Source organism: Odocoileus virginianus, chromosome 23 (genome assembly GCF_023699985.2).
Source record: "Odocoileus virginianus isolate 20LAN1187 ecotype Illinois chromosome 23, Ovbor_1.2, whole genome shotgun sequence".
Classification (NCBI taxonomy): domain Eukaryota; kingdom Metazoa; phylum Chordata; class Mammalia; order Artiodactyla; family Cervidae; genus Odocoileus; species Odocoileus virginianus.
In genome coordinates this window covers 39,013,017-39,084,047 of record NC_069696.1, presented here as the reverse complement: position 1 = coordinate 39,084,047, position 71,031 = coordinate 39,013,017, and the positions used below count along the sequence as shown (strand labels likewise).

The 71,031-nt window shown below is 46.1% G+C and overlaps 1 protein-coding gene and 1 long non-coding RNA gene across 4 annotated transcripts; one reads left to right on the top strand and one right to left on the bottom strand.

Annotated features, from left to right (window-relative positions):
• Positions 1 to 38,630: 38,630 nt before the first annotated feature.
• On the top strand, positions 38,631 to 64,153 carry CSF2RB (colony stimulating factor 2 receptor subunit beta). Of its 3 annotated transcripts, XM_020891943.2 has the most exons (15): positions 38,661 to 38,732; positions 44,283 to 44,412; positions 47,590 to 47,841; positions 48,745 to 48,868; positions 51,404 to 51,594; positions 52,238 to 52,389; positions 52,472 to 52,640; positions 53,178 to 53,313; positions 53,474 to 53,628; positions 54,979 to 55,118; positions 56,072 to 56,234; positions 57,505 to 57,595; positions 57,806 to 57,863; positions 58,690 to 58,793; positions 59,407 to 64,153. In XM_020891943.2, exons 3-15 carry the CDS (start codon positions 47,766 to 47,768, stop codon positions 60,515 to 60,517), a joined length of 2,670 nt encoding a protein of 889 aa, XP_020747602.2. In that variant the 5' UTR covers positions 38,661 to 38,732; positions 44,283 to 44,412; positions 47,590 to 47,765; the 3' UTR covers positions 60,518 to 64,153. The 3 variants fall into 3 exon arrangements, with proteins under 3 accessions (XP_020747603.2, XP_020747602.2, XP_020747604.2); XM_020891944.2 differs by lacking the exon at positions 44,283 to 44,412 and having other exon boundaries at positions 38,631 to 38,732; XM_020891945.2 differs by lacking the exons at positions 38,661 to 38,732; positions 44,283 to 44,412 and adding an exon at positions 45,679 to 46,315.
• Positions 43,334 to 46,402, bottom strand: LOC110136337 (uncharacterized). Its single transcript, XR_011483019.1, has 4 exons — positions 46,176 to 46,402; positions 45,374 to 45,634; positions 43,635 to 43,669; positions 43,334 to 43,529 (listed from the first exon to the last, which is right to left on the bottom strand). It is a non-coding gene; the product is annotated as an uncharacterized lncRNA (long non-coding RNA).
• Positions 64,154 to 71,031: the final 6,878 nt, after the last annotated feature.

Below are 71,031 nucleotides of genomic sequence, written 5' to 3'. Positions count from 1 at the left end.
CTTCAATGTATGACAAAAACCACTGCAATGATATAAAGTAATTAGCCTCCAACTGATAAAAATAAATGGAAAAAAAAGAAAAAGAAAGAACGTGAACGTTGAAAAAAAAAAAAACACCATCGTGATTATCTGGGTCATGAAGATTTTTCTTTATAGTTCTGCTGTGTATTCTTGCCACCTTTCCTAATAGCTTCTGCTTCTGTTAGGTCCATATCATTTCTGTCCTTTATTGAGCCCATCTTTGCATGAAAAGTTCCCTTGGTATCTCTAATTTTCTTGAAGAGATCTCCAGTCTTTCCCATTCTATTGTTTTCCTCTATTTCTTTGCATGATCACCGAGGAAGGCTTCTTCTCTCTCCTTACTATTCTTTGGAACTCTGCATTCAAATGGGTATATCTTTCCTTTTCTCCTTTGCCTTTCACTTCTCTTCTTTTCATAGCTGTTTGTAAGGCCTCCTCAGACAACCATTTGCCTTTTTGCATTTCTTTTTCTTGGGGATGGTCTTGATCCCTCTCTCCTGTACAATGTCATGAACCTCTGTCCACAGTTCTTCAGGCACTCTGTCTATCAGATATAATCCCTTGAATCTATTTCTCACTTCCACTGTATAATCATAAGGGATTTGGTTTAGGTCATACCTGAAAGGTCTAGTGGTTTTCCCTACTTTCTTCAATTTAAGTCTGGATTTGGCAACAAGGAGTTCATGATCTGAGCCACAGTCAGCCCCCTATCTTGTTTTTGCTGATGGTATAGAGCTTTTCCATCTTTGGTTGCAAAGAATATAATCCATCTGTTTTCGGTATTGACCATCTGGTGATGTCCATGTGTAGAGTCTTCTCTTGTGTTGTTGGAAGAGGGTGTTTGCTATGACCAGTGTGTTCTCTTGGCAAAACTCTATTAGCCTGTGCCCTGCTTCATTCTGTACTCCAAGGCCAAATTTGCCTGTTACTCCAGGTATTTCTTGACTTCCTGCTTCTGCATTCCAGTCCCTTATAATGAAAAGGACATCTTTTGGGGGTGTTAGTTCTAGAAGAATTTGTAGGTCTTCATAGAACCGTTCAACTTCAGCTTCTTCAGCATTACTGGTTGGGGCATAGACTTGGATTCCTGTGATGTTGAATGGTTTGCCTTGGAAACGAACAGAGCTCATTCTGTCGCTTTTGAGACTGCATCCAAATGCTGCATTTCAGACTCCTGTTGACTCTGATGGCTACTCCCTTTCTTCTAAGGGATTCTTGCCCACAGTAGTAGATATAGTGTTCATCTGAGTTAAATCCACCCATTCCAGTCCATTTTAGTTTGCTGATTTCTAAAATGTTGATGTTTACTCTTGCCATCTCCTACTTGACCACTTCCAATTTGCCTTGATTCGTGGACCTAACATTCCAGGTTCCTATGCAATATTGCTCTTTCCAGCATCAGACTTTACTTCCATCACCAGTCACAACCACAACTGGGTGTTGTGTTTGCTTTGGCTCCATCTCTTCATTCTTTCTGGAGTTAGTTCTTCACTGATCTTCAGGAGCATATTGGGCACCTACCGACCTGGGGAGTTCATCTTTCAGTGTCGTATCTTTTTGCCTTTTCATACTGAGGGTCGGTAAGTGTGTTCTTAGTTAATCAGTTGTGTCTGACATTTTGCGATCCCATGAAAAGTAGCCCATCAGTCTTCTCTGTCCTTGGGATTTCCCAGGCAAGAATACTGGAGTGGGTTGTCATTTCCTCCTCCAGGGGATGTTTAGGACCCAGGGGTCAAACCCAAATTTCCTGTGTCTCTTGCATTGGCAGGCAGATCCTTTACCACTGAGTCATCTGAGAAGTCCATGAACTCTATTGAGGGGAGATGCAATTCAACCCTTAATAGTAATGAAGGGAAGAGTCAGAAAAGGGAACATGAGCTGTTGTTAGACCAGGAGTTACCAAGAGTGCAGGGAAGGGTTTGGAAAGCCTGAAGGATCGGACAAGGGTCCCATTAGGAAGCAAACAGAGAATTCAGGAATGAAGTTCTAGGTCATGGGGGAAGCCCGGGGCACCTGAAATTCTGGCAGTGGCTGGGGTGAATCAGGAAGAAGTCAATGTGCTGGGCTTGGCCCTGATGGCCCTTTGAGGAAGATGATAACCAGTTCCAGCTGGCCTGGGGCCACTGGACAGCTGACTGCTCTTCCGTTCTTAATAATTCAGGGCCAAAGCATGAGTGAAGGCTTCCTCTCCCTCAGGCAGCATTGAGGATGAGTGGGATTTGTCCTTCTAGAAAAAAAAGGACAGGTGATCTTCCCCAAGGTCATTGAAGCCAAGATAACATCACTGAGCACCATCGACCCATTCTGTGCAGAGGATGGTCCATGGAAGTTCCAGAACCTTTGTTGTTGTTGTTCAGTTGCTCAGTCATGTCCAACTCTTTGTGAGCCCATGGGCTGCTGCACACCAGGCCTCCCTGTCCCTCACCGTATCCTGGAGCTTGCCCAAGTTCATGTCCATTGCATTGGTGGTGCCATCCAGCCATCTCATCATCTGTCACCCTCTTCTCCTTCTGTCCTCAATCTTTCTCAGCATCAGGGACTTTTCCAATGAGTTGGCTGTTGTGTCAGTTGCCCAAAATCAGCTTCAACTTCAACATCAGTCTTTCCAATGAATATTCAGGGTTGATTTCCTTTAACATTGACTGGTTTGATCTGCTTGCTGTCCAAGGGACTCTCAGGAGTCTTTTCCAGCACCACAGTTCAAAAGCATCAATTCTTTGAATTCTGCCTTCTTTATGGTCCAGCTCTTACAACCATATGTGACCACTGGGAAGATCTTAGCTGTGACTATACGGACCTTTGTTGGCAGAGTGATGTCTCTGATTTTCAATACACTGCCTAGGTTTGTCATAGCTTTCCTGCCAAGAAGCAATTGTCTTCTGACTTCATGGCTGCAGTGATTTGTGAAGGGGAGAACCTTTGTGACTTACCTCAGTTAACCAGATTTATTAGCTCTGTCAAGTTTTATCTTGTAATCAGCAGGGAAACAAAGTCCCAAGAGTGTGGAATGTCCTATGGCACTTTTGAGGCCTCTTGCCTTAGTGGGTATTGAGGCTGCCGAGGGAGCGGTCCCTTGAAGAGAGACAGTGATACAGAGAATTTCTGAAGCCCACAGGAGAACTAGCTGCGTGAAAAGCCACCCCATCAGCCAGGCTGGGAGGAGAGAGCAGTGCGGGGCTCAGGTCCTGGGGCAGCACTCAGATGGGAGAGGCCCTGATGGCCTTGGACTCTAGCCAGGACTGATGACCCCATGCATCTGAATCTACTCCGCTCTCCTCATCTGCCTTCCCACCAAATTCCAACCCCCACCTGGCCTCATTGCCTGACCATCTGGTGTGAGAAACCCCATCTGTACAGTCAGTTTCCCTACTCCCATGCTAATCACCCTAAGACACATGCTTAACACTTCCTCTGTTGTACTCAAGAAATTATCAATTCAAAATAATCAAATTATGTAACAGAGAGCTCAGTCTAGAGATAGCACCCAAACCACAGCCTAGAGAGAAGCAGGATCTTATGCAGTACCCCTGAGAAAATGCATCTGAACCTAGGAACAGAGGCTGAGCTCTATCCAAGGCTTGGGCAGGTCCCTGCCAATGGCCGGGTGAGATGGTGATCCTTTTGATGGGAAAAGGGGCCATGAGGGGCTTAAGCTCCCTCCTATCTTTCTGTCAGCTCCCCCAACCAGAGCTAGTGATTCTGGTTCCCAAAGGCTGTGCAGGATCCCAGACTAGGCTGCTCTCTCTGAGCCCAGCACTCCATACCCCATTCTCCTGATTATTCCATCAGACATCTGCCTTCAGAGTCCTTCGATCAGAGTCACAATCACAGAATCTGTTTGTTCAGGCCTCTCCCCAAGATGTCTTCCAGTGGTCTCTGAATTCTTGCCTGGAGCGCGGTCTTCAGTCTCACAGGAGGGCATTCTCAGTGATGTTCCTAGGTCCTCATTTCCCATGGCTAACCACTGTTTCCTCATTCCCCAGCTGGAGGCTCAGATCCATCCTGACCTACAACAGGAAGAATAAACACAGTCGTAGATGTTTCCCAGCTCTCCTTAAGACTCTGTTCTTGACTCTGGGTCCAACCTTGTTTCTGCAAGCCAGAGGTACTTAGGCCTAACAACTGAATCCCTACGTTCCTCTTCATGACAAACTCTCTATTCTAAAAACTCAAGATGATCCTCAACTTCATAAAGAATATCTACCAAAAGACCTACCACTAACTTTATAGTAATGGTGAGAAACTTGAAACTTTCCCCCTAAAATCAGGTACAAAATAAGGATATCCCCTCTCAGTACTCCTTTCCAACATTGTATGGAAAGTTCTAGCTTATGCAATAAGACAAAAAAAGGAAATAAAAGGTGCACAGATTGGGAAGAAAGAAATAAAACTGTCTTTGTTAGTAGCTGACATGATGATCTGTGTAGAAAATCAAAAGAACTGGCCCAAAATACTGTCCTGAAAATAATAAGCAATTACAGCGCTTGTGAGATCTAAGATTAATATTCAAAAGTAAATCACTTTCCTGTGTGCTAGCAATGAATATGTGGAATTTGAAATTAAAATGAAATATCACTTATGTTAGCACCTCCAAATGAAATACTTAAGTACAAAGCTAACAAAATACGTACAAGATCTACATGGGGGAAACTCTGATGAACAAAATAAAAAAAACTAAATACATGGAGAGATATTCCATATTCATGGGCAGACACACTCAATCTTGTAAAGATGTCAGTTCTTCCCAAATTGATCTATAGAGTCAATAGCATCCCAATCAAAATCCCAGGAAGTTATTTTGTGGATATCACCAAAATGATTCTGAAGTTAATATGGAGAAGCAAAAGATCCAGAATAGTCAACACAATATTGAAGAAGAACAAGTTGGAGGACCAACACCACCTAATTTTGACTCACTGTAAAAACTACAATAATCAAGACAGTATAGTATTGGTGAAAGAACAGACAAATAGATCAATGGAATAGAATATACAGCTTAGGAATAGACCCACAGAGATATAGTCAGTTGATCTTTGACAAAGGAGCAAATGCAATACAATGGAGCAAAGAGAGTTTTTTCGCAAATGGTGCTGCACAAATTCAACCTAGACAAAGACTTTATATCCTTCACAAAAATTGACTCAAAGTGGATCGTTCTGTAGATCTTGGTATAAAATGCAAAACTATCAAATTCCTGGAAGGTAACACAGGAGAAAGTCTAGATGACTTAGGTGTGGTGATGTCTTTTTAGGTGCATGCAACCAAAGATAAAATCCATGGAAGAAAAAACTGATAGATTGGACTCCATTAAAATTGAAAAAACATCTGCTCTGTGAAAGACAATGTAAAGAGAATGAAAGGACAAGCCATAGAGTGGGAGAAAATATTTGCAAAAGACACATTTGATAAAAGATTATTTTACAAAATACTCAAACTCTTCAAACTCAACAATAAGAAAATGAACACCCTGATTGAAAAATAAACCAAAGACTATTACAGACGCCTCACCAAAGAAGATATGTCATCAGGGAAATGCAAATTAAAACAACAATTTTACACACCTATTAGAATGGCCAGAACATCTTTACCTGCCTATTAGAATGGCCAAAATTCAGAACACTGACAACACCAAATGCTGGTGAAGATGTGGAGCAGTAGGGAAGTTTATTCACTGCTGATGGGACTGCAAAATGGTATAGCCACTTAGGAAGACAGTTTGGCGGTTTCTTCCAAAGGAGGTGAAAACTTATGTTCACACAAAAACCTGCATATAGATGTTTATAGCAGCTTCATTTAGAGTTGCCCAAACTTGGAAGTATTCAAGGTGCCCTTCAGTAGAGTGAATATGAAAGTGAAAGTCACTCAGTTGTGTCCAACTCTTTGAGACCCCATGGACGAAACAGTCCATGGAACTCTCCAGGCCAGAATATTGGAGTGGGTAGCCTTCCTCTTCTCCAAGGGATCTTCCCAACCCAGGGATGGAACCCAGGTCTTCTGCATTTCAGGCAGATTCTTTACCAGCTGAGCCACCAAGGAAGCCTGCTCTTCAGCAAGTGAATGGATAAATAAGCTGGGATACATTCAGACAGTGGACTATCACTCAGTGCTAAATAAATAATAATAATAAAAGGTTAGTTATCAAGACGTGAAAAGACACAGAAGAAACTTAAATGCGTATTACTAATGAAAGAAGCCCATCTGAAAAGGCTACATACTGTGTGATTCCAACCATATGACATTCTGAAAACAGAAAAACCTTGGAGACAGTGAAAAGATGAGTGATGGCCAAAGGTTAGGAGCACACAGAGGATATTTACAGCTGCTCTGTTGTGATACTGTAATGGTGGATACATATCATTAGACATTTGTCCAAATCCAGAATGGACAACAACACCAAGAGTGAACCCTAATTTAAGCTACTGACTTTGGGAGACAGTAACCTCTAAGTCTCCTTTCCAGTGCTGGAGCAGTGGCTGCATGGTGCTGGAGTGACTTTGAGGAGATTCTCCATGTCCAAGGGCAAAGGAGAAGCCCCAGCAAGATGGTAGGAGGGTTGAAACTGTGTTTAGATTCAACCCCACATCTGCCAGAGATGCTCAGACGGCTCAAACCTTGTGCATACAGGGACCAAGAGATCCCACAGAGACTGAGACAGAACTGTGTTTGAGTGTCTCCTGAGGAGATACAGGTCAGCAGTGGACTGCTGAGGGGACAGGGGCTCTGGGTGCAGTAGACCTGGGTGTGGCAAAAGCCCTCTTGAAGGAGGTTCCCATTAACCCCACCACTGAGCCACCAGAACTTACACGGGACTGGGGAAACAGACTCTTGGAGGGCACAAACAGAAACCTGTGCACACCAGGACATAGGAGAAAGGAGCAGTGACCCCACAAGAGACTGACCCAGACTTGCCCATGAGTGTCCAGGAGTCTCTGGCGGAGGCATGGGTCAGCGGTGGCCTGCTGCAGGGCTGGGGGCACTGAGTGTAGCAGTGTGTGCATGGGACCTTTTGAAGGAGGTCACCATTATCCTCATTACCTCCACCATAGTTTGGCCTCAGGTCAAATAACAGGGAGGTAACACACCCCGCCCTTCATTAGAAAATTTGATTAAAGATTCACTGAGCATGGCTCCACCCATCAGAAAAAGACCCAGTTTCCCTCTCAGTCAGTCTCTTCCATTAGGAAGCTTCCATAAGTCTCTTATCCGTCTCCATCAGAGGGCAGACAGAGTAAAAATCACAATCACAGACAACTAACCAATAGGATCACATGGACCACAGCCTTGTCTAACTCAGTGAAACTATCAGCCATGCCATGTAGGGCCACCCAAGAAGGACGGGTCATGGTGGAGAGTTCTGACAAAATATGATCCACTGGAGAAGGGAATGGCAAACCACATCAGTATTCTTACCTTGAGAACCCATGAACAGCAGGAAAGGCAAAAAGATAGGACACTGAAAGATCAACTCCCAGGTCAGTAGGTGCCCCATATGCTCCTGGAGATCAGTGGAGAACTACATCCAAAAAGAATGAAGAGATGGAGCCAAAGCAAACACAACGCCCAGTTGTGGATGTGACTGGTGATGGAAGTAAAGTCTGATGCTGGAAAGAGCAATATTGCATAGGAACCTGGAATATTAGGTCCACGAATCAAGGCAAATTGGAAGTGGTCAAATAGGAGATGGCAAGAGTAAACATCAACATTTTAGAAATCAGCAAACTAAAATGGACTGGAATGGGTGGATTTAACTCAGATAAACACTATATCTACTACTGTGGGCAAGAATCCCTTAGAAGAAAGGGAGTAGCCATCAGAGTCAACGAGAGTCTGAAATGCAGCACTTGGATGCAGTCTCAAAAGCGACAGAATGACCTCTGTTCATTTCCAAGGCAAACCATTCAACATCACAGGAATCCAAGTCTATGCCCCAACCAGTAATGCTGAAGAAGCTGAAGTTGAACGGTTCTATGAAGACCTACAAATTCTTCTAGAACTAACACCCCCAAAAGATGTCCTTTTCATTATAAGGGACTGGAATGCAGAAGCAGGAAGTCAAGAAATACCTGGAGTAACAGGCAAATTTGGCCTTGGAGTACAGAATGAAGCAGGGCACAGGCTAATAGAGTTTTGCCAAGAGAACACACTGGTCATAGCAAACACCCTCTTCCAACAACACAAGAGAAGACTCTACACATGGACATCACCAGATGGTCAATACCGAAAACAGATGGATTATATTCTTTGCAACCAAAGATGGAAAAGCTCTATACCGTCAGCAAAAACAAGACAGGGGGCTGACTGTGGCTCAGATCATGAACTCCTTGTTGCCAAATCCAGACTTAAATTGAAGAAAGTAGGGAAAACCACTAGACTTTTCAGGTATGACCTAAACCAAATCCTTTATGATTATAGAGTGGAAGTGAGAAATAGATTCAAGGGATTATATCTGATAAACAGAGTGCCTGAGGAACTGTGGACAGAGGTTCATGACATTGTACAGGAGAGAGGGATCAAGACCATCCCCAAGAAAAAGAAATGCAAAAAGGCAAATGGTTGTCTGAGGAGGCCTTACAAACAGCTATGAAAAGAAGAGAAGTGAAAGGCAAAGGAGAAAAGGAAAGATATACCCATTTGAATGCAGAGTTCCAAAGAATAGTAGGAAGAGAGAAGAAGCCTTCCTTGGTGATCATGCAAAGAAATAGAGGAAAACAATAGAATGGGAAAGACTGGAGATCTCTTCAAGAAAATTAGAGATACCAAGGGAACTTTTCATGCAAAGATGGGCTCAATAAAGGACAGAAATGGTATGGACCTAACAGAAGCAGAAGCTATTAGGAAAGGTGGCAAGAATACACAGCAGAACTATAAAGAAAAATCTTCATGACCCAGATAATCATGATGGTGTTATCCCTCACCTAGAGTCAGACATCCTGGAATGTGAAGTCAAGTGGGCCTTAGGAAGTATCACTTTGAACAAAGCTAGTCGAGGTGATGGAATTCCAGTTGAGCTATTTCAAGTCCTAAAAGATGATGCTCTGAAAGTGCTGCACTCAATATGCCAACAAATTTGGAAAACTCAGCAGTGGCCACAGGACTGGAAAAGGTCAGTTTTCATTCCAATCCCAAAGAAAGGCAATGCCAAACAATGCTCAAACTACTGTACAATTGCACTCATCTCACACACCAGCAAAATCATGCTCAAAATTCTCCAAGAGAGGCTTCAACAGTACATGAACTGTGAACTTCCAGATGTTCAAGTTGGATTTAGAAAAGGCAGAGGAACCAGATCTCAAGTTGCCAACATCCACTGAATAATCGAAAAAGTAAGAGCATTCCAGAAAAACATCTAATTCTGCTTTATTGACTCTGTCAAAGCCTTTGACTGTGTGGCTCACAACAAACTGTGGGAAATTCTTCAAGAGATGGGAATCCCAGACCACCTGATCTGCCTCCTGAGAAATCTGTATGCAGGTCAAGAAGCAACAGTTAGAACTGGACATGGAGCAAAAGACTAGTTCCAAATCAGGAACGGAGTACATCAAGGCTATATATTGTCACCCTGCTTATTTAACTTATATGCAGAGTACATCATGAGAAATACTGGACTGGATGAAGCACAGGCTGGGATCAAGATTGCTGGGAGATATATCAGTAACCTCAGGTATGTAGATGACACCACCCTTATGGCAGAAAGCAAAGAAGAACTAAAGAGCCTCTTGATACAAGTGAAAGAGGAGAGTGAAAAAGTTGGTTTAAAACTCAACAGTCAGAAAACTAAGATCATGGCATCTGGTCCCATCACTTCATGGCAAATAAATGGGGGAAACACTGGATACAGTGACAGAGTTAACTTTCTTGGGCTCCAGAATCACTGCAGATGGTGACTGCAGCCATGAAATTAAAAGATGCTTGTTCCTTGGAAGAATAGTTATGACTAGACTGCATATTAAAAATCAAAGACATTGCTCTGCTGACAAAAGTCTGTCTAGTCAAAGCTGTGGTTTTTCCAGTAGTCATGTATGGATGTGAGAGTTGGACTATAAAGAAAGCTGAGCACCAAAGAATTGATGCTTTTGAACTGTGGTGTTGGAGAAGACTCTTGAGAGTCCCTTGGAGAACAGCATCGAAACATGTATATTATCTAGGGTGAAACAGATCACCAGCCCAGGTTGAGTACATGAGACAAGTGCTCAGGCCTGGTGCACTGGGAAGACCCAGAGGGATCGGGTGGAGAGGGAGGTGGGAGGGGGGACCGGGATGGGAATACATGTAAATCCATGGCTGATTCATTTCAATGTATGACAAAAACCACTGCAATGATGTAAAGTAATTAGCCTCCAACTAATAAAAATAAATGGAAAAAAAAAAAAAAGAGAGTCCCTTGGACATCAAAGAGATCCAACCAGTCCATTCTAAAGGAAATCAGTCCTGAATGTCATTGGAAGTACTGATGCTGAAGCTGAAACTCCAATACTTTAGCCACCTGATGCAAAGAACTGACTCATTTGAAAAGACCCTGATGCTGGGAAAGATTGAAGGCAGGAAGAGAAGGGGACGACAGAGGATGAGATTGTTGGATGGCATCACCAACTCAATGGACATGAGTTTGAGTAAACTCCGGGAGTTGGTGATGGACAGGGAGGCCTGGCGTGCTGCAGTCCATGGGGTTGCAAAGAGTCAGACACGACTGAGCGACTGAACTGAACTGGACTGATGTGTCATTGCAGGTTCATCACTAGTGAGTAATGTGTAGGTCTGGTTCATGGGGGAAGGTGCCCAGATGTAGGACAGGTATATGGGAAATCTCTATACTTTCCTCTCAAGGTTGCTGTGAGCCTAAAATTGCTCTAAAGAAAAGTTTTAAGAAATTTTTAAAGCTCAAGTTGGAAGCCTGCCTGTTCTGTCCACACCGCAACCTCTGCCCCATCCCAGCTGGCTTCCCTAAACTTGCACCTGGTACCCTGGGTCCCAGTCCTGGTGCATGAGGCCCAGCTCCCCCTTGACAGCAGCGCTTCAGAACAAACCAGCTTTCACTGTCACTGTAACCAGGGGTGGGGACACCCTTCTCCTTGAGCAATAGCTGTCTGTCACTAGTGATCGCCCGGAGCCTCTTAGCTTAGGACTCTACTGCTCAGAGACCCTGTAAAACAGCCCAGCATCTGAGGAGGGAGCCTGGTTTGTCACGCAGGGATTTTGCTGGACTTCATCACACGAGGCAGTTGTTGTATCTGTCTCTGCACTGATGAAACGCTGACAGGCTCTTATCTTCCTTGTGACTCCAAACCACACAGCTGGGTTCCTGGTATCTCTACCACCGCCTTGACCCACCCTCAAAAAACAGAGATGGTTTTGTGCGTGGTTATCTGGCCTCATTTGCAGTTCCCCATTTTTGACTCAGGTGCCCTTGCCAGTGGGGAGACATGTGGGGGGCGCATCTCTGGTCCTGGAAGAGCTAGTGGTCCAGGGCAAAGCCATTGAGATGGTCCAGGGAGAGCAAAGGGAGGAGGGAGAGGAGTGATGAGAGCAACTGCCCTCGGAGATCTGCGCCAAGGCCTGCTGCTCATGCACTCCATCCATCCACTCAGCTACAAAAAGAAATGCCTGGGGCCACCCCTCCCAGTTCTGCAGGATTCTGTGATGATGTCATCCAATGCTCTGTGATTCAGTTCAGTTCAGTTCACTCGCTCAGCTGTGTCCGACCCTGGAGTTCACTCAGTCTCCTGTCCATTGAGTTGGTGATGCCATCCAGCCATCTCATCCTCTGTCGTCCCCTTCTCTTCCTGCCTTCAATCTTTCTCAGCATCAGGGACTTTTCAAATGAGTCAGCTCTTCCCATCAGGTGGCCGAAATATTGGAGTTTCAGCTTCAACATTAGTCCTTCCATTGAATACCCAGGACTGATTTCCCTTAGGGTGGACTGGTTGGATCTCCTTGCAGTCCAAGGGACTCTTGAGAGTCTTCTCCAACACCACAGTTCAAAAGCATCAATTCTTCGGCACTCAGCTTTCTTTATAGTCCAACTCTCACATCCATACATGACCACTGGAAAAACCGTAGCCTTGACTAGATGGACCTTTGTTGACAAAGTAATGTCTCTGCTTTTTAGTATGCTGTCTAGGCTGGTCATAACTTTTCTTCCAAGGAGTAAGCATCCTTTAATTTCATGGCTGCAGTCACCATCTGCAGTGATTTTGGAGCCCAGAAAAATAAAGTCAGCCACCTTTTCCACTGTTTGCCCATCTATTTGCCATGAAGTGATAGGACCAGATGCCATGATCTTAGTTTTCTGACTGTTGAGTTTTAAGCCAACTTTTTCACTCTCCTCTTTCACTTGTATCAAGAGCCTCTTCAGTTCTTCTTTGCTTTCTGTCATAAGGGTGGTGTCATCTGCATATCTGAGGTTATTGATATTTCTCCCAGCAACATTGATTCCACCTTGCCTCCAGCCCAGCATTTCTCATGATGTACTCTGCATGTAAGCTAAATAAGCAGGGTGACAATATATAGCCTTGATGTACTCCTTTTCCTATTTGGGACCGGTCTGTTGTTCCATGTCCAGTTCTAATTGTTGCTTCCTGACCTGCATACAGGTTTCTCAAGAGGCAGGTCAGGTGATCTGGTATTCCCATCTCTGAAAGAATTTTCCACAGTTTGTTGTGATCCACAAAAAGGCTTTGGCATAGTCAATAAAGCAGAAATGAATGCTTTTCTGGAACTCTCTTGCTGTTTCGATGATCCAGTGGATGTTGGCAATTTGATCTCTGGTTCCTCTGCGTTTTCTAAATCCAGCTTGAACATCTGGAAGTTCACAGTTCATGTACTGTTGAAGCCTCTCTTGGAGAATTTTGAGCATTATTTTGCTGGCGTGTGAGATGAGTGCAATTGTACAGTAGTTTGAGCATTGTTTGGCATTGCCTTTCTTTGGGATTGGAATGAAAACTGACCTTTTCCAGTCCTGTGGCCACTGCTGAGTTTTCCAAATTTGCTGACATATTGGGTGCAGCACTATCAGAGCATCATCTTTTAGGACTTGAAATAGCTCAACTGGAATTCCATCACCTCGACTAGCTTTGTTCAAAGTGATGCTTCCTAAGGCCCCCTTGACTTCACATTCCAGGATGTCTAGCTCTAGGTGAGGGATCACACCATCATGATTATCTGGGTCATGAAGATCTTTTTTGTACAGTTCTTCAGTGTATTCTTGCCACCTCTTCTTAATATCTTCTGCTTCTGTTAGGTCCATACCATTTCTGTCCTTTACCTATCTTTGCATGAAAAGTTCCCTTGGTATCTCTAATTTTCTTGAAGAGATCTCTAGTCTTTTCCATTCTATTGTTTTCCTCTATTTCTTTGTATTGATCGCTGGGGAAGACTTTCTTATCTCTCCTTGCTATTCTTTGGAACTCTGCATTCAAATGGGTATATCTTTCCTTCTCTCCTTTGCCTTTCACTTCTCTTCTTTTCATAGCTATTACAGACAGCCATTTTGCTTTTTTGCATTTCTTTTTCTTGGGGATGGTCTTGATCCCTGTCTCCTGTACAAAGTCACGAACCTCTGTCCACAGTTCTTCAGGCACTCTGTCTATCAGATATAATCCCTTGAATCTATTTCTCACTTCCACTGTATCATCATAAGGGATTTGATTTAGGTCATAACTGAATGGTCTATTGGTTTTCCCTACTTTCTTCAATTTAAGTCTGGATTTGGCAATAAGGAGTTCATGATCTGAGCCACAGTCAGCTCCCTGTCTTGTTATTGCTGACGGTATAGAGCTTTTCCATCTTTGGTTGCAAAGAACATAATCAATCTATTTTCAGTATTGACCATCTGGTGATGTCCATGTGTAGAGTCTTCTCTTGTGTTGTTGAAGAGGGTGTTTCCTATGACCAGTGTGTTCTCTTGACAAAACTCTATTTGCTTTTGCCCTGCTTCATTCTGTACTCCAAGCCTGTTACTCCAGGTATTTCTTGACTTCCTACTTTTGCATTCCAGTCCCTTATAATGAAAAGGACATCTTTTTTGTGTGTTAGTTCTAAAAGGTCTTGTAGGTCTTCATAGAACCATTCAACTTCAGCTTCTTCAGCATTACTGGTCAGGGGCATAGACTTGGATTCCTGTGATATTGAATGGTTTGCCTTGGAAACGAACAGATATCATTCTGTCTTTTTTGAAATTGCATCTAAGTATTGCATTTTGGACACTTTTGTTGACCATGATGGCTACTCCATTTCTTCTAAGGGATTCTTGCCCATAGTAGTAGATATAATGGTCATCTGAATTAAATTCACCCATTTTAGTCCATCTTAGTTCACTGATTCCTAGAATGTCAATGTTCACTCTTGCCATCTCCTGTTTGACCACTTCCAATTTGCCTTGATTCATGGACATAACTTTCCAGGTTCCTATGCAATATTGCTCTTTACAGAATTGGACCTTGCTTCCATCACCAGTCACATCCACAACTGGGTGTTGTGTTTGCTTTGGCTCTGTCTCTTCTTTCTTTCTGGAGTTCTTTCTCCACTGATCTCCAGTAGCATTTTGGGCACCTATTGACCTGGGGAGTTCATCTTTCAGTGTCCTATCTTTTTGCCTTTTCATGCTGTTCATGGGGTTCTCAAGGCAAGAATCCTGAAGTGGTTTGCCATTCCCTTCTCCAGTGGACCACAATCTGCAGACCTCTCCACCATGAGCCATCCAGCTTGGGTGACCCAAGAAATACATCATGGCTTGGCTTCATTGAGTTATACAAGCTGTTGTCCATGTGATCAGACTGGGTATTTGTCTGCATTGTGCTTTCAATCTGTCTGCCCTCTGATGCCCTCTCTCAGCACCTACTGTCTTACTTGGGTTAGCCATAGGAGCCGGTGAAGAGGAGCTACCCCATGTTCAAGGTCAGGGGCGGTGGCTGCACTTTGCTGGGGCAGCCATGAAGAGATACTCCACCTCCAAGGTAAGAGATACCCAAGTAAGATGGCAGGCTCTGTGATTGTATCCTTTAAACGTATCTGGAATGTACTCACTTTTCTTTCCACACTGTCACCGCCATAGTCCCCTTCAGCATCATCTTCATCCAAATGACTCCCTACTCTGTGATAACCCTGTCTCCAGCCTTCTTAGTGTGGCAACCTGAGCCGTCTTGTCAAAAAGCAAATCTGGGGCTTTCCTGGTGGTCCAGTGGTTAACAGTCCACCTGCCAGTGCAGACTGGTAAAAGGTGATGGGTTCAATCCCTGGCCTGGGAGGGCCAACTAAGGCTGTGCGCCACAGCTCCTGAAGCCCATGTGCCCTAGAGTCTGTGCTCCCCGGGAAGAGAAGCCACAGCAATGAGAAGCCCACACACTAACTAGAGCATAGCCCCTACTTGCCCCACCTAGAGAAAGCCTTCGTGCAGCAACAAAGACACAGAGCAGTCAAATTTTTTAAAAAGAAAAATTATAAAGAAACGAAAAAGCAAACCTTATTCTATCCCTGCTCTGTTGGAAATTCCTATAACTTCTTAGTGCTCTTAGGCTAAAGTCCCAAATTCTTACAGTGGCCCAAAAGTCCCCCTAGAATGTAAGCTGTCACCAAATCTCCATCTCTTCATGTCCCCCACTCTTCCTGTTTCCCCAAATAGCTCATATTCTCTTATCTCTGGGACTCTTATTACAAGTCTTCCCTCCCCAGCCAATTCCTACCCCCACCTACCCCTACTCCCACCCTTCTGGTCTCCCCTTAAAAGACACTTGCAGTGGGATGCTGCCCTAAAGTTCAGGCTTGATCAGGCGACCCTGTGGTTTGCCTCCTGTAGCAGCTCTACTTTTCCTTTTACAATATTTTGAAAGGTCCATCAGATTTTTGATTGTTATCTCTGCCTTGAGCAAAGGTTTAAACTTCTCAAAGGCAAGACCATGGCTGTTTGGTTCACTGCTCTGTTCTCAATGTCCTGCACTGTGCTCCAAAAATAGTAGGAGCTTAGATCATTCAATTAGGATTGTATTCATTTGCAATTGTTTAATTTCTTTTCACAGAATAAATCTGGAAGTGAGGTATCCCAGTGTTAGTCCATTGCCCCGATGATGTCAGAGCCAGTGTGTGGATGACTCTCTTGGCATTTCCCATCCCTGTTGTTCCATGGCTGGAAGAGAGTTGTGCTCAAGGCTTTAAGTTCCTGTTCAAGGACAGAGGAGGGGAAAGACAAGAGGGCAAAGGCCATCTCTTCACAAACCTGTATCTTTTTATTTGTGAAGTGGTGCTCTTTCCTACCCTCCTTGTTTTGGTCAAAACAAGTCAGATATTCATACTGTCGGCCAGTCACTGCCCAAGCAGAAGGAAGCTTCCAAAACTGCTTTATTAAATTATGACTTTTTTTTAAAGTCATGATTCTGATTATGGATTGCAATAAAGATCCATCTTCCCTGAGCATAAGGATCTCCCCAGATACCTGGAAAATCATGGTTCTGTTAGAAGAAGTGGGGAGCAGCTGGGAGGAGTACATAAATTGTTGCTGGGTTTTGAGTCACTCCAAAGTCAACAATTTAAAACAATGAACATTGACTCATATAGTCTCATATGAGGATCAGAAAGCTGGGAGCAGTTAGCAAGGTGGTCTGGCTAAGGATCTCTCATGAGGTTTTAGTCCAGCTGTTGGTTGGGCTGCAATCAGCTGAAGGCTGGACTGAGGCCAGAGGATCTGCTTTCAAGATCACTTCTGTGTTTGCTGGCAAAAGACTTCATTTCCTTGTCATGTGGGTTTCTCCATAAGGCTGTTCATGACGTGGCAGCTGACCTCTTCAGAGTGAGTGAGCTGGGCAAGAAGAGTTGGGAAGGAAGGAGGGAGGAGAGAAAAAGAGGAGGAGGGGCAAGATGGAAGCTGCAGTGTTTTTATAACCCAATAGCAAAAATAACATGCTACCTTCTGCTCTATTCTACTGGTCACACAGACCAACCCTGGCCCAGTGTGGGGTTGGACTACATCATGCGAATCAGGAGATGGGACTCATTGGGGTGATCTGGGAGACAGTTAAAGCAGGCCTGGAGAGTAGACAGCAGACCTGGAGAGTAGAGAGCAGACCTTAGCTGCCATGGTGTACCTTTGTTGAGTTGAACTGATTGAAATGAAGGAAATGAGTTGAAATGAAGTGTTCTCGATTTCAGGGTGAAGACAGGAATGGTATAAGAAAGCTTACACTAGTTTCATGCCTACTGTACACTAGCCATTCAGCACAGGTAACTGCATTGACTTTCCCCAGCAGTGCTCTGACAATTAGGGGGTGACATCTCCATCGTACAGAAACGAGCACTAGGAGCCCAAAGCTCAGCCTGCTTCCTTTGCATCTGATTCCTTCGAAAGTCATCCCAACCCACAGCCGGCTGTCAATCCATGATACTTGGGCCAGCTGAATCTGATTCTCTTCTGTGAACTCGAATGAAGAAGACTTGGTGAAAGAGTGAGGATATGGTCACGGGAGCAGAAGCTGCAAACCACACTGTGGTGGACACACACACACTGAGACCGCCACTGAGAGGGGCCTGTTAACCCCGGGGCTGGGGTGCTGCTGACTCCACTGAAAGCCCAGTAAGGGAGTTCCACCTTGCCCAAGTCATGAGCTGTCCCGACGGACAATGGAGAATAGACATAATAAATGGGTGTAACACAAAGGCCTGGACATCTTGGCCTGACACAAGACAACTCTGAAGGAACATTGTAGCTCCTATGGGATTGGTCAGGACACTTGTGGGCCTGAATCACAGTTCAACTTCTCCCGCTACTTAGTCCTGTTCCCATCCCTTCCCCTCCGCGGTCTTTGATTCTAAGGGTGTTCCTTAGTAAACACCCTGCACACTGGACTGTCTCCAAGTCTAATTCCTGAGAAACCCGACCTGCAACAATCAGTAGCTGGAATGGTTCAAGAAAGCTGGCACAAAGATAAGGTTTTGGATCTGCCCAGCCAGGAGTGGGACCCCATTACTGGTGGCAAGTTGAACTTAAATAGCCCCCAGCACAAAGTGGCAGGTCAAATGTTAACATCTGTACCAGCGGCAAATGACAGTGGCAGATGTTAGTGTCACTCTTAAAGATCTAAAGGATGCAGAGAAAAATAAGTAAGTAATTGAAGGACGTAGAGGTGGTGGTCTCCATCATGACCCCACCGTGTTCATCAGTTAATGTCCATTGAAAAAAACAGGTCACAGAGAATGGCAGAGGTGTATTACAAACTCAACCACGTAGCCGCAGCTCCGGACTGTAGCTGACATGGCAGATGTGGTGTCCTTGAAAGAGTGGATAAACATGGCCTTATGTCCATGGTATGTAGCCACGAATTTGGTGAACTTGTTATTTTCCACCCAGTCAGAAAGGAGGGTCAGAAACCATTTGCCCTGGCATGGGATGGACGTAGTCTACAGTTAGAGATTTTCTGCAGAGCTCTGTTACATCTCCAACCCCAGGTCACAATAGAAGACAAACATAAAGGCATCTGGACCATCTGGACACCCTGGAGAATATCAGGTTGACCCACTGAGTCAACGATACCATATTCATTAAACCAGATAAGCAAAAAATGCCCAGCACATTCAAGGCCTGGATAGTTCACATGTATCCCAGTGGGTAGGATATAAAACTTATGAAAATTCAGAGCTTTCCATTTCAGTAAAAATTTCAAGGGTCTAGTGGTCAAGAGAGTACTGGGACAGTCCATTCAAAGTCAAGGACAAAACATTGTGTCTTTGCATATTTCACCACAAAGGAGAAAATCCAGTACTTGTTAGGCTTCTGCAAAGCTTCTTTTCAGCCTGGGAATACTTCTCTGACTCACAAACTGGACCACGTTAAAGCTGCCAGATTTTTTTAAGTTTCTTTTTAAAAACGACCATTTATTTATTTCCTGGGGTACACTGGGTCTTCATTGCTGTGCTCAGGTTTTCTGTAGTTGAAGCAAGCGGGGCCTACTCTTCACGGAGGTACACAGGTGTCTCACTGCGGTACTTCACCTACTGCGGAGCACACACTCTAGTCACATGGGCTTTAGTTATTGCACCACATGGGCTTAGTCACTGGAGCACACAGGCTTAGTTGCCCTGAGGCATGTGGAATCTTCCTGGGCCAAGGATCGAACCTGTGTCCCCTGCGTTGGCAGGTGGATTCTTAACCACTGTATCAACAGGGAGGCCCAAGGCTCCAGATTTGAGAAGGACCCAGAGAAGGGAAGGACTGTGTAGCAGGGTTGAGATACAGAGCAAGCAGCCCTACCACTTGGGTCCTAAGGCTCAGTAGAATTTATGATAGTGGAGGTATCAGCAGCAGGAAAAGATGCTATGTGATAAGCCCTGGTGGGAGAACCATAACAGAGACCCCTAAGGTCCAGGGGCAAGGCCACACCTTCTGCAGTGGAGAACTGTGCACCTTGAGGAAAATAATCCTGTGCCATCGCTTTGCAGGGCCCTAGTAGAGACACAATACTTACCTATGGGATACCCTGGGACCACGTGGCCACAGCTGGGCATCAGGGCTTCACTTTGTGAACCACCCAAGCCTTAATGTGGGGAAGGCTCAGAGCATTATGTCATCAGATGGAAGTGGTCCACCCGGGGTTGAGCGTGAACAGGACGGGGGGCTGGGGAGGAAATCAACAAGCCGCATGCCCCCATGCCTTTCCCTTAGCTCGTGCTTAGGTTACATAGGGCGGGAGGGTTGCTTAGGACAAGCCGATAGAGAGAGAAAAATTTGGTCCATCTATGGGTCAGCTAGTATGTGGTTACCCACAGAAAGGGCATGGCGGTTGTACAGTAACCCCAGTGATGAGTGGTCTTGAAAGATCAATGAAAAATTCCCCAGTGGGCCATTTTGAGTGGAGCATTTGGCTAGATGCATAGAAGGAGAAGTGGCCCAGGGTTAGAATAAATACAGACTTAAGTGCTGGCTGTGGTGGGGCCTACATCACAACTCAGCTTCTGCTGCTAGTCCTGCTTCCTCTCCTCTTCTCTTACAGGTTTTGATCCCAGGACACATCTTAATAAAACTCCCACCACGCACTAAACATCATCTCAGAGCCTGCCTAACAGGGAGCCCAGCCTGGGACATAGGGAGAGAAAGCAGATGGCAGGGACCCTGTGATGGAAGAGCCCATGGGAGCCATGATCAATATGGGGATTCGGGCTGAGGATGCTGACAGGCAGGGAGGGGCAGGAGGGAGGGGGTGGAAATAGAGGGGAGTGGTCGCTGTGGTGGCAGGTGCGGCTGCTGAGTGGTTGACAGTGTAACCGGTCCCTATCACTGTCTCAAATCTCAGCCACCTGCAAGTTCCCAACTACATTCCCAGTTCTGCAAAGCTTGGCTCTGTGGGTGCCTGGGGATGTCCATTATCCTGCATGGGGCAGAGACAGCCCATTGTCCGCAGTGTCTGCACTTCCTTTTTCCTAATAAAAGGATCTGTGGTGGATACAGAGTGTGGTGGGTTCTCCAAAACATGTCAGCACGCCAACCCCCACAACATGTAAATATGACCTTATTTGAAAAAGGCGTCTTTGCAAATGTAATTAAGTTAAGGATCTCGAGATGAGACCATCCTGGAATATCCAAGTGGCCCCTAAATCTGGTGACAGGTGTCTTTAGAAGAAGAAAGCAGAAGATAGATACAGAGGGGAGGAAGGACCATATGAAGACAGAGGCAGAGACTGAAGTGTTACAGCCACAAGTCATGGAATACCTGGAGCTATGAGGAGCTGGAAGAGGCAAGGATGGATCCTCCCCAGAGCCTCCAGAGAGAATACAGCTTTAAGACACAATGATTTTGTACTTTTGTTTTCTGAAACTGCAAGAGAAGAGATTTCTGTGGTTGTGAGGCACCAAGTTTGTGCTCATTTGTCACCACAAGCTGACATACACAGTCGCCATGAATAAAGACTGAGTTTCCCAGTTTCCCGTGCAGCTGAGTGTGGCCGTGAGACAAAGCCCCATCTGTGGGAATAAGCAGAAGTGATGTGTGCCTCTCCTAAGCCCCATTTCTACCAAATGAGGCAGCTTTGAGAAACTTAGAATCCAGAGGAAGAACAAAACTTACCTGCAGAGGTACCTACCTCTGAGAAAGAACAATAAACCAACTCTTCCCAAATTTGTGGCCAAGATCAAGCTTCCACCAGTCTGAAATATAATGGAGAAAGTTAAAGCAATTATATTTAGGACTCCCATGGTGATACAGTGTAAAAGAATATGCCTGCTAATGCAGGAGACACAAGTTCAATCCCTGGTGCAGGAAGATTCTACATGCTGTGGAGCAAAGACATCCAGGAGCCAAAACTACTGAGCCTGTGAGCTGCAACTACTGAAGCCATGCCCCTCAAGCCTGTGCTCCACAACAAGAGCTGCCGCAGTGAGAAGCCTGTGCCCCGCAGAGGGGTGTTGGTCCCAATTGTCTCTACTAGAGAAAGCCCAAGCACAGCAATGAAGACCCAGCGCAACCAAAAAAACTAAATAAATGATTTTAAAAACAGTTGTATTCAATTTATGACTATTTATTCTGGGATTGTATCCTTAAAAAAAAAAAGCCAAAACAAAAAGAGCATCTTTCTCTAGTGAAATTAACAATGATAGACAATGTGATGATTGGTTTTGGCTTTTTCATCCCATAGTTCCTATTATTTACCTGATATTCCAGGAAGGGAACTAGAAGTAAGCTGAACATCCGCAATATAAGAATCAGGAATTGATGGCAAGTTACAAGAACAGCCTTGAACAATAAGGAAACTGACCGATCCGTGGTTGCTTTTGAAAATGTCCTTAACTGCTCCTCCACCAAACTTTGGCAACCCTATGGTGGTTGCTCTAATACTCTGGGAAAAACTGGGGTGGGAAATGTTATCATTGTGTCACTTTGCAAAATCTGAGACTTCTGGGGTAGAGCATCACGCAGGGCAGATACCAAGAGCCCGACAGCATCTTATTTAAAGAATCCATGTCCTTGGAGAACAGACTTGTGGTTGCCACGAAGAAGGGATGGGTTGGGACTTTGGAGTTAGCAGATGTAATCCATTATATATAGAATGACTAGACAGCAAGGTCCTACTTTATAGCACAGGGAAGTATATTTAATACCATCTAATAAACCATAATGGAAAAGAATTTTTAAAAGAATGTGTAGGACTTTGCTGGCAGTCCAGTGGTTAGGACTTCATGCTCCACTCAGCTCTGCAGGGGGCGCAGGCTCGACTCCAGGTCAGGGAGTCATGTGCCATGGCTGAAAAATTAAAAAGAATGCATATACACATATACATATATAACTGAATCACTTTGTTGTACAGCAGAAATCAACAGAATATTGTAAATCAGCTATACTTCAATTTTTTAAAATCCATGTTTTAAATGTTTCTGTAAGGAAATTCCCCCCTATTTTTATTTTTTTCAGTTTTTATGTATGTATTGGCTGCACTGGGTCTTCACTGCAGTGCACAGGCTTTCTCTACTTGTGGCATGTATATCTCATTGCCCTGCAGCATGTGGACCTTGGTTCCTCGACCAGGGATCAAATCCATGTCCCCTGTATTGGAAGGCAGATTTTTAACCACTGGACCACCAGGGACGTCCCTTCCATTGTCCTTAGATTTTAAGGAAATTCTGACCACAGCTGCCGTTTCATTGCAACGCTTCTGATTCACAAGCTCAGAAATCATGTGAAAGAGATGAATGCAGGAAAAAATTCAGATACCAGAATCTCTTCAGGATGATCAGAGTGAAGTAAAGTTGCTCAGTCATGTACAACTTCTGGCAATCCCACTGACTGTAGCCTACCAGGCTCCTCTGTCCTTGGTTTTCCAGGCAAGAGTGCTGAAGTGGGTTGCCATTTCCTTCTCCAGGGGGATCTTCCTGACCTGGGGATCAAACCCAGTTCTCTTGAATTTCAGGCAGACACTACCCTCTGAACCACCAGGGATACAAGAATCTCTTCAGGATGATCAGAGTAACACATAGACTTTCAGGGACAAAATTTCAAAAAGTGGGAGTTTAAAAAAAAAAAAGGTGTCCCCTGGGTCGATAGTGGCCTGCAGAGATGCTCTATGGCTCTCTTTGCACAGTGTTGTATGGGACGCTGAGTTGCTGGAGGTCTGAGGCCCACAGAGGAGGCTGTGCCTAAGCACCAGACAACAAAATGTAAAATACCAAAATGTCAGGGATAGGTATGGGGTACTGATCAAAGGGAGCCACATACGATGAAAAGGAGGGTAAAGCATCAAGTTAAAAAAGTAAATTCAGCAGTGTAAGTCAAACAGGTTTAAGTTAAGGAGCTTAAGTCACGCCATTGCTCTGTAGTCAGATCTTGAGTGGAAAAAAAAAAGACAAAATAGGCCAGAAAACAAGCAATCACTGAGGATCAGCTTCTACCCTCAGGAGTAAGGGTCCTTGGAGCAGAGCTCTAGGGAAGCAATGCTGCTGGTGGTGGTCCAGGAATCACATTCTGAGTCACAAGGGACTGCCTGACATCACTTGATCTGGGAGGGTTTGTGGAGCACAGAAGGATGTCATGAAGGGGGGGAGGAACATATTGCATGTAAAAAGGCACAGTAATGTGGGCCTTCTCAGCTGCAAGCAACCAGAAAACCACTGAAAGTAGCCAAGCAGTAAGACCTGGTGCCTGGAGGTGGGACAGCACCGTGTGAGTCAGTACAAGGTCTCGACCTTATCACGAACCCATGTGCTTTCCCTCCTTCTGCCCTGACAGCGTGGAATGTGGGTGATGATGGCTGGGGTGGCTCCAGATTCACAGACAGAGGACAATGTCAAGAGGTAGGAACGATGTCCTTCCTCGAAAGGCAAGCTTTCTCTTTGTGAGTCATTGGCCATTCTGAGTGCACCTGCCTCTTCCCTAAGCAGGAGAAATGTCAGGCAGGAGAATTACCCTGAGTATCTCAGACTAATCAAGTTCTGCCTCCTTGAGTCTGGAGACAGGAATAGATCTTATATCCAAGATCTGATTATTCCAATGTCTTTGGTTCTTGAGGGTCATTACCTATTGTTAACTGTTTCTGCTTACTCTCAGTCCTGGTGGCTCATTTCCTTGTGAATATGGTGACTGTTACTTATGGACTTAGGTGGGTAGGTGAAAAGTCAACATGGTTTGGCCAAAATTTAAAAAAAGAAACCAAAAACATGGTGTCTTCTACAAACAGACAACTAGAACTTGGTTCCTGAGAGGCGTTTGGGATTCAGTTGACCCAGGGCTCCTCCTGGTCAAGTTGGGGTTTGTTATAAGTCACATGCTCCCTTGTCCACGCTGTCACACCTGCTCCCCCTTTTCAGCACGGCTGCGTGGGGGGAAACCGCAGAAAGCACAGCCCAGGGCAAAACAGAGAAGGGTGCTTTCTCTTCTAACACCCAATACTGGTGTTCACAGCAATCTAGGCAACCTGTCTTTACCACGATCCCAAGGTTGGAACAGAATAGGCCGTGACCATCAAAAATGGCCATTCACACCCCAGAGGAGTTCTCACTGGTAGGCTCTCTCCTTGGATTTCACTCGTGACCATATTTGCAGGGTCCCTGCAGCCCACCACAAGCCTCCTGCTATTCTTCCTCTTACCCTAGGCCTTAGGCTCTACCCCAAATCCTCCACTGAGCTGCCTGGGGACCCTTCAGATTTCTGCAACTTAGTTATGCTGAGCAAGTCTGGCAGGAGGACAGGGGCTTCATCTTTCATGAAAATAAAAGTACCTGTAGATTTCTTCAGAGTTCAGAAATAAAACAGATTTGGTCTTCACAGTGTGTTATGTGGCTGAAACTCCCCTGGGAAAGCAGCTTGAGCTGAGCTGAGGGTCTGGTTGGGCCTCGGAAATACTGTCAACTAAAGGTTGGACAGAGAAAGAAGAGACCATGAAGGAGAAATAGAAGGAAATAGAAAACCATGGTGTTTGGAGGCCAAGGCACAAACACGCATCAGGCACTGATGCATCGAAGTTGTGTGTCCGCAGTGCCGTGGGTGGCTGTAGATTGGCCATGTGGAGAGACAGCTCTGCTGGCTTGGTCAGAAGCAGCGTTTATGGAGCAGATTTCCCTGGGGTGAGGAGTTAGTGGGAGGCAAGAAGTGATGGTGGTGGTTGTAACCAAGACTCTTTAGAAGTCGCAAGTGTCTTTTCTGCCCAAGGAGATGGACCTGACCATCCCATTTAATGCTGCAAGTTGCTCTCCCCTGGCTCACCCAATCTTCTTACCCTGCTTCACTTATTTTTCCCATGATGGCATTAATCCCCTTCCATAATTTTACATGACTCTATCCTTTACTTGGGGCTTCCCAGGTGGTAAAGAATTTGGGGCTAGTGGTAAAGAACTCACCTACCAATGCAGGAGACATAAGAGAGACGGGTTCGATCCCTGGGTTGGGAAGAACCCCTGGAGTAGGAAATGCAACCCAGTTACCACTACAGTGTTCTTGCCTGGAGAATCCCCACGGACAGAGGAACCTGGTGGTCTATAGTCTTTAGAGTCGCCAAGAGTTGGCCACGACTGAAGTGGCTGACACAGCACACACAGCACATCCTTTGCTAACTTACGGTGTTCTTTGTTGATTGTGTCTCTCCCCTATGAGACCAAAACAGTTTCGAACATGGAGATCCTTGTCAGTTGCATCCTAAGTGCCTAGAGCCTAGAACAAAAGGTTAGCACCCAGTGGGTTTTCAAAATGAATGAATGAAGAGGAAAATGACAGGGATTAAAAGAGATGATGGGGCAAAACAGGCTTTGGTTCTAAAGATAGTGGCAGCCTGACTATGTTTATGGCTTGGGGGACCTCTCCAGTTTGAAAGCACAGAAGAGAGAAGTGGGAAATAATGACTCAAGGTCTAAGAAATAGTGAGTTTCAGAGCATGCTTAAAAAAACAGTCTGGTTTGGGGAAGTTGCATGTGGTGACACGTATAGGGGAGGGTAGGTCCATGGAGTGTCTTAAATAACTCCAGCAGGCTCAGAGTTAATGACCTGGGAAATGGAAAACCTGGACTTGATGCTCTTTTTGAACAAGGAAGAGACAGATCACTTTGGTGACCACTCAGTGTCACAGCATTGCAGTGTCTCAGGACAGACCATTCAAAATCCCATACAGCACAAGGTGAATGGTGCTTTCCGGGGCTGTGCAACCTGGCAGCCCTGAGTGGAGGGGCTGGTGATGAGAAAGGTGCAAGGCAGGATTGTATGATGGGAAACTCTTGGAGACATAATGAAGTCTGACTAGGGTGTGGAATAGGGCTGGGTAGAAAGTTTCAAAAGGCTGATTTTTTTTTCCAGCTTGTTGTAAGCTTTAATATCATTCACACACAACTGATTGCAGAATTTGTCCTGGTATTTGTACTCAGGATATACACAGGGATGCTTTTATTCATATTTCTACTCCTTTTATAAAGAACATGGTTTGAAAAATGTGTCCAGGGATAGCATTAATGCAGGTTTGTCTCCTTTTGCTCTGACTTTTTTGCATGATCCTTTCGTGGCCCCACACTGACTTCCATACTGAACAAAGGTCCCCTGCATTGGGAGGATGTAGAACTGGATCTATTTCACTGGTTGGAGTTCCCTTCTCCTGTGTTCCCCATGGAAAGCAAGACGCTGGTTCCAGAAGGGTGAGCCAACACCTAGTGGTGAGCACTAGACTTTTATTCTCTGTAAGTGGAGAAATAGCATAGCCCTTCTTCATCTGCCAGTGTTGGAGGGTCTTCTAGGGAGATGCGAGTCGGCAGTGGCTTGTCATGGGGGTGGGGGCATTTGTGGCAGCAGCCAAATTCAGATCTGTTGGGCTAACGAGAGGTTTCACTCAGGTTTTTCAGTAAGATGTTATGGAAAAATCTGAATGAACCTTTTGGCCATAGTACTAGTGGGTGGGCTGAAGCTCCACTACTTTTGTCACCTGATGCAGACAGCTGACTCATTAGAAAAGACCCTGATGCTGGGAAAGATTGAAGACATGAGGAGAAGGGAACGACAGAGGGTGAGATGGTTGGGTGGCATTACTGACTCAATGGACATGAGTTTGAGCAAGCTCTAGGAGATAGTGAAGGACAGGAAAACCTGGTGTGCTGCAGTCCATGGGGTCGCAAAAAGTCAGACATGACTGAGTGGCTGAACAACAATAACAACTAGTGGTTGGGAAGGTAAGAAGATCAGAATATTAAATGCAAATTGTTTATGGAAAGCCCTTCAAAACCTGGGCTGGCTGGACTGAGGAGATAATGAACTGAGGTTTTGGTAGTTGCAGTTGCTCAAGAAAGAAGGAAGTCACTTAGATACCATAAAATGTTTTGTTAAAAACATGACTGTAGATAAGTTCCCAAATAAGACCTATAAAGGGAATTTAGCACTTACCCGGAAAAGGACAATTGGAAGAAGTTGTGACCTTTTTGAGATTGATGTAGGGAGGTCACCTATGTCCTGCTGAGATTGTATTTCACTGTCTTTACTATTCTTACTTGATTCAATGTCATCTTGTCCCCTCCTTTAGAGTTAGTTACATTCTAGTCCATTTAATAGATGTTAAATGGGTATCTAGAAATCCTTGGCATCAGAAATATGAAATAAATGATGAGAAATAAATGGCATAGTCCCTGCTCTTGACTGGTTGTCAGACTTCCAAAGAAGACAGAAACATAAGCAACTACAGTAGACTGTGGTGGTGGTGGTGGTTTAGTTGCTAAGTAAAGTCTGACTCTTGCGACCCCATGGATTGTAGCCTGGCAGGCTCCTCTGTTCATGGGATTCTCCAGGCAAGAATACTGGAGTGAGCTGCCATTTCCTTCTCCAGGGGATCTTCCCATCCAAGGGATTGAACCCAGGTCTCCTGCATTGCAGGCAGATTCTTTACCAACTGAGCTATGAGGGAAGCCCTAATGCTAAAATGAAGCTTCTCTGGGGATTGGGGAAGGCAGAGGGAGGAGAAGGTGGGGAGCATTATGGTTCTTTCTCTCTGAGTTTCCTATGGAAACTTTTCCTTGTCATCTTTCTGCCTGAAGTGCCAGGAGCTGAAGTGTACAGTGGGAGGAAATAGTAAAGAAAGCTCAGGATTTCACGTTTGCTCCTGGGATCCCTGACTCTCCTCAAAGTCATTAGAAGTAGCACTGGCCTCCACTCAACTTCTAACTGGGTGTGACCTTGAGGTGCCACTCAATGCTGGGGAGCCTGTGAGTAGAGATGTGGACCCAGTTTTACGTGGAAGCACTTTTGACAGCCTGGTGCCCTGATTAGCAAGCCAAGTCAATGAGTAGACCCTAGGGATAATGAGTAAAAGCCCTCACCTCCAGGAAGCCTGCCCAGATAACATTTTCCTTTGCCTGGCAAAGCCTCCATAAACTCTAAGATCTAGCTCCACGGATACCTCCTCTACGGAGCCTCCTCTGATCTCCCAGGAGATGTGTTTCCAGCTTCCACATGCTCCTACTGTGAGTGGGAGGTCCTCACAGTGCATAGGAGTGAGAGGTTTGCACCTGACCCTCCCTGGATTGTGCATTCCATGTGGCCAGTCACTGGCTTTTATTAAACTTCGTTACCTAGCACATGGCAGATACTCAGTGCTGGTTAAACAGATGAATACATGAATGAATGTCAACACTACATCCTCCTTCACTCTACAAAGCTACTGTCAAGGTCCTTGGAAGCTTCCCTTGCCTCCTTGGGCAGAAGTCATTTTTCCTCATACTCTCATCGAATGTTCTTTTACTATCTACTACAATATGCCAGAAAATTTGGAAAACTCAGCAGTGGCCACAGGACTTGAAAAGATCGGTTTTCACTCCAATCCCAAAGAAAGGCAATGCCAAAGAATGTTCAAACTACTGCACAATTGCCCTTATTTCACACGCTAGCAAAGTAATGCTCAAAATTCTCCAGGGGAGGCTTCAGCAGTACATGAACCGTGAAACTCCAGATGTTCAAGCTGGATTTAGAAAAGGCAGAGGAACCAGAGATCAAATTGCCAACATCCATAGGATCATAGAAAAAGGCAAGAGAGCTCCAGAAAAATGTCTACTTCTGCTGTATTGACTATGCCAAAGCCTTTGACTCTGTGGATCACAAAAAACTGTGGAAAATTCCTAAAGAGATGGGAATACCAGACCACCTTAACTGCCTCCTGAGAGATCTATGCAGGTCAAGAAGCAACAGTTAGAATCGAACATGGACTGGTTCCAAATTGGGAAAGGAGTACGTCAAGACTGTAAATTGCCATCAGTGATCATTAATCAATGAAAGTCACTCAGTCTGACTCTTTGCAACCCCATGAACAGAATAGTCCATGGAATTCTCTAGGCCAGAACACTGGAGTGGGTAAACTTTCCCTTCTACAGGGTGTCTTCACAACTTAGGGGTCAAACCCAGGTCTCTCACATTGCAGGTGGATTCTTTACCAGCTGAGCCACAAGGGAAGCCCAAGAGTACTGGAGTGGGTAACCTATCCCTTCTCCAGGGGATCTCCACAACCCAGGAATCGAAGCGGAGTCTCCTGCATTGCAGGTGAATTCTTTATCAGCTGAGCTATGACACCCAGCTTATTTAACTTATATGCAGAGTACATCAGGTTAAATGCCAGGCTGGATGAAGCACAAGCTTGAATCAAGATTGCTGGGAAAAGTATCAATAACCTCAGATACACAGATGACACCATCCTTATGACAGAAAGCAAAAAACTAAAGAGCCTCTTGATGAAAGTGAAAGAGGAGAGTGAAAAAAACTGGCTTAAAACTCAGCATTCAAAAAACTGAGATCATGGCATCCGGTCCCATCACTTCATGGCAAATAGATGGGGAAACAATGAAACAGTGACAGACTTTATTTTCTTGGGTTCCAAAATCACTGCAGATGGTGACTGCAGCCATGAAGTTGAAAGACACTTGCTCCTTGGAAGAAAAGTTACACAAACCTAGACAGTATATTAAAAAGCAGAGATGTTACTTGGCCAACAAAGGTCTGTCTAGTCAAAGCTATGGTTTTTCCAGTAGTCATGTATGGATGTTGAGAGTTGGACTATAAAGAAAGCTGAGCACCAAAGAATTGATGCTTTTGAACTGTGTTGTTGGAGGAGACTCTTAAGAATCCCTTGGACTGCAAGGAGATCCAACCAGTCCATCCTAAAGGAAATCAGTCCTGAATATTCATCGGAAGGACAGATGCTGAAGCTGAAACTCCAATACTTTGGCCACCTGATGTGAAGAACTGCCTCACTGGAAAAGACCCTGGTGCTGGGAAAGATTGGAGACAGGAGGAGAAGGGAACTGCAGAGGATGAGATGGTTGAATGTCATCACTGACTCAATGGACATGAGTTTGAGCAAGCTCCAGGAGTTGGTGATGAACAGAGAAGCCTGGTGGGCTACAGTCCATGGGGTCACAAAGACTCGGACACGACTAAGTGACTGAACTGAACTGAACAAAACAGGAGCTGGCAAAGTTTTTTTTTTCCCCCTTAAAGGACCGGATAGTAAATATGACTTTGCAGACCACATGATTTCTGTTTCAACTTCTCAGCTTTTCCACTGGAGCACAAAAATAGTGGAATAATTAAGAGCAGGGCCTCTGGAGACAGAATAGCTATATTCAAATTCTGTTTCCAAATTCTGTTTCTTCCTGCCTTTTACAGTCAGAGTTCCTAGGCAGCCTGATGAGGGTGGGAAGATGACGAGGACTCATGCAAGGAGGGTGCAGTGATGGAGTACCAGAACTGGGTAGCTCAAGACAACAGACATTTATTGTCTTACAGTTCTGGAGACTTGAAGTCCAAAGTCAAGGTGTCAACGGGGCTGAGCTCTCTCTGACAGCTTTAGGGGAGAATCCTTCTTTGCCTTGTTCACGCTTCCAGTGTAGGCTGACAACCCTTGATTTTTCTTGCTTGGAGATGCTTCACTACTCTTTGTGGGTCTGTACATCTTCTTCTTTCTGTGCATGTCTCTGTGTCCACATGTCCCTTTTATAAGCATGCCAGTTATAGTGGATGAGAATTCACACTAATGACCTCATTTTCACTTAATTACTTCTATAAAGACCTTTCCAAGGAAGGCCACATAAAAAGTGTACTGCCCTTAATATTTTCTGTAATTTGAAATTGTTTCAGAATAAAGGCAAAAAGAAAAAAATACAGTGTAATCAGAGACTAGCTATTTGACAAGTTGTTTCACTTTTTATGCCTTAGTTTCATCAGTAAGGATAAAGCAACAACTACTTAAAGGATATCGTGAAGGATAGAGATCATATGAGTGAAGCACCAGGTCCAGTGTCTGGCCATGATGTAAATGCTCACACCACGGCTCTTATCTTATCACACCATGAACTATGTTCTTGCCCGTAATTTGCAGTATTTCCTAGAATCTGAGATGTCATCAACTGTAAGGCATATTATTATTTTATATGCTACTGGGAAAATAAGAACATACTTAATTAAGCTGACAGAATGATTCTTTTCACTTAGAATTTTTAAAATTTCTTGAGAGAGTTCCTTTAGATTTCTTTTAATGTAGTTTTTAAGATTCTGTGTTTCTCTATTGATTATGGCTCCAAAATCAATATGGATGGTGACTACAGCCACAAAATTAAAAGACGCTTGCTCCTTGGAAGAATAGCTATGACAAACCTAGACAGTATATTAAAAAGCAGAGACATCACTTTGCCAATAAAGGTCCATCTAGTCAAAGCTATGACTTTTTCCAGTAGTCATGTATGGATGTGAGAGTTGGACCATAAAGAAGGCTGAGCACTGAAGAACTGACACTTTCGAACTGTGGTGCTGGAGAAGACTCCTGAGAGTCCCTTGGACTGTAAAGAGATTAAACCAGTCAATCCTAAAAGAAATCAGTCCTGAATATTCATTGGAAGGACTGATGTTGAAGCTGAAGCTCCAGTACTTTGGCCATCTGATGTGAAGAACTGACTCGTTGGAAAAGACCCTGATGCTGGGAAAGCAAAAGGAGAAGAGGGTGACAGAGGATGAGATGGTTGGATGGCATCACTGACTCAAGGGGACATGAGTCTGAGCAAACTCAGGGAGGTCGTAAAGGAGAGAGAAGCCTGGTATGCTACAGTCCATGGTGTCTCAAAGAGTTGGACATGACTTAGTGACTGAAGAACAGCAAAAGGATCACATGAGAAGGAAATTATAAGCAAAAAAATGCATTGGTTGAGGTGTACCTAAGATTTCTTCATATTTGCAGGCTGGTGCTCCCATATCATTTAATTCAGAGTCTTCGCATCTTTGCTTTTCTATCCAACAGCATCCTGTGTGCCATCAAGGGCATCAGGGATGCAGTGAATGTTCTGCTGTTAACCTCTAGAATGTTCTTCCTGGCTATCACCATCTATCATTCTGTGTATATTTAGACTTGTTATTTGAGGACAATGAAGGAAAAAGAGAAAAGAAAAGGGAGAGAGGGGGAGATTAGGAGAGTGATGACAGATTTTATGTCTTTCTTTTTTATGCGTATATCTTACATCCAACATCTGATTGCTCCATATCTTTATTTCTTGGGGGTCTATGTCTATTGTTTGTTGTTTTTGCTTACTTTCTGTAGCTTCTTTCCTTGTAAGTTTGGTGACTGTCATTTGTGAGCTTATAGGTGGGGAACTGAAAATGCTCTTCTCCAGAGAGATATACATTTGTTTCCACAGGGCATCAGGGACTATCCTCCCCTAAAGTTGATTGCAGTCTCCTTCAGGGCTCTAAATTCAGGGTGAAAACCTTGAGTTCAATGTCCCTGTCTTTGGGAGCCCAAGACACCCATTCCAGATGGTCAGAGCAGTTAATCAACATTTGCACTGATCGAAAGTTTGACACCACATTTCCTGCTTGCTTAATACTCGGGGTTTCAGCTCACTATTTTTGCTGGTTTTTTTTTTTTTTTTTTGCTGTTTGTTTTTGATTCTTTTTTTTTTTTTTTTAAAGATTTAGCATGCTTTTATTTATTTTTTATTTACTTTTATTAGTTGGAGGCTAATTACTTTACAATATTGTAGTGGTTTTTGTCATACATTGACATGAATCAGCCATGGATTTACATGTGTTCCCCATCCCAATCCCCTCTCCTGCCTCCCTCCCCACCCCATCCCTCTGGGTCTTCCCAGTGCACCAGACCTGAGCACTTGTCTCATGCATCCAGCCTGGGCTGGTGATCTGTTTCACCCTTGATAGTATACTTGTTTCAATGCTATTCTCTCAGAATATCCCACCCTCGCCTTCTCCCACAGAGTCTAAAAGTCTGTTCTGTAGAATCTGTGTCTCTTTTTCTGTTTTGCATATAGGGTTATCATTACCATCTTTCTAAATTCCATATATATGCATTAGTATACTGTATTGGTCTTTATCTTTCTGGCTTACTTCATTCTGTATAATGGGCTCCAGTTTGATCCATCTCATTAGAACTGATTCAAATGAATTCTTTTTAATGGCTGAGTAATATTCCATGGTGTATATGTACCATAGCTTCCTTATCCATTCGTCTGCTGATGGGCATCTAGGTTGCGTCCATGTCCTGGCAATTATAAACAGTGCTGTGATGAACATTGGGGTACATGTGTCTCTTTCAAATCTAGTTTCCTTAGCGTGTATGCCCAGGAGTGGGATTGCCGGGTCATATGGCAGTTCTATTTCCAGCTTTTTAAGAAATCTCCACACTGTTCTCCATAGTGGCTGTACTAGTTTGCATTGCCACCAACAGTGTAAGAGGGTTCCCTTTTCTCTGCACCCTCTCCAGCATTTATTGCTTGTAGACTTTTGGATAGCAGCCATCCTGACTGGCGTGTAATGGTACCTCATTGTGGTTTTGATTTGCATTTCTCTGATAATGAGTGATGTTGAGCATCTTTTCGTGTGTTTGTTAGCCATCTGTATGTCTTCTTCTTTGGAGAAATGTCTGTATAGTTCTTTGGCTCATTTCTTGATTGGGTCATTTATTTTTCTGGAATTGACCTGCAGGAGTTGCTTGTATATTTTGAGATTAATCCTTTGTCTGTTGCTTCATTTGCTATTATTTTCTCCCATTCTGAGGGCTGTCTTTTCAGCTTGCTTATAGTTTCCTTTGTTGTGCAAAAGCTTTTAAATATAATTAGGTCCCATTTGTTTATTTTTGCTTTTATTTCCAATATTCTGGGAGGTGGGTCATAGAGGATCCTGCTGTGATTTATGTCAGAGAGTGTTTTGCCTATGTTCTCCTCTAGGAGTTTTATAGTTTCTGGTCTTACATTTAGATCTTTAATTCATTTTGATTTTGATTCTTGTTTGAGAAGAAGGAGTGCCTAAGAGAATTCCTTCTCCCTTGGGAAGTCGAGCAATGCATTTAAAGACAAAGTGGATGCAGAATCTAGGGATTTCAGAGTGAAAGAGACCCTTGGTGTATTTAGATCATCACACCAATTGACCTAGTAGCTATTCTGTTGTCTCTGTGGGGTTGACTCATGGTCACAGTGAGTGGAATGCCACAGTGGAGCAGCAGATGATGGCCTGATTACTATTATTATTTTTATCCCATGCAGGTGGTATGCAGGAGCCTTGAGGGTTTTTATCAGATTTTTGCAGGGTGTCTACTTGGCTCCTTGACCAGCTCCTCTTTGAAGGGCCTTTCTATCTGGATTTGCTGACTCACCCTCTTTCTCAGTTTTGCTTCTGACTGAAGACCAGAAGAGCTCCCTATGCTGAGTTTCCCACCCCTTCAATGATTTCTTTGCTTCTGTGTCATAAAAATAAGAGCAGAAAGTCACTTCTATGTCCTCGATTAGTTACTTTTGTACATTTCTTTTTTATTTTCTTCATGAAGTTTTTGTTCATTTTGGTTAGTATATGGGAAATACAATCTGAGATTTTGCTTCACTCTCTCATTTAATCCGGTAGTCTGAAATCTACATTTTTCACAGCACCTTAGAAGTCACAGATGGTCTTTAGACCAGAATTTGAAAGTCAAGGGTCACCCATGGTGAACAAGTTAGCATGAATAAGCAGAGAAGGTTATGGACAATTCTGGTGTCAGAAAGTCTTTGCCTATCACTTTGTTTAACTGAAGCACATAAAATGCCACTAAGCATAATGTGATTTCATACAAGTAAAGTTCAAAAGCAGGCACAATTCAGAATGGCAGCCCCTCAGTCATTTAAACAGAAGTACCATAGGCTCATCAATTCCACTTCTGGGAATATTCTCAAAAGGAGTGAAAGCAGGGATTTGAACAGATGTGTGTGCATCTGTGTTCATAATATGTGTGCATCTATTGTTCATAACAATATACAAAAGGTAGAAACAACCAGATGTCCATTATAGTTGCTTGGATAAACAAAAGTAGTCTATTTATACAACGGAATATATTCAGCCTTAAAAAGAAGAAATTCTGACACGTGCTACAGTATGGATGAAGACATTATGGCAAGCGAAATAAGCCAGTCACAAAAAGATAAACCCTGTATGATTCCACTTACATGAGATATTGAGAATGGTCAATTTCGAAGAGATCAAAAGTGGAATGGTGGTTGCCAGGGATTAGAAGGAGGTGAGAACAGGGAGTTATTGGTTAATGGGGACAGACTTTCAGTGTTGGATGATGAAGAATCTCTGGAAATGGATGGTGGTGATGGTTGCCCAGCCATGTGAGTGTACTGAACTGAATGTCACTGAACTGTACAACAGGTAAAAACAGAAAATTTGTTTATTTCACTCCAATTTGAAAAAAAAAAAAAAACAACAAATTTACAGTCGGAGAAATCAAAGTAATGGTTATCTTTGAGAGCAAGAGATGGATGGAGGCACAGAGGAGCCTTCTGGGGTTTGGGAATCTTCTGTATTTGATCTACAGGTGATTATAAGAGCATAGAGATTTCTTAACAGTCCCTACACTATATATTTGGGATTTGTGCCTTTTAGAGTATGCAACTTTAAAATGTTCTAAATGCAAATACCGTGGAGAATTTTTTTTTTTTACTTCCACAAGCAGAACTTGCTTGGTCCCAGGCAGAGAGGAGTTGGGCTCCATGACATTCATGGCAGTCGAGAAAAGAATCACAGAGCTGGGAAAAGGCAGCCTGCCGTGAACCAGGTGGCAGTCCTGCACTCTCCAGCCAGAACCGTGTTGAGTAACCATGCACCCCATTCTGCCCTGTGGAAGTTCACACCCACGTCATAGGCACGCCTCAAGAACACAATTCAGTTTCTCTTGGTTTATTTTTTGCGAAACTTCTTGTTGTTGTTGCTTGTTGGTTTTTACATTATTGGGGGCTTTCTTTTCAGATGTTGAAGATTGTTAACTTCTGATGTTCCATGTTCAGGTCACCTCACTGCTAGAAATGCATCCCATCACTGAGTCCCCTGCATGGAGCCCCGAGCCTGAGGGGCATCTTTGCCCACTGAGAAAGGGGGATGTGACTCTTTTTGGGAGCTCTGCTGAGCTGGGAGAGGGAGCTGGGCTACCAGGTACTAGAGAGCTGATGACAACAGCCAGCTGACAACTGAAAGGGTTAACTTTCATCACTTACTGCGATGGTGTAGGATGCTGGTAGAAGCAAGATGGTAAAACAGGAGAAAGCGCAGACCCTTGTCCTACCTCCATAGGGTCAGATGAATCCTCTCATGGTTGAGGGAACCAGAACACAAGGCTCCAGCCTTTTTATGGACCTTGGAGTTGGGTGAGGGTCAGGGGGAGAGCTTGGAGTTGAAAAGCAAAGGGTTCTGAGTAGGCGAAGTGTCCTCCAGGTGTCTCCCTCTCCCCATAAAGAGACCTCCACCAAGACCTCAGCTAAGAGGCCTAGGAATGCAAAGATGGGAAAGAGCATGACCGACCATGGGAGGCCTGTGTCCTTGACCTCAACTCTGCCAGAGCTGGCCGTGCGCTGTGTGTGCACAGTCTGGAGTAGGGGTGGGGGGCAGACAGGGAAAGCTAATCTGGGGTCAGGGCTGCAAAGCATACACAGATTTTTAACCAGGAGCCGGACTCCTCAGCAGTGTGTCTCTTGCTATCTCTAGGTGGGAAATGAGGGGCTGGAGGGTCGGACCTTCCCTGAGGTGACAAGATGGAGCTCTTAGGGCTCACTGGAGACCTGGAGAGCTCAGTGCCTGTTGCTCTTGGTCCGAAGAGCTCAGTCCAGTGGGACCACCCCACCTCGACTTCCTGGAAGGGCCTGTTTCCACTCCCTAGTGATTAGGTCTGGGGTGGCCCCTTTGGGGTGGGGTCCCCACCCCCTAGACCAGAACAGAGGAGCACAGCCCACACCTTCTCTGTCCCATAGGACATTCCAGGCACTTTTGAGCCAGGCCTCTCCTGGTAGGAGAAAAGCCAAGAACCATCAGGCCAAGAATCCAGTGGCCACAGGTTCCAGCCTTCCTCACCCTTCTGCCCTGGCCCCTGCCCCGTACCGTTTCCCCTCATTTCTCCTCTTTCCTGCCACTCTGTCTATGCTCAGGAAAAAAGGTACTGTTTCTTGCCTGACTCCAGTACGGCTCAGGGTGGACCATCACCAATGTGTCTTTATTTAAAAATGTGTATTGGTTTACCATGTATTTTTAAAACTTTTTTACAGTATTGTATTAAAATATCATCTTGAGGACATCCTTGGTGGTCCGGTGGTTAAGAATCTACCTGCCAATGCAGGGGACACGGGTTCAATCCCTGGTGGGGGAAGATTCCACATGCCACAGAGCCACTAAGCCTGTGCGCCACAACTACTGAAGCCCGTGCACCCTAGAGCCTGTGCTCCGCAACAAGAGAAGCCTGTCCACTGCAAGGAAGAGCAGCCCCGCTCGCCCCCACTAGAGAAAGCCCTTGCACAGCAGTGAAGACTCAGCGCATCCAAAAACAAAATAAATACTTAAAAATATATGTATCATATATATTTTAAAAATAATTAAAACTATCATATTGATTACTGAGGATTTGGGCACCACCTGAAATTTTGAGCCCAAGGGGATGCCACATTCACTTGGCCTTCATCTTGGCCCTGCTGTGCTCAGGGGCCACTCAGCATTCACTCGTTCATTCAGCTGTTCCACACACAGTTGTTAAGGGCCCCATCTGTGCCAGAGAGGGTGCTGGGTCCTGAGGAGAGAAAACGAGCTCATAGGACAGTGCTGGGGAGAGACAACTGTAAGCCCCAAGACTTGTGGGACAGTGGGGGGGGGCCGGTGGTACAAGGGAGAGGGGTCCCAGGGGAAGCAAAATTGTGCCAGCTAACACCTGGGGCTCTCTTGTACCAGGCTTTGAGCTAAGGTCTTGCCCTGTGACATTTCAACGGCCCTTTGATGTTTACAGATGCTTGTAAGTCAAGAGGTGGGTCCTGAGCCCTGGTGAAGTTACATGCAGGTAGTTTGCAAAAGATCTCACCCTGAGCAGGTGGCGATGGGAGGCCAGGTCCCTGTGGCTCTGAGCTCTCACCGGCTCTAGAGGCCCTCCCCCGGCATCCCACCTGGGGGTGTCTGGCAAGGCTGCTTGAAGGAACTTTGCACTGAGCAGAGAGAACACACGTGGAAGTTTATGGGGAGACCACACAGAAAAGATCGAAGTACTTCTAGAAGGAACAGCATTGGCAAAGCCAGAAAGGCTCAGAATAAAACTTCGTATCTTGGTGTCCACAATTCTGAGAAGCCAGGCAATCTTGTGAAGAGGCACTTGTACGGAAAGAGGCCAGGGCCTGCCGCTTCCTCTTTCTGCTTCTCTGTTTCCTAACAACGTCAGCATAAATAGGAAGCCTGAGAGGCTCGCTGACTGCCTCCAGGAGACACCACAGAAGGTCCGTCTGTCCCGGCACAAAGAGGGTACGTGTGGGCTTTGGGGCAGGCTGAAGGGCGGGATCAGGGGCAGGGGCGTGTGGGAGTCTGGGAGGGAAGGACAGGGAGAGCCTGGGGGTGTCGAGTGGGCAAGTGTGCCCCAGGGACTTGGGAAGTTAGGGCTTGGCCTCTTGGGAAAATCTGAACCCAGACTCCCAAGCAGCCAGTGGACGAGGATGCAGACAGCAGGGACCGACCTGCCTGGGTGTTGGGGGAAGGGCTTTGGGTGTTCCGTCCTCACTGCCGGATCTGACTGTCCTGTCAGCGGGGAAGATGCCTGGGGCAGTAGAGAGTTCAGGTCTGAGTGTCACACAGCTGTGTACCATTGTCTTTACTTTGTCACAAAGGTATCACTAAGGTGTCACTAAAGTGTTGGTGGCAGTGATAATATCCTGTCCTGGGCTTCTGTCTCCTGTCTGGAACAGGGGAGTGCCGATAGTCCCTGACATCCTGGTTTGGAAAAAGTCTGTGTGTACACACACATACACACACATTCGTGTGCCTGCACACACGTGTGGATGTCCACGGGGATGCAGAGATACTGGAGGCAGATGATGAAGCCAGGAAACTTGCTGTGCTCAGACCTAGACTGGTGTGGGTTGAGAAGCTCATGTCAGAAGATAAGAAGGGAGCAGGTTCCTTCCTTACTTAGAGACATGTCTTCCCCCCTCTGAGAATGTTTTCTTAATGGTCGTACTCTGCCCTGACCACTGTCGATACGTTACGTTTGGGCCCAGCTGTGGATGCCTGTTACTGAAGTGAGTTGGCTAGGTGGTGGGTGTCTGGGGGTGTTTTCGTCCAGGTGTGCACTTGCCCTGTGGATGGGAAGACAGGTGTTTCTCTGGGTCCCCACTGAGATAAGAGCCTGTGGGGACTCGCCAGGCAGCCTGTAGTGACAAGTTGCAAATGTGCAATGTTTAGTCTTTAGACACCTCGCTGTTACATTTTTGTATAACCAGATTCTAATTTTCTCTGCTTATCATCTTCCTTGCTTTCTAATGGTTTTATAACAAGCAAAATCTGTCCTGCTAATTTTGGTCACCCTTTTTTTCATTCATTAGTTTTACTTATGTTGTTCTATATCTACTAACATCACAGGATACTTCTTGAGTTCTTTCATGAATATATTTAATATTAAACAAGTGAATCCATGGATCTATGTTTTGCTAAAAATTTAAAAATTGGGAGTACATAAAAGTGATTATAACATACATGTTGTCCTAGGGCTTAGTTTTCCACTTATTATTACGTTCTGGACAACATTCCATAATAAGATGTAGAGATTTGACTCGTTAATTAGCCCTAAGAGATACATGACATTTATCAGTTTAGGTGTTACTGAAAGAGCGTGGTGGGGTCTGGCTGCTTGCTGTTCAAAAGACAATAAGCAGGCCAGGTTGGTGGAAAGGAAAGTTTGCTTTATTTCAGATGCTGGCAATTGTGGTGGCAGGGCGTTGTGGACGTTTGTCCAAAGGCCGACTCCCCACATGGGCAGCCAGAAGGGCAAGAGCTATTATAAACAGAAGGTAGGGATGGGGGCTACATACAGAAACAGCACAATCAGCTCTGACAGTCATCTTCAGATTGGTCATTGGTGATCTCACCAGCGTCATCATTATTGTTTTAGGTACAGTTAATCTTCAGTTCCGGGGTCCATTTGTTCCCATTTCTTTGAGGCCAGTTCTCGGAATCGTGGCAGCTTATGTTGTGGGTACAGTCTGGTCGTCATGAAATTAACTTCTCCATCTTGGTGTTTTAGTATCTATAAGACAGCTCACAGGATATGGCTCAGAATATTATCTACAGCCCTTGAGACAGTGTTAAAGATCCTTGACTATGCTTAATGATTGCATTATTATTATTTGGTCTCTTTAGACCATTTTCCTTTGTTTCTGTATTTCTCACTTTTCTGATTAAACTTATTCTTTGACTAAAGTTTTCCACAGACAAAAGGCAGGCAGAGGACATCGCGGGGTGGAGGGTGGGCAAGGACCAGGGGGTCCTGCTCCATTTCACAGATACACCACAATTTACCCGATCACATGTTGCTAGACAGTTGGGTGGTTTCCAGTTTTCCACACCTGTGAAAGCATTCCTAGAGCCCAGATTCCTAGAAGCAGAATTGTTGGGCAAGAGACTGCACACTTAAAATAATAATAGATATTGTCAAACCATCCTCAAAGTAGCTGAAGTAACATATCCCATGGTAGTGCATAAAAAGGCTGGTTTCTCTTTAAGGAAACAGTCCATCTTTTAATTGGGTCCAGTGTAATAGATGAAAAGTATCTGGTTCTCACTTGTATTTTTCCTTTCCCTGGTGATAGGTGAAGTCATGCATCTTACATGTGTTGAAAGGCCATTTGGATTCTGCTTGTAATGTGCATGGGAATGTCCTTTACATTTCTCAATGAGCTGGTTGTCCTTTACATATTGAGTACTAACACATTTGGAGCATTTTAGGAGTGTTCCATTTATTACGTGTATGGACCATTTATTGACATATGTTGAAAATATGTCTTTCAGATTACCACTCTATTTTTTCTTTGGTGTGTTTAAAGATACCTTGCATTGCATAAAGATATATTCATTGCTTTTAAGTCAAATCTGTCATTATTTTATATTTCAGGCTTTCTGGATTCAGTGTCTTATTCAGTCCCTAAGATTAAAGAAATATTTTAGAGCTTTTATCATTTTAGCTTTGACATTTAAATCTTTAATCCATTTAGAATTTGGAGATGTAGGCAATAAGTAATCATCTAACTTTTAAAAAATGATTAACTGGTTGTCTCAATATCATTAATTTTGAGTGTGCAAATCATGTATTCTCTGTGATTTGAAATTCTATTATTATTTCCAATTCCTAAGTAGTTCTTTCCTTTAATATTTTCTGTTCCATCTGTCTACTATTATACTCATTGTTTTTCTAACCAATAGAGCAAATTCCTCGAGTTGGATTTGTTATAATTTAGAATCAATTTGTTAAGCCAGTTGAAAATCTTTCTGGAGTCTTAATTTGAATTGTCTTGAATTTAGAGATTACTTGGGGTAAGACTGATCCCCAAATAGGGCTCACAACAACAGTGGTCAGCCTTCTACTTTAAAGCAGAGGGTACTGACATTTCTGTTGACTTTAATGTTACTGTAGTTTTCTAGTACATACCCAGAAATGCCAATGTTCTTTTCAATTCCTCATTTGCCAAGGTTTATTTCTTTGTTTCATCAGGAATGGCTTTTGTACTATCAAATATTTAAGGGCATCTGTCAAGATAAGCTTATCTTTTTCTCCTTTTAATATGTCTGTTAGCCTATTTCTATTAATCACAAATAGAGTTGATGCATTCTTCTTTTTAAAGTGTTCATCAGGTTATCCTATGAGATTGTTTTTGTCTGGAGTGAATTTGTGCCTTTTTTCACCTTTTCCAATCTCTATTTTTATCATTAAATTTCTGCATGAGTTTGAGAATTTTGGTGAGCATGTTTATTTTATTTTGAGTGAGAAGGCATCTGGCTTTTCTCTCCTCTTCCTCCCTCTCCCTCCTTCTCCTTCCCCCCCTTCCTGTCATCCCCTGGTTTCCATGGTTAATCCTCACTCATAGTGATCTTTAACCCTTACATTTTAAACACACATATTTATATTTAACTTATATTTTCCATCAGCATTTGGGCTTACTCAAAATATATACACTCCTCCCAAACAAGGCAAGATCCTTAGCAAGCTTTCAGTTCATCTCTGCTTTTTACTTGTAACCTCACAGCCAACAGGTGTTAAAATGATCTCAGTTTTGCTTCAATGTTGTTACTGTGTATTTATTTGCTTTTACTTTGAAAAGTGGAGTTGCTCAGTCATGTCTGACTCTTTTCGACCCCATGGACTGTAACTTACCACGCTTCTCCATCCATGGGATTTTCCAGGCAAGAGTACTGGAGTGGGTTGCCATTTCTTTCTCCAGAGGATCTTTCTGACCCAGGGATTGAACCTGGGCCTCCCTCACTGTAGGCAGACACTTTACTGTCTGAGCCACCAGGGAAATCAGTAACAATATTTCTTTACTTAACAGTAAGTCCTATTGGTTTCTTTTTTCAAAACTGATTCCAGTATCATATGCTATCTCTCTTTCTTGGAACTTTTATTTTTTTCTGAAATACATGCTAGAGTAATTTTCTTTAAAAAGATCTGGAAAGCTTTTTTTATCCTTACATTTCCAAAATATTGTGATTTTTTCCCCCCTTGAACTTCAAAGTAAGCTAGAATTTTTATATTTCTAGGTTCAAACATATTTTCCTCTCAATATTTTCAAGACATTACTATCTATTTAGAGTCCTGTGTTACTTGTGAGAGGACCTTGCAAACCCAATCTTTTTTTTCACTGAAAATAACTTGTTTGTTTCCTTCTGGAAGCTTCTAGGATTACCCTTTTACTCTTTGATGACTAAAAGTTTATTAGCATGTGACTGAGTATGGTGTTATTAAAAATGAATCTTGCTTTTAACTTAGTAGATTATTGCCTGATTTAAAGCCCTGTGAATTTTCCTTCTATTTGCTCGTATCTCTTTGTTGGCACATGGAAAACCCCCAAATAACAATAGCATAAAACTATACAAGTTTATTTTTTCCCTCACATAAAAGATGTCCAGAGGTAGGCAGTCTCAGACTGTACGGTTGGTCCACAGCGAGAAGAGGGATCGAGGTTCCTCTTTTTCTGTTGTATGTGACTTCTACGCTCAAGAGAACCTTATACTTCAAAATGACTGCTGGAACTCGAGCCCTCTCTTCCAAACTGCAAACTGGAGAAAAGGGAAAAAGCAGGAGGGCAAAGATGGATTTCTCCTACCTGAACCACTTCTTTTAAGCAACTTTTTTTGAAAGGCACATCCAATGATTCTACTCACATCTTCTCGGACAACATTTAGTCACATGACCACACCTAGCAGTAGGAGAGTGCAAGAGATAAAATCTTTTATTCTGTGCGGCAATAAACCTAGGTAAGACCTAACCTTTCGTTACCAAGGGAAGAGGGGACAGCTAGGTAACCGACACTGTCTGCAGTACCTGCCCTCAGTTCTCTGTCTTCTTCTTCTAGATGTTGGAACTCTTGGATTTCTTTCCTAGGCCTCAGTTTTTCTCTAAGACTTTCCATTTCCTAGTCTATTTGCTGTCTTCAGTATCTACCTTTGTAACATGACAGTTTATAGTGTTAATTCTGATTTGGCCCATTATTGAGTTATGGTGTTTGTTTGGTTTTTTTTAATGGATTTCATACCTTCAAATGCCAAGAACTCCATTTGTTCTTTGCATAGCAATCTGTTCTTAAATGGCCATGATTTCTCAAATCTCCCTGAGTATGCTACTTGAGATGTTTCAACGTTTTGTTTTGTTTTTGCACAGACATCTGTGCACATCTGTAGAAGTGTCTGTTGGGTCAGTATATGTCAGAATAGAGATGTACGATACCAATAATTGGGAAATACAACACTATGCCACTCACTATTATGACTGGTTAAGAACACAAATTCTAAAGCCAGTCTCCTGTGCTATAGTCTCAGCCTGTTCCTTTCTGCTGAATCATCATGGACCTATACCAGTTTGCTCATCTACAAAGTGGAGATTTTAACCTACACATTGATGTATTAATATCTGTAACCCCTTTTGAACAGCGGCCAGCTGATGGTAAGTGTTTTGTACTTGTTAGCCACTAATACGAATTCTCTGCATGTAGGTGTCTTTTATGCTTGTGTCCTTGGACGCCTTTAATTTGTTTGAACTATTTAAAGCATAAAGGTAGTCGCTTGTTCTCCATACTTCTGGCACACACATTTATTTTGCACTTTGTCCTTTGCTTTATGGTTCAGTTATTTTTATAAAATACTGAAGTGTTCACTTTTATGCACTTTTATTTGTCAGCCTTTGTCTCTGATTTCTTCTAGTGCTTTGAAGCTTAAGTAGTTCAAAGATATTCACTTGTACAGCTTGCAAGTTTCAGAGGATTTAACTGCCTATATTTAAATTTTTCATTGATTTGAAATGAATCCATGGGGAATGGTGTAAGGTAGGGATTTAGGCTGATATGTTTTATGTTGCTTTTTAATTGTCTCAACACTTTTTATTATTCCATCACTTAATACTGATTTATGGTTCCTCTTCGTCACATAGTACATTCTCTGACGAAATACAGTTCATCTGATCAGTACGTCCACTGATTTGTTGTATATGTGTGTGTGTGTGTGTGTGCACATGTGTGAAAATCCATTACTTTACTTATCAGGTCTTTATAATAAATTTTGCTATTGGGAGGAGACTCATTATTTTGTTGAACTATAGTTGATATACAATATTTAGTAGGTTTCAGGTGTAAAGCAAAGTGATTTGGTTATACACACACACACACATATATATATCTCTCTCTGTATTTGTTTTACTTTTGATTCTTTCCCATTATAGTTTATTATAAACATAGTTTATTTATAATAGTTTATTATTGAATATAGTTCCCTGTGCTGTACAGTTAGTCCTTGTTGCTTATCTATTTTATATATGGTGATGTGCATCTTTTAACCCCATACTCCCAATTTACCCCTCCCTGCTTCCCATTTGGTAGCCATAAGTTTGTTTTTGATGAGGGCTTACTCACTCAGTTGTATCTGACTCTTTGCCACCTGCCAGGTGCCTCTGTCCCTGGAATTTTTCAAGAAAAAATACTGGAGTGGGTTTTCATTCCTCCTCCAGGGGATCTTCCCAACCCAGGGATCAAACCGGTGTCTCCTGTGTCTCCTGCATTGCAGGCAGATTCTTTAATTCCGAGCCATTGAGGAAGACCCATTTTTCTATGAGACTTCTTAGTTTTTAAAGTCTCATTAACTGTCCTCACACATATTTTCTCCCTTGTGAATTCCTGTCAAAAAAAGAGAAAATCTTGCTAAGTTTTGATTAGAGTTGTGTTAAACTGATAACTGACTTTCAGAAGAATTTACCTCTTTACAAGTGAGGTATTTGCATTTGTGGTAAGACCCAAAGAGAAGCTCTGAGCTTTGAGCTGAGTTCCAGGTAGACAGAGCAAGCTGCACCAGCTCAGGCAGACTCTCCTTTGCCTGCCAAGGCACTGCTCCCCTGCAGGAACTAAAATACTCTCCCCCAGCCCCAGACAAACCCACTCTTCCTTCCCAGGCATTTCTTGGACTAACCACCCCACAAACATCACCAAGTTTGGTTCTCCCTCATGCTCTCATGTGAGATACGTTGGGTTGGGCCCATTTTACAGATTTAGAGAGCAAGGTTCAGAGGGTACGGGTAAGTCAGCCCAGGCCACCAGCACAGGAGGGACAGGGCCTGTGTTGAAAGCCAGTTTGGCTGAGCCCCGAGCTGTGCTTTTCCCAGCAACAGAGCTTCTGGTATATGTGTCTGTGCAGCTTGAGTGAAGTTTTCGACAATCTTACCGACAGAAAAGGAGTCATGGTCCTCTGTACTACTTTCCTGGTACTTCCCGCGGGCTGGATGAAATGAAATGAGGAAATCCCCAACCTTCTGCAGAAAAAAAGGGAACCGGCATTTCAGGGGGCAGTGTGGGAGGAATGAGGTAAATGGAACAGGGTGGGGAGAGCACCAGGCTCGTGTGTGTGTGTGTGTGTGTGTGTGTGTGTGTGGTGTGTGTGTGTGTGTGTGTGGTGTGTGTGTGTGTGTGTGGTGTGTGTGTGTGTGTGTGTCTGTGTGTGGTGTGTCTGTGTGTGGTGTGTGTGTGTAGGGGGTGTGTGTGGGGTGTGTGTTGTGTATGGTGTGTGTGTGTGTGTGTGTGTGGTGTGTGTGGGTGTGTGTGTGTCTGTGTGGTGTGTGTGTGTGTGGTGTGTGTGTGTAGGGGTGTGTGTGTGGGGTGTGTGTTGTGTATGGTGTGTGTGTGGTGTGTGTGTGGTGTGTGTTGTGTATGGTGTGTGTGTGGTGTGTGTGTGGTGTGTGTTGTGTATGGTGTGTGTTTGGTGTGTGTATGTGTGTGTGTGTGGGGTGTGTGTGTGTGGGGGTGTGTGTGTGTGTGGTGTGTGTGTGGTGTGTATGTGGGGTGTGTGTGTGTGGTGTGTGTGTGTGGAGTGTGTGTGTGTGTGGTGTGTGTGTGGGGTGTGTGTGTGGGGTGTGTGTGTGGGGTGTGTGTGGGGTGTGTGTGTGGGGTGTGTGTGGGGTGTGTGTGTGGGGTGTGTGTGTGGTGTGTGTGGGGTGTGTGTGTGGGGTGTGTGTGTGGGGTGTGTGTGGGGTGTGTGTGTGGGGTGTGTGTGTGGTGTGTGGTGTGTGTGTATGTGTGTATGTGTGTATGTGTGTGGTGTGTGTGTGGTGTGTGGTGTGTGTGTGTGTGTGTGTGTGTATGTGTGTGGTGTATGGTGTGTGTGTGTGGTGTGTGTGTGTGTTTATGTGTGTGGTGTGTGTGTATGTGTGTGGTGGGTGTGTGTGTGTGTGTGTGTGTGGTGTGTGTGTATGTGTGTGGTGTGTGTGTGTGTGGTGTGTGTGTGTGTGGTGTGTGGTGTGTGTTGAGGGTATGTGCACGTGCTCACTCCCACAGGGGGATCACACCCCAACACCCAGTGACCCCCACCCAGGTCAGTACCTGGTGGGGGAGAAATCAAATACCAGGCTTCCCTCTTGGATTTTCTCATCACCAGGGCAGTGTGACCCAGTGGGAACCCACATCTGCCGAGGCCGCTAAGAGCATCTCCTTCATGGTCACATCCCGGGCACTGAGCTGAGAGGCAGGGACGGTCCCAGGGGCCAGGCTGAGGCAGCAGTGGGCTGCAGCCAGGCAGCAAGGCCGTGCCTGGGTCCGCCCTACCACGTGGGCCGAGTCCCACAGGCTGACACTTCCTTCCACAGGCCTGGAGGAGGCAGGATCCCAAAGAGAGGAGGATTCCCAAGAGCTGATGACATGGGTCTAGCCCAGCCCCCAGCAGGGGAGGAACACAAGACTCCAGGACAGTGAGGAGCCCACACCTTGCCCAGACCTGGACCCACCCGAGCGGGCCACCTGTTCTCCAGAGCTGAATCTCGAGATGACGCCGACCCGGGGGCTGCTCCCCCTGGCTCTGCTGTCTCTCTGCTGGGGACTCAGCATAACAGGGGCTGAAGGTGAGCCAGATCACCCCTTCCCACTCCGTGCCCCCCTTCTTACGGCCAGGGCACAAAACCCAGACCCCCAGCCTCCCCCACCATCTCTTCTCTCTCCTGATTTTCCCTGGAGGCCTCCCTTCCCTCCCCCCACACTCCCGCTCATTCTTCTCTGGCCTCCTGTAAAGACCCTCTGTGTTTGTGTGGCCTCTCTGTCCACATTTCCCAGTGTGGCATTCCAGGCCTCCAAGCTCCCGGCTGGCCATTCCAGTCCTTTGTCTGAACTTCTCTCCCCCCAGGCACTCAGAACCTTGAGGTCTTGACCAGTTCCGACCTCTGTACCTTTGCTCCTGGGGAACCCTCAGCCTGGGTGGGGGGTCTTTCCTCTTGCCTTGAGGCCCTGCTGAGACGGCCCCCAACCCGGGGCTCCTCAGACCAGTGACCACCCTCCCCAAGGGCTCCCGGAAAACTCAGTTCCCCTGATAACCCTGGGAACCACACTCCACTTTCCAAGCATCAGGCTCAGTGAGGGCTGATCCAAGAGCAGGGTGAGGCGGTCCCAGAGGAGGCCCCTTAGGGGTGAGTTTATGCCTCTGGTCGCAGGCTGCACCCACCCAGGGGCCCAGGGGCAGGGCCTGTGTCTGAAGCATGTGCCCACCTGTAATGGGAGGGACTCTGTTCCTCCAGGAGGAGGACAAGGCAGGGGCTCAGGACACATGCTCTGAATCAGCTAGAATATTGTGTTTTTCCCCAGACAGGAGGGTCCACAGCTGGCTCCCTTATACCTGCACGCCTGCAGAGACAGCCCCCCTGCCCCTGTCAAGGCCCCTGGGGACCTTTGCCTGGGCTCTGGGAGACTTTTCTGCAGTGCTGTGCCATCCGAGGGGGAAGCTGTGACTCTCTCTCTGCTTCCCTCACTGGCAGAGACTGTCCCGCTACAGACCCTGCGCTGTCATAATGACTACACCAGCCGCATCATCTGCAGGTGGGCAGATACCCAGGATGCCCAGCGACTGGTCAACGTGACCCTCTACCGCAGGCTCAAGGAGTGAGTGAGGCAGGGCCCAGGGCTGGAGGGCAGCGAGGGGCGCTGCTGTGTGGGCACGCCAGGGGTTCGGGGCTGGACAGAGTGCAGGGATGGGAGAACCCTGCCCAGGAGCTCCTGCCCCATCAGGCAGCCCTTGGGCCCAGGGGCTTGGGTCTGATGTCCGGTTTGGGGGAAGAGCCTCCGATGTTAATATTGTTGATGATGGTGATAAGCTCTTATTTTGTCACAATTGAACAAAATCAGTCGGCAAAAGTCAATTTTGGTTCATCCTCCTTATGAGGTGGGCAGGACAGGGACATGATGCCCAATTCACAGATGGAGAAACAGGCTGCAGAGGTGAGGTCCGTCCCTCTGGCCACACAGTGGGGTCAAGGCCTTAGCAGGACCAGTGTCCTGAGTCCAGCCTGCAAGGCTAAGCTCCATGTCTCTCCCAGGCCCTGCTCCCTCCGGAGTGGGGCTTTCTCTCTCTTTACCTAGTCTCCAGGGCATAGCCCATTTGGGAAGGTGCTCCCACCATTCTGGGATCCAGTGATAGTCTAACTCACCATGATGGAAGTAATTAAACAGCGGGCATCACAGGGTCTGGGGAGACCCCTGACAACCTCCCCTAGGAAGAAGGGCTTTCGCTCCGCAGCAGCACTGCCCCTGCACTCTCTCCACTGCTCTCCCCAGAGCCTCCGTCCTCCTTGTCCACTGTCCCCACCCCCACCCTCAGCTGTGGCCTGCCTTTCCTGCACTGGGACAGCAGACACCCCCAGAAGAGAAGCTTCCCAGCACCTTCCCCCACCATGGCCTGCCACCTCCCTGGATACTCCCTGCAGTGATTACCTGTCCCAGGCAGGCCTGTCTGAGGCCAGAGCCGGGGTCCCACCTGGTCTTGCTGCTCAAGGAAATCACTGCCATCCCAATCTCCACTGTCCCCATGTTCTTGAGGGACACTGTCCTGGGATTCACTTAACAGGTGCCGACCAGACTGTAGCTCAGGGTCTCCCGAGTCCAGTCTCCTAGCCCGGCTGTCCATTCTCTACTTCCCTCTGAGGGAACCTCCTCTAAAGAGCGATCTGTCTGGAGCCCTATTTCCAGTGCCTCTCAGGTACTTCCTCCAGAGCCCACTCTCCCAGGACTCTGCTGCCCCCAGCAGGCCATTTAAACTGCTCCTGCTGGAGTCAGCGATACCCACTTGGTGTAAATCAATGGTTAGTCCTGGCCTTCTCCCCACGCACCCACAGGCAGCCCCTGACAAGGCCTGGCTGGGCCTAAGCACGAGGTCCCACTGTGGCACCTCCCTCCCGGACCCTGGCCAGCACCCAGGCCCTTCCCCACGTCCCCCTGGCCCACCTTTTCTGTTTCCTAGTCTGTTCCCTACTCTGAAGGGGACGATGTCCCAGGGCTCTTGGACCTCCATTCTCTTGCATCTGCATCCAGTGGCAGAGATCCAGCCCCAGACTGGATCTCTGACCCAGACACACTCTCTCCAGCCGGGACCTTTGCCCAAGTTCCAGAACCATAGGTACACTTGCCTCTCCACATTGTCCCGTATAGTCTTTAACTTCAAGTGTCCTAAACGAGTTCCTGCTCTGCCTCCCAAAGACAGCCCCTGTGCTAGAATCCCATCTCAGTTCATTAAAGGGGAGCTTCCAGGGGCTCAAGCCAGACAAATGGGGGCAGTCTTTTATTTTTTGCTTTTCAGTCTCCTTTCCCTCCTTTCCTTCTCCACCACGGCATCCAACTCATCAGCAAATGCGATCAACTTCATCTTCAAATAGCAAGTGAATTTGGCTAACACCCTGATTCAAACCACTTCTTATCACTGAGATAGTCCAGAAGCCTCCTAACTTGTCCCTCTGCTTCTGGTATTGCCACCCCCACCCAACTCAATCTATCCATAGCTCAGCAGCCAGAGGAATCCTTTCAAAGTGTGTGTCAAAACATCACTCCTTTGCTCATAACTCTCAATTTTCCTCACTTGCAGTGAATTCAAAATTCCTTACATTCTTTTTAAGCACTGATCTTCTATAACCTCCCTCTACTAGGCTCCTGGACCTCCCACCCTCACATCTCTACTCTGCATGCACTGTTAATTGCCTAGTCATACAACACTCCAGACCTAAGCCTACCCCCAGGACCTTTGCACTTGCCGTTCCCTTTCCTTGAAATCCTCTTTCCCCAGATTTGGCATGGCTCCCTCCCTGATCTTCAAGTTTCTGCTCAGATGTCACCTTCTCCAAGAGGCCTTCCCTGCCTCCTTTATTTCAAACTGTATCCCCAGGCCAGCCGTCCTGGCCTGTTCATACCTCTTTCTTCCTGACTTGTCTATGTGCAGTTTTCTCCATTTGACATGTGACATCATTCCTTCATTGTTTTGTCTATGTCTGCCTGTATTAGGATGTCTGCACTACAGGCAGGGATTTGCATGTGTTTTGTTTACTGCCAGGCTCCCTGGTACTAAACAAACCCTTACACATAGGAACCACCCGTAAATGTTTGTGAGTGAGTGATTCTTCTCTCTGGGCTAACCTTGTCCTCTCCTGGCAGGGACCATCCTCAGCGAGTGTCCTGCAATCTTAGTGACGACAAGGCCTGGTTAAACAGCGGTTGTCTTGGCTGTGTACCCAGAAAATGTGTTATTCCTTACCGAAGCTTTGTCCTTGCTGACTTTGACTACTTCTCATTCCGACCGGACCAGCCTCTGGTCACTGAGCTTACCGTTAATCTGAGCCAGCATGGTAAGACCTGGGGTCCCCGGCCAAGGGTGGTCTCCTGTGAGGACCGGGAACCCTGGAGTGTCCACAAGTCCCTGGCCTACTTGGGGAGGCAGATGTGGAAACATCTAATCCTCCAGGGTTGTAAGGACCATACAAAGGGTGTGGTGGGCCAGGAAAGGGAGCAAGGGATTCTGCCTTGGGGAGAGGACCCAAGAAGTTTCCAGAGAAGGATGCACGTCTGCTGTGTACTGAGAGGTGTGGGATGACCCTGGGCAGAGGAACTAATGAAGTGTGGACTGAAGAGGGAGTTACAGGAGTCACAGTGCCCTCTGCTGGGAAGGAGGCCACACAGGCCACCGCATGGGCAGTGGGGACCGAAGGAAGCTAGCTCCCTTTGGAGTTTAATTTGAGCACCTTTTATGCAGCTTATGTTCTGAGGCCTAGGAATCTACACAGCTTCATTCATGTTCACACTGAATCCCCACGATTTAGCAGAAGGCAGTCTGAGGTCCATGGAGAAGAGGGGTCTGTCTAAGGTCACTCAGCCAGTGGGAGCAGTGCCTGGCCTGGAACCCAGGCCTATCCACCCATGGGCCGCAGAGGGCCTTCATGTCCCGCACAGCCGTCCAGCCCCTTAGGAACCCTTTCCTTCCTCTCCCTCCAGTGCAGCCCCCCACACCCAAGGACCTCAACATCACTGCTACCAGGGAGAGCTTCCTGCTGTCCTGGAGTACAATCCACGAGGGTTTCCAGAGCCACTGGCTGTCCAGCCTGGAGTTTGAGGTGGTCTACAAGCGTCTTCAGGACTCCTGGGAGGTAGGGACCCCGCCAACTGTGCCCCAAACCCACAGGTACCCAGCCCAGCTGGCCCTGCTCCAACAGCCCCTCTCCCCTCCAGGATGCCCGCACCACCTACTCCAAGTCCCCCCAGGCCATCCTGGAGCTAAAGCACCTCCTGCCCAGCAGCACCTACGTGGCCCGAGTGCGCACCAGGCTGGCCCCAGGCTCGGGGCTCTCAGGACGACCCAGCCAGTGGAGCCAGGAGGTTTCCTGGAACTCCCAGCCAGGTAACAGAGTTGGGACAAGGCCCCCTTGTGGAGAGGGGAACTCATTACAGCTCCAGGACAGGAGTCCAGTGTCCACACGTCAGGATCCTCAGGTCCTCTGTATTCAGAGTGGCTTCCTTGAGCCCACCCCACCCCTACTGTGATTCTGCAGAGGCAGCAGCTGCATCTGACTCACCCCCAGGCCCCAGGTTGCTGTCCACGTTCTGTGGAGGAACAATGACAATTTAATCACAATGGCATATGGGCAGCTGTGTTTTCGTGAGGGCTGCATGACCTGTGGACACACAAGCATGACGGTGTTATTTAATAAATCCCCAAACCCCGAGGCCAAGATGTCCTCCCCATTTTGCACAGGGGGTGTGAAGGTTCACCGAGTTCACCCTCTGACCTGAGGTCACACGGCTGGCAGGCCAGGCTGAGTTTAACCCCTGATGTTTTTGACCCCACAGTCTCTGTGTGATGAGTCTCATGGTGAGCCCATTGAAGGCTAGGGAATGAACGAATGAGGACTGAAGGAGGGTTTGTTCTCCCTCCCAGGGGATGAGGCCCAGCCTCAGAACCTCCAGTGCTTCTTTGACGGAGCCGCCCTGCTCACCTGCACCTGGGAAGTGAGGTCCGAGGTAACCCACTCCGTCTCCTTCACCCTCTTCTACAAGACTGGCCCCAATGCACAGTGAGTGTCCCCTGCCTCTGTCCCCTCCCCTCCTCTAAGCCTCACCCTCTCCAGGCCTCCTCCTGCCCCTGGAGCCCAGCAGAAGCCACAGCTCCTCCTGCGGTCTCACCCCTCACATGGCCCTGCCTCCCCCTGCCCTGACCTCTGCCGTGATCCTCAGGGAGGAAGAATGCTCTCCCGTGCAGAAGGAGACTGGCAGCCCCTACATCCAGCACCGATGCCAGATTCCGGTGCCCGATCCCAGGAACTACACCCAGTACATCATCTCTGTTCGACCAAAGATGGAAGAGAAACTGATAAAGAGCTCAGACAACAGTGAGTTTTCCCCTAGCCTTCTGTGTGGAGCATCTTCCAACAGCACTCTTTCGTTCCTCATGGTCCAGACTTCATGTGTATCAATTTCAATGAAACAGCCCAGGGAGCCAATTGGAACAAAAATGATTCTAGTCTATCCCGGAAGTTCTCAAGAAGCAATAATGCAACAACGACAAATAACATGAAGGAAAATGCAATTAATATTCCTCCAGAATATCAGTATTAAAAAACCTTTGATTGCTTTCTTTTAGCTCTATCTTCCCTGCTGGCTCAGATGGTAAAGAATCTGCCTGCAAGATTCAGGAAACCCCAGTTCAGTCCTTGTGTTGGGAAGATCCCCTGGGGAAGGGAATGGCTACCCACTCCAGTATTCGTGCCAGGAGAATTCCATGGACAGGGAAGCCTGGCTATAGTCCATGAGGTCACAAAGAGTCAGAAACGACTGAGCGACCAACACTTTCACTTTATTTCCCCCTCCAACTTCTCAGCTGATCTAAAGTTCCTACTTCTGCCCACGACCTCCTGGTCTTCCCACCGATTTTTCCCTTTCTTTCCCAGATTGGGTTTTTCTTTTTTAGGTTTCCAAAGTCCTTCCCAGACTGATATTTTCAGTGTTCATAATGATTCATCTGTGATTTACTTCTTCAATTGGGTACTAGGAGGGTATGCAAATGGACTGTGGTTCCTTGCAGGTTAAGTTCCCCGGTTCCTGTTGCATAGAGAGGACCTCATGCAGAGGAAACTCCTGCATTGCTTCTCGATGATCAAGTTCTTCTTCCCAGTCTCTAGTGTGTGTCAGGGACAGCAGCTGATTTGTCTTAGTTACCTGGGTTTAAATCCGCTACTTACTGTTTGGGATCTTCCAGACTGCAATCTTTGTTTCTGCCACTTGTTAGCTGCCTGTCCTTGCAGACTTACCTAATCACTCTGGGGCTCAATGGTTTGTCTGAAAAGTGGGTAGATTAAGAGCACTTACTACATCCAGTTGTTGTTACAATTGAGTGAAATTATTCATATAAATTTCACATGTATAATAATACTTAGAACAGTGTCAATACTCTAGATTAGAATAAATTAGCAGTACATTTATTTCTATTAAATACTAGGGGTAACCCATACTTCTGGTCACCTCACCACAAAACAAGTGTATATTAACATCTCCCAAGAGAAGGGCATTTCAGGTCAAAATAGATGACACGGTGAAGTGGGGGTGCAAAGACCCTAAGATGGGTGGGACCTGGGGCCCTGGGTCAATGGAGAGAGCACCTGTGATCAGCATGGAACACAAAAATGTTCCACGGGAGGAACATATATAGAAACAATATTCCTTAAAAGTTTTCCTCCCTCCAGTCCAGATGGCTCCCCCGACCCTCAACGTGACCAAGGGTAGAGATGGCTACATCCTGCAATGGAAAGAAGAAAAAATGAGCTACTCACACATAACTTGCATCTTCCAGGTCCAGTACAAGAAGGAAGGAACCTCATGGGAGGTGAGGGCCTGTGCCCACGGAGGGGCCAGGAGGGGAGGAGGGAGCAGTGAGACAACATTTGGGGAAATGCCACCTGCCAGACGCCTGGCTCCCAGCATGTGACCAGTCACAGAGAGCCACTGGGACTTGGTGCTCACTCCTTCTGAGCAGGCTCATTGTCTCTTCCTTTGGTGAAGGAACTGAGACTCACAGAGATGATGTGAACTTGGCCAAAGGGTACACGTGACCCTGAGTTGCACAGGGGCATAGACATCAGGAGGGGGAGGGCTGAGAGGCAGCTGGAGGACAGGTTTTCAAAAGTCGCAATAAGGTGACACTTCTTTGTAAGAATCTCATCCAGAATGCAAATGTGCAGCTGCTAAGAGCAGAGCAGCTCCTGGGGAGGCAGGCAGGGCCCTACCCCGGGCCTCAGTATCTGGCCCTGGCACCCAGGCAATCCTTGGGCCTTGTGGACAGAACCTGGGGCTCCACAGAGGGCAGATCAGAAACCTCAGAGCCAGCTCCAGAACTTTCAGCTGGAAATGGGGAAACTGAAGCCAGGAGGGAGTGGGTTAGTGGTGGAGCTGGGAGTGCTCCTTGGGCTCCTGAACATCTGTTTGATGGTCCAGGGTTTGGTCACCCTGCACCACACTCCAGGGGAGACCATATCTGGGGTCCAGGCTGCCCCAAAGTGAGCTGGGAGGGTGAAGGGGGACATGGTGACTCCTCAGGGTTTCTGCACCCCCGTGTTGTCATGTGTGCCAGGAGTTCAGTACAAGAGGTGCTCCCTGGTCCTGTCCCTCTGGAGTGTGGTCCTCCGTGGTGGGGGTGATGCTGCTCAGATCTGGGGAAGTGACTGCAAGCTGGGAGCTGATGGGTAGCAGGAAGGCTGGGGTGCTGAGGTGGGAGGGCTTCGTAGCTGTGCCCACGCACCCCAGACCTTAGTACTCCTGCTCACACACCTGCCCTTGCAGGACACCAAGACCGTGGACTTCCAGAATGCCCACACTATGTCCCTGCCGACCCTGGAGCCCGCCAGCAGGTACCAGGCCAGAGTGAGAGTCAAACCCGAGCCGGGGAACTACAAGGGGATCTGGAGCGAGTGGAGTGAGACAAGGTCCTGGGACACCGATTGGGGTAGGTCTGCCACACTCACCTCACGCCTCCTGGCACAGCTCCGCTGGGCAGAGGACAGGGAGAATGTGAACACAGAGACGTAACCCCACCCCAGGATAGCATCCTTCCTTCCCAGGCGTCATCAGGGATTAGAAAATGACACCTCCTGGTGTGCAACACAGACCGCGGGCAAGGCCTCCAGAGGACAGAGGAGGGAGCATGGCTCCCCAACAGGTCTCCCTCCGACTGAACCTTAGCCTTCTATTAATATGGCCCAGGCTTCTAGTGGCTTCCCAGGTGGCGAAACGGTAAAGAATCCACCTTGCCTGCCAATACAGGAGACACAAGAGATACGGGTTTGATCCCTAGGTCAAGAAGATCTTCTGGAATAGGAAATAACAATTTGCTCCAGTATTCTTGCCTAGGAAATTCCACGGACAAAGAAGCCTGGCAGGCTACAGTCAATGGGTTCACACAGAGTCAGACATGACTGAGCATGTGCGTGCGCGCGCGCGCACACACACACACACACACAAGCATGCTTTCATTAGCTTTTGTGGAAGCTACTACCCAGGGACCACTCAGCCTGAGGAACTACAGACTGGGGCCTGAAATTGGAAAGCTTCGGTCTGATTTCTCAATCTTTTACTTTTGCTATTTCATTTATCTACCACCATTGCCATGGTGGCCACCAGCAGACAATTATAGGACAAGGTCCAGGAGGTGGCTGCAGAAAGAGGACAAAGTGTTTGCAACAAGGTCCCCAGTCCCAGCCGACTGTCAGGGAAAGAGCCCCAGAGAGAGGACCCCAACCAAGCAGAAAGGAGAAGTGGGCCACAGGACCTAAGGGAAAGAGATCAGGGGAGTTCTGGAGGGGCCCAGCCAGTAAGGGGCTTAAGCCCAAGTGGACAGTTGAGAGAGTCTGATAGGCCTTTGTACCTTCTGGTTCCTCCACCATCACCCCTTTCTCCATCTCTGCCTCTCCTGTTGTCCCTGTTCTTAATGACCACCTTATATGCTGCCTCCTTCAGGAAGTCCCCTGTGATTGCCTTTGGCTATAGTGCTGGCCTCCCACAGCAACTCCTGCTACTGGCCAGTATCTAATCCTCTGCCTCCTCCCACCTAGCCAACATTGTGCGTGGCTCAGACAAAGGCCCCCTTCTTCTTAGTCAGTTTCTGGCCTCCTCTCCCCCTCTGCACCCCAAGGAAGCAGCTGAACCCCATCTTTGAGTCTCTAGCCCTTTCCCTCCCTGGATGCTAATAATCCTTTTTCCTTCCTGGCTTCCTGAAGTGCTCCCCATGTGGGTCCTAGCCCTCATCCTTGTCATCAGCACCTTAATCCTGCTTCCAGTCCTGCACTTCTGTGGCGTCTACGGGTACAGGTAAGCGGACTCCAAGAGAGGGGAGTTATCCAGTGTTATCCAGGGCCCCAGAGGATGCCAGGGCCACTGTCTGTCACAGCCCTGTCACCCGCTCCCAGTGGGGTCTTGGACTAATCTGAGCTCTCCCTGGGCTGCAGTTTCACTTCCGTACGAGCACAGGCAGCTGCCCTGAGGTCTTGGGCAGCGGTCACCTCTTTGCTGTCTTTCCAGGCTGAACCGGAAATGGGAGGAGAAAATCCCCAACCCCAGCAAGAGCCACCTGTTCCAGGTAGGAGCTAGCTGTGAGGGCGGCAGAGGTGCTGGGGCTCGCGTGCTCCTGCACCCATGTCCCCGCGCCCCTGTCCTGCTCCCCTTCCTGGGGGCTTTGAGTGGGGCTGGGGGTGCAGGCGGCTAGAGGAGGGGCTGGGAATCTCTAAGAGCCAGGCCAGCCCGGCAAGCCCAGTGCGGAGACCCCCTGGTCTCCCCCGACGCTCAGGGTGCCCTGCCGGCAAGGACTCACCCGGAACAGGAGGGAGGGTTGACGTTGGGGGGCTGGTCCCTGGGAGGCTCCAGGAGAGGCACAGTCACATCGAGGGCAGGTGGATGGTGGGAGGCAGAGTGGCTTTCCGAGGACAGGATGGCAGAGCTGAGAGCTAAGGGGTGCAGTGTGGTGGGAGGTGGGAGAGGCCACAGCAGGCAGAAGGAATGTGGAGGGTGGAGATGAGGCGCCTTTGAGAAGGGAATTGAGCGGGGAGGGCGGTGAGTCTGGGGCACATCGCGGGAAGCTGAGAGGACCCTGGGGAACAGGAGCCCTTTGGTCAAATACACGGGGCCAGAGCTGCCTTGGGAGGGTCTCACGGCTGGTGCAGAGGGGGCTGGGGTGAGCACAGAACAGGGACAATCCAGATAGTGTCCTCAGGCGACCCAGGACCCCAGCGAGGTCCCAGCCCCTCTCTGGCCTCTTCTCCCTGGCGTCAGGAGGCCGTCCTGCTGGTGCTGAGAATCTGCCTCGTCTGGGGGCTCCTGAATCTCCACCATCCTCAAGGTTTTCCCTCCATCTGCACCTTCTGGAGCACCCTGACTCCCAAAGATACAAACGCCCTTTCTCTTCCCAGAACGGGAGCGCTGGACTCCGGCTGCCAGACAGCATGGCCACCCTGGACAGTGGGAGCTGCCCACACAAGGGGCCATGGGGCAGCAGCTGCCCTCAGCTGGAGGGGTGAGTGTTGGGCAGGGGATCCCTGGGCGGTGGGAAGGTGGCCCCGTCCTGCACACCAGAGGTTTGGAGGAGGTGGCTTGGGTCTGGGTCTCAGTTTGAAGAGATCCATGGAGGCTGGTGGCGCTAAAGCAAGAGGCATCCTGGGTTAGCAAGGGTCAGACCTCAGACTTGACTGGAGGCAGGAGACTGGAGCAGGTGACCTCCCTTCACCCTGCTGCCCAGGGAGACCCCACACTGCCTTGGCCCCACTGGGTGGCAGAGGGTCTGTGAACCTTCATGGCCTCAGCATCTGAGCCACCAGCTTGCCACTAACCCTCGTGGGAGAGATGACTGAGCCCAGGCTGAACGCTGACTTGGGGTCTGAAGCTGGGTGATGGCAAGGAGTGGAGGGTGGGAGGGGTCCTTGACCTGGAATGATAGCATGGAGGCTGGAGGGCCAGACCCATGGGGAGGCTGAGGAGCATCTGGTTTCCTGCTCTGGGCCTGCTTCCCAACCTTGCCCTGCCCTGAGTTTTCTGAGAGCTGTGGGTGTGGCCAGGCTTCTGGTCCCACAACTCGCTCTGCCCCTGTGCCCAAGGAGGTCCCCGCATCTCTGCCCCTGTTCTCCCCACAGGGTGTTCCCTGTAGACTGCAGGCACAGCGAGGTGTCACCTCTCACCACAGAGGACCCTAAAGACGCCTGTGACTCATCATCAGAGCCTGACATGACTCTGACCACCTCGGACCTCCCCACGGAGCAGCCCCCCAGCCCCACGACAGGGCTGGCTGCCCCCTCAAGCAGGCCTGAGAGCCAGGCTTCCGGCTTTGACTTCAATGGTCCCTATCTGGGGCCGCCCCACAGCCGCTCCCTGCCTGATCTTGTGGGCCAGCAGGAGCCCCCACAAACGGGAGTGAGCAGGAAGCCACAGTCCCCGGGGTCCCTGGAGTACCTGTGTCTGCCCGCAGGGGGGCAGGTGCAGCTGGTCCCGCTGGCCCAGGTGAAGGGGCAAGGCAAGGCCAGGGATGGGGACACAAATTCCAGCCCAGGGGCCCAGAGGAGCCCTTCCCTGGAGTCAGTGGTGGGCCCTGCCCCTCCAGAGCCTGGGCTGATGGAGGATGGTCAAGACCAGAAGGACAGGGCCCCCACAGTTCTGCCCACTGGCTGGCCTGAGGTTGGCACCGTAGCCTCTGGTTATGTCACCACTCCAGATCTGATATTCACCCCACCCACCGGGGCCCCATCTCCCTCCCAGGCTGCCCCTCCGAGCCTCCCCTCAGCCCAGAACCCCGCTTTCCATCCTGGACTGGCTGATGGGCCCCCTGTAGCCTCAGCCCCCCAGAAACCAGAGTTCGAGGGCTACGTGGAGCTCCCTCCAGCCACAGGCCAGTTTCCGCAGTCCCCCCTGGCCAGCCCCGCCCCTCCTAGAGTCAGCAGCCCTGTCCTGAGCCCAGGCCCCCTCAGGGCAGACATGTCCCCCACCTCCCCAACCCCCGAGGGTCTGCTCGTCCTGCAGCAGGTGGGTGACTACTGCTTCCTTCCAGGCCCTTTCTCCCCCCAGAGTAAGCCCACCTCCCCAGGACCCTGTCCTGAGATCAGGGACCTCACCCAGGTGGTCCAGCCCAAGAAGCCTCCAGCTCAGGCCTTTCCCCAGGTGCCGGCCGTTCAGCTCTTCAAAGCCCTGAAACAGCAGGACTACTTGTCACTGCCCCCTTGGGACATCAGCAGGCCTGGGCAGGTGTGCTGAGACTCTGGAGACCTTGAGGGGGAGGAACAGAGGAAAGGGCCTGCCTTTCCTCCTGCCCTGCCTGGTCCTCCTGCCACCCCTGCTCCCTTCGCTGGTCCTTTCCACAAAGCTGTGGAGAAGCTTCCATGTTGTAACAGATGGAGACCGGAAAAATAAGTTAACCATCTACCTCCTTCCTTGACCTTCAGCAAGGTCAAGTTTCTCTCTCTCCCTCCCTTCTTCTCTGCCACAGACACACACACACACACACACACACTGTTCTTTGAAATTAACTTATTTTAGGTTCTGAATTATTGGAGCTTTATATATATACACACCAGAGAAGGAAATGGCAACCCACTCCAGTACTCTTGCCTAGAGAATCCCGTGGACAGAGGAGCCTGGTGGACTGCTGTCCATAGGGTTGCACAGAGTCGGACACGACTGAAGCTACTTAGCATGCATGCATTGGAGAAGGGAATGGCAACCCACTCCAGTGTTCTTGTCTGGAGAATCCTGGGGACGGGGGAGCCTGGTGGGCTGCCGTCTATGGGGTTGCAGAGTCGGACACGACTGAAGCAATGCAGCAGCAGCAGCAGTGGCGGCGGCAATATACACACACTCATTTCATTTGTTTCCTTTTCCTTTTTACCGAGTTTCCCTGATTTTGCTATTACCTTCTTTCTCTTTCCATGGATCTATCATTGGAGTTAGTTTGAGGTCCGGGCTAAGCCCATTCTGAAGTTTGTCTTGTCTCAGTCAGAGCCTTTTCTGATGCTGACATGCCTGGTTTCGTGGAGGATTGCTGTCTGTCCCTGGTAGGCATGAATGTGCAGATTCCAGCCTGGAGGCAGGAGGCTGGAGGCAGAGTGTGGAGGCTTGGGGGTTTCAGACTTGGAAGAGTAGCCCTGGACTCAGCAAGCATCTGTCAGCCCCAGGTGTGGTAGCAAAGCACCAACCTCTACTGTCACTCCAAGAATTGTCACTTCCCACGGACTTGGCATGGGAAGCACTGTCCTGAACTCATGGGAAACACTGCTAGTCTCTTCGAGGTGACTGGGGGAGCCTCAGGGGACCCCCAAATCCCTGCATTTGAGCAGTGCAGGTTGCTGATTGAAGTGATCTCCTTATACTTAGGCTAGTGGGGCCAGGGAAAGTTTGAGAGGGAAGCAGAGTTCAAAAACCACGTAGAAAAGTCAGAAAGAATTGCTCAACAAGGTAAAATAGAAAGCGACCCAAGGACATGGACACTTGAGCTTATAGTCCAGATCTCCCTACTGCCCTCCCTCCAGAAAGACCTTACAACTCCCACCCCCACCAGCCACCTACGAGAGGCTTTTGGTCTATGGTTGGCCTACACTGAGGATCATGGTTCTTTTAAATCTTTGCCTTTCTGATATGCAAAAAATGGCATTAAATTGTTTCAATTTGCATTATTTGGAAACTAACATGTTTGCACATATTTTCCTGTTTCTTGAACATTTGTATTTTTTTTTCCCCCTGAGCTAAACTCATTAAGATCTCATTGTGTCAGATGTCCTCTTTTTTCTAAGTAACCTTTAAAAAGTATTTAGCTCTGGCCGGCCTTTCGCAGATGGTGCAAATTTATTTTCCTAGTTTGTGGTTTGCCTTTTAATTCTGTTCATCATGCTTTTGAGTGTATTCAATGTGGACTTGTCTGGGTGGTCAAATGAATCTAGGGGTGAACTCCTTCACGGCTCCACTTTTGGTGTCAGATTTGACAAAGGCCTTCCCCACTTGAAAAGTGCATTTGTCCAAAGTTATGTTTTTTATGGTTCTTTTTGTGTTTCAAAAATGTATGTGTGAAATTCTTTTGGAATGTATGCATTTAAGGTGGAAAGCCAGCTTAGACAAGTAGCCCAGATGTTCTGGAATCATTGGTGGAATCACCCATTCTTCATCCATGTATCTGATATAGAAAATCTGTGTATGCACTTTGTCAGTTTCTAAACTTTCCTTTTTATTACGTGGTCTTCTCCATGGACCCCACTGCTTTGACTGTTCTAGCTTTATCATATGTTTTAGTAAATAGCAGAGCAAATGTTATTGTTTCTTTCATCCACAAAATCCCTGTTGATGATGGCATTGTTTGTAGCCGAAGAAAATGATAAACAGTTGAAATCTTCACCCATAGTGAAACTAATCACAACATTTGAGTCCATTCTAAGGTGGAATCCTGTGTGCAAAATGAGTGAAGTAGACCTATGTGCATTAGAGAGAAGTCCAAGATGTGAATTCCAAAATGTCTGGAAAAAATTGTTAACTGAAAAACAATTGTGATAAAATATTTTTATTACAAGACATTAATGAGTATATAAGTGTTTAGGTGGATGTTCAGGGGTGCCGATTGAAAGCACAGTCACCCTGAGGAGGACTGATTCTGTTCAACAGAAGGGCCTTCTGTCTACCACAGTGAGTTAGGGGCAGTTTTGATCAGACTTAAGATGCTGGTTGTAACAGAATGAGAAGTAAGTGGCACTCCCAGGATAAGCCAGGAGAGAGTGAGGGAAGGAGAAAGATGGGCTGGGGGAGAGAAATATAAAGGACACACTCAAGCTAAAAACAAGGAATTCATTATAATCCAAAATTCAAATCTAACTGGGCATCCTGTGTTTAGTCTCTAGTAAGAGTGGAGATGGAAGAGACTGAATTCCCCATAAAAAAAAGATGAGAATTATTTTGTTGTTGTGGATTTTTAAAAAATTTTGTTAATTTATTTTTATTTTTAGCTGTGCTGAATCTTCGTTGCTGCTTGGCCTTTTTTCTCTTTGCTGCGAACGAGGTCTTCTCTCTAGTTGCAGCGCGTGGGCTTCTCGTTACGGTGGCCTCTCTTGTTTTGGAGCACTAGCTCTAGAGAGCGTGGGTTTCAGTTGCAGCACATAAGCTCAGTAGATGCAACTCCAGGTTCTAGAGCACAAGCTAAGTTGCCCTGAGGCATGTGAGACCTTCCCAGACCAAGGATTGAACCCATGTTTCCTGAATTGGTAGGCAGATTCTTTACCACTGACCCACCAGGGAAGCCTAGATGAGCACTATTAAGACTTATGCCTGCCAGGCCCTGCTCCATTGATTTAGGGGATCACAACCCCTTGAGACAAACACTACATTTATCATATTGTTTTTTGTATGTGGGGAAATGAAAGCACAGGGAGGTTACATACTCACTCCAGGTCAACCAATCAGTGGGTGGCAGAGGCAGGATGCAAACCTTGGCCCTGTAGCTTAGAGAAAAAAGAAAGCTAGTCATTCAGTTGTGTCTGACTCTTTGAGATCCCATCATAGAGATCCCATGAACTCTAGCCTACCAGGCTCCTCTGTCCATGGAATTCTCCAGGCAAGAATATTGGAGTGAGTTGCCAATTCCTTCTCCAGGGGATCTTCCTGACCCAAGGAATGCACCTGGGTCTCCTGCATTGGAGGCGGATTCTTTACTGTCTGAGCCGCTAGGGAAGCCCTGGAGTTTAGAACCTGCCCTCAAAAGCAAGGTCTCCCACCAGAAGGTCCACCTGTGAATGCAAAATGATCCATGTTGCTTGGCAAAACAGAAAAAAATTACAAAATGAGCAGGTTTGGTGGTGGGGTGGGAGCAGGGGATACTGAGCCAGAGCCGAGAATAAAGAAATGTTTTTACTTTAAGTTTAAGTAAGTGAAAGTCTCTCAGTCATGTCTGACTCTTGCAACGTTATGGACTATACAGTCCATGGAATTCTCCATGCCAGAATAATGGAGTGAGTAGCCTTTCCCTTCTCCAGGAGATCTTCCTAACCCAGGGGTCAAACCCAGATCTTCCCTCATTGCAGGCAGATTCTTTACCAGCTGAGCCACAAAGGAAGCCCAAGAATACTGGAATGAGTAACCTATCCCTACTCCAGTGGCTCTTCCCAACCCAGGAATCAACCCAGGAATCAACTCCTGCATTGCAGGTGGATTCTTTACCAACTGAACTATCAGGGTAACCCTTTTATCTGTTTGGGAGCTAAATATTAAGGGTGTGGGTTCTCACTCACTGATGTCTAGAGATACCTTGCAGGTAGGACCGTGTCCTCCTCACCTATCTGCCCTGAGAACCCAGCCCAGAGCTGTACACATGAGTAAGGGAGCACCGAGGGGTTGTCATGACTGGAGATATCCAGGAAGCTGTCCCCGAGAGGGAAGGAGACACGCAAAGGACCTACTGGAGTGACAGCACAGCGGGGAGAGTGAGGCAGAGCTGAACAGGAGCCGTTAGGGTTTCCAGACCTGGATAGACATCCACCAGCCTACAGGGAGCTCCCGAGCAAAAAGGGCCTGCTGAAAGAGCCCCACAGTGGACAGAAATGACCAGGCCCCTGGGCCCTCATGATGTTGGCCCATGATATTTTCTTAATAGACTTTACTTTTTAGAGAGGGTATCCCTGGTGGCCCAGTGATAAGGAATCCGCCAGCCAATGCAGGAGACATGGTTTCGATCCCTGGGTCGGGAAGATCCCCTGGAAAAGGAAATGGCAACCTACTCCAGTATTTTTGCCTGGGAATACCCACGGACAGAGGAATCTGGCAAGCTACAGTCCATGAGGTGGCAAATGGTCAGACACAACTCAGCAACTAAACCACAACAACAACAATTTTTTTCAAGAAATTTTAGGTTTACAGCAAAATTAAGCAGAAAGTACAGAGATTTCTGATATATCCCCTATCCCACATATGCACAACAGCCTCCACTAGCCACATCTCTGGTTCACCAGAGAACATTTGTTATAATTGATGAACCTACACCCATGCATTGTTATCATCCGAAGTTCATCTACAGTCCATGGGGTCGAAAAGAGTTGGACATGATTGAGCAACTAACACACACCTTGGTGCTGAACATTCTACTGGTTTGTTGTCCACTTCTCCTCTGCCTTCAATCTTTCCCAGCATCAGGGTCTTTTCAAATGAGTCAGTTCTATGCATCACATGGCCAAAGTATTGGAGTTTCAGCTTCAGCATCAGTCCTTCCAATGAATATTCAGGACTGATTTCCTTTAGGATGAACTGGTTGGATCTCCTTGCAGTCCAAGGGACTCTCAAGAGTCTTCTCCAATACCACAGTTCCAAAGCATCAATTCTTTTGCGCTCAGCCTTCTTTATAGTCCAACTCTCACATCCATACATGACCACTGGAAAAACCATAGCCTTGACTAGATGGACCTTTGTTGGCAAAGTAATGTCTCTGCTTTTTAATATGCTGTCTAGGTTGGTCATAACTTTCCTTCCAAGGAATAAGGGTCTTTTAATTTCAAGGCTGCAATCACCATCTGCAGTGATTTTGGAGCCCAGAAAAATAAAGTCAGCCACTATTATTATTCACTTTCTTATTATTGTTATGAGTTATGTGGACCATTTGGATAATGGTCCACTATCAAATATGTCTTTTTCAAATAATTTCTCCCAGTCTGTGGCTTGTATTTTCATTCTCTCGAGCAAGTACTCTTATACTATTTTGGTGGGAAGTAGTTTTTTAGACAACATGGAGCAAAATGAAAAACACGTATCTTTTAATCTTGCAATTTTGTTTCTAAAAATATTTGAGAAACATGACCAAAAGATAGGTATATAAATGTTTATTGCAACATTATTTGTCTTTCAGAAACAGAAACTACATGGAAGCAACAGTCTGTTCCCTAAGTCTGGGGTAGGGAGAGGTGTGGGGTGTGTACTCCACCCTGTGGAATACTATATAGCCATCAAAAGGGAAGGTTATTGTGAAAAGATTTCCAAGCTACATTAATTAGAAAAAGCAAGGTCTAGAACAATCTGTTGAGTAGAATCACATTTTTTAGGTGGGGAGCCTGGAGGGAAGTAGTCAATCTAAGCTTAAGCTTATAAATGCAAGGGGAGACAATGAGAGCACACAGCCACCCAAGACTGGGGTTTCCTCTAGTGAGGGCAAGGAATCAGAATATTTTTATTCTACACCCTTTCAAACTGATCTTTTAATGTTTATGTGCTACTTGTGTAAAATAAAACTGATATTTTTAAAATATTATGATTGTGTCAAAAGCAAGGGAAGTGAAAAAGAAAAGAAAAATATCAAATATCTACTTATTACTGTGAAAGCAAACAGAACCATAAGGCCAGGATTCTCAGATTGGATTACATATGTTTTAATGCAGCTGTAGTCTGTTTTCAAAACACACACACCACACAAAGGGTTTGAAATTTAAAAACAGTAGGATGGAAAAGGTAAATGCTAATAACAACAACAAAATGCAGATGGCAGTGTTAATATCAGATTGAACAATATTTAGGTCCAAGTATATTAAATAGAACAAAGAAAGATACTTACAGCAAAAATAAACAACAACTTTGAAGATACAGTGATCATCAACTTTTTAAAACTGAATAGCACAGCAAGACATGGAAGCAACCTAAATGTCCATCCACAGGGGAATGGATAAAGAAGAATGTGGTACATCTATACTATGGAATATTACTCATCCATCAAAAAGAATGACATAATGCCATTTGTAGCAACATGAATGGACCTAAAGACTGTCATACTGAGTGAAGTAAGACAGAGAAGAGAAATACTATATGACATCCCATATTTGAGGAATCTAAAAGAAAATTATACAAATAAATTTACAAAACAAAAGTGGACCAACTGGAAGGTATGCTGAAGATGCTTCGAGAAGACCTGAAGAAGGAAAAAGAAGACAAAGCTCACCTTCAGGCGGAGGTTCAGCACTTGCGGGAGGACAACCTGAGGCTGCAGGAGGAGTCCCAGAATGCCTCCGACAAGCTGAAGAAGTTCACAGAGTGGGTCTTCAACACCATCGACATGAGCTAGGCCAGAAGAGGCAGCCTTGGGGGTTTCCTTAGTCCCGCTGTTGGAGGCATTCCTCTGAGCTCCCGCCCCAGCTTCTGACTTTGCCCCCTTTTGGGGAGTGCACAACCTGACAATTGCAGATCAACAATCATTATCTTCCTTTTGTAGAAAAGAAAATGAAAAAGGTAAATAAAAATTTTAGAAAGGTAAAATAAAAGTTTAACTGCTAAAAAAAAAAAAAAGAGAGAGATCCACAGACTTAGAGAATGAACTTATGATTGCTGGGGGAAGGGATGGAGTTTGGGATGGACATGTACACACTGCTATATTTAAAATGGTTAACCAACAGGGACCTACTGTGTAGCACATGGAACTCTGCCCAAGGTTATATGACGACCTGGATGGAAGGGGAGTTTGGGGGAAAATGGACACATGGGTATGTATGGCTGAGTCCCTTCACTGTTCACCTGAAATTATCATGACATTATTTGTTAATCAGCCATACCCTAAAACAAAATAAAAAGTTAAAGAGCTAAAAAAAAAACAAAAAACCTGAATGGCATAGGGCAATCCATAAAGCAAATTCTTATAAATTTAGGAGAATCTGACAAAACTTTGTTAGCAAATGTAATTCTTTCATATTTGGCAGATCTTATAGATAAAATATTTACAAGGGTTCAAGAAAGTGGCCTGGTACAGGGCACACAGTGGACTCTCAACAAAAACGGGTGAATGAGTGAGGGAAACAATTTAAAAGCTGACAAAGAGCATTGGATTTTATACCAGGCACTTTACTCTCTTAATCCTCCTGCCGACCTTGTGACATGGGCATGATTATCATCCCATTTTACAGATGAGGAAGCAGAGGCACAGATAGGGTTGGGAATTTGCCTAAAGGTAGAAAGTGGCTGAACTGGGGTTTGAACTCAAGCAGTGTAACTACAGAATCAGAACTACTACCCTCTCCTGCCTCTGGAAATAACTTACATATGACAATAATTAACAAGTGAGATTATATAGGTGAATAAGTTTATTCATAGCTGTATAATATACATATGCATATAATATGCAAAGAAAGATGATCTTTTCTTGCTTTTTAAAATTTTATTCCTAAGGAACAGACAGATAGACCGATCTACTTAGCCACAAGGAAAAGATTAAAGAAATTCCAGAGAGGAGAATTTTCTATATTATGGTTACATTTTCTGCCACAATAAAAATAAAAATCAGTAATAAAGGGGATCAAAGAAGAATCTCGATTGCTTGCTTATAATTAATCTTAATTGAGAACAATTTCTGGAAGTGAGGGCTTAGACTAAAGAAACTTGGCTGAGATGCCTTTGCCAGGCTGAGCGTGATGGACAAAGTATAACTCAAATCTTCAAAGAGTGAAGCCAAGGCAGGATCCAGCGTGACTGAGGAGTGACAGACAGGACTGGACTGGCCTGACAGACAGGCCTGGCTCTTCTCTTGACTCAGTTGAGGCTCTGCATCTGCATTAAATCCCGGACTTCTTTTCCCCAGAATCTTTCATGTGTCTAGAGAAGGCTTCCCTCATAGTCTGGTAAAGAATCTACCTGCAATGCAGGAGACCTGGGTTCAATCCCTGGGTGAGGAAGATCCCCTGTCAGGGGGGCTGGGGGGCTGCTCCATGGGGGAGGTCCAAGGTGGTCAGAGTCATGTTAGGCTCTGATGATGAATCACAAGCATCTTTAGGGTCTACAATTTAATTATTATAAATGTGAGTCTCCACACTTTAAATGCTGACATTTTTCTGGGTAATAACAGTTTCCCAGGACACTCAGCACCAGATCACTCCTGGGTTTCCTCTCCTACACTCTCGTAATGCATAATGAACACTTGTTTGGATAATATCCAACTGTTGGAAAAATTCTTAATCTTTCGATGCACAGCTGAAGATCTGTCAGTAAAAGTTTCTGGCAATACATTTCTAGAAAGAATTCTGTACCCAGGATTAATGGTTCAGAAAGATCCAAAAACCTTTATCTTTGACTATAGAAAATGGTTGACAGTCTAGATCAGTCATTTCTAAAGCATTTTGTTTAGGCTTTAGCCTCTGAGGACTCAACACTATGAGGAATGGCCTTCCTAAGTCATTCTTGTGCGACGTCTGCTATTTTGAGATTTGAATAAGATGAAACAATGTGATTGGGTGCCTTGTCTATCTGTAGGACTGGCTTCCTTTCTTCTTTGCTTCATCATCTTCAGGGTGTCTGCCTCAAAGATAATTTATCATGAATCTGAAACTCAGTTTTGAACTTATTTGTCTTTGTGAAATTTTGACATGGCTAAGCTGACATTTTGCTTCTAATTTATTCACACAAGATATGAACAGTTGGGAACTATAGTCAATATCCTGTAATAATGGAAAAGAATATAAAAAAGAATGTATATATGTGTATGAGGCACTTTGCTGTACAGTGGAGACTGGTACAACATTGTAAATCAACTATATACACTTCAATAAAAAATAAAGTACAAAAAAAGGTGTGGCAATTCTCACATTGGAGCTCTTCTTGAAGGGTATATCACCTAAGTGGAATTAAACCACTAAAAAAGGGACTAGAATTCTTGAAAGGACTCTGTTCCATGTGAGGAATATTGCTACTCTAAAATTTCTACAGTGATGAGACATAATTAAATCTCTATTCCTGCCTTTTATTGTGATTTCAATTTTAGAAGCTCAAACCATCTATAATAGTCTTCCTGAAATTATCAAGCAAATACACTCTCTTAATATTTGTATTAACCATCAATCTAGTCTCCTAGTCAATGATTTAAAACCCTTAATTATTATTTTTCTTCAGAAAATTAACAGCTTTCACCACTATTAATTAGTGCAGCCTTTTACTTTTGAAATAATAAATATATGTTTATACTTCAAGTGACTGATTCAATTTCAGCATAAAAAGTGTGTAAGCAAAGGAGAAAAAAGAGAAGTAGATGGAGTAGCTACACATTTTAAAAGGTAAAACTATGATAAATTGTTTGGTGACATATCTTGGATGATAAAACAATAAGAGAGGACTTCCATAGTAGTCTAGTGGTTAAGACTCTGCGCTTCCAATGCAGGGGGCGTGGGTTCGATCTCTGGTCAGGGAACTAAGATCCCACATACTGCACAGTGCAGCCAAAAATAAAAAATATATATATACATCTATCTATCTATCTATCTATCTATCTATCTATCTATCTATCTATATGTTTGCAGGGCAGTAGTAGAGATGCAGACACAGAGAACAGACTTGTGAACATAGCAAGGGAAGCAGAGGGATGGACAACTTGAAAGAGTAGCGTTGAAACATATATATCACCACATGTAAAATGGATCACCAGTGGGGATTTGGTGTATGACAGAGAGCACAACTTGGCGCTCCGTGACATCCTAGGTGGGTGGGATGGAGGGAGGGAGGTTCAAGAAGAAGGGGACATATGTATACCTATGGCTGATTCATGTTGATGGCAGAAACCAACACAATATTATAAAGCAATTATCCTCCAGTTAAAAATAAATACATGTTAAAAAAAGAGAGAGAGAAATTCTAAAGTGATGGACTCTGCCCTAGAGGTCCATGTCACCCCCAAGCCCCAACAACTCCTTATCTCCCTGGGCCCCTTCTGGTGTGAGTCAGCCCTGTGTCTAAGCAACCTGCATTCTAATTTCTCAAGGCACACGCTGAACACTTCCTTAAACTCATGC

What these genes read in the sequence shown, in the direction of transcription:
- CSF2RB (XM_020891944.2), top strand. Translation starts at nt 47,766, where the DNA reads ATGACGCCGACCCGGGGGCTGCTCCCCCTGGCTCTGCTGTCTCTCTGC. An exon ending in CGTTAATCTGAGCCAGCATG is followed by an intron (nt 51,595 to 52,237) that starts GTAAGACCTGGG and finishes CTCTCCCTCCAG; the next exon opens with TGCAGCCCCCCACACCCAAG. An exon ending in TGTGGCGTCTACGGGTACAG is followed by an intron (nt 57,596 to 57,805) that starts GTAAGCGGACTC and finishes CTGTCTTTCCAG; the next exon opens with GCTGAACCGGAAATGGGAGG.